Source organism: Silene latifolia, unplaced genomic scaffold (genome assembly GCF_048544455.1).
Source record: "Silene latifolia isolate original U9 population unplaced genomic scaffold, ASM4854445v1 scaffold_223, whole genome shotgun sequence".
NCBI classification, from domain to species: Eukaryota; Viridiplantae; Streptophyta; class Magnoliopsida; order Caryophyllales; family Caryophyllaceae; genus Silene; species Silene latifolia.
Window position 1 is genome coordinate 6614 of NW_027413177.1, and position 72089 is coordinate 78702.

Sequence of the window (72089 nt, forward strand, 5' to 3'; positions counted from 1 at the left end):
GTTAATTACACATTATGACTCGTTGTGCGAACCATTTGTCTTTATTCATTAGTCATTGTGACTCTTTGTGTGAATCATTTGTCCTAGTACATTAGTCATTGTGACTCCTTGTGTGAATCATTTGTCCTTGTTCTTTAGTCCTTGTGACTCGTTGTGTGAACCATTTGTCCTTGTTTATTGGTCGATGTGACTCTTCGTGTGAATCATTTGTCCTAGTTCATTAGTCATTGTGACTCGTCGTGTGAATCATTTGTCCTTGTTCATTAGCCATTGTGACTCGTTGTGTGAATCATTTGTCCTTGTTCATTAGTTATTGTGACTCTTTGTGTGAATCATTTGTCCTAGTTAATTACACATTATGACTCGTTGTGCGAACCATTTGTCTTTATTCATTAGTCATTGTGACTCTTTGTGTGAATCATTTGTCCTAGTACATTAGTCATTGTGACTCGTTGTGTGAATCATTTGTCCTTGTTCTTTAGTCCTTGTGACTCGTTGTGTGAACCATTTGTCCTTGTTTATTGGTCGATGTGACTCTTCGTGTGAATCATTTCTCCTAGTTCATTAGTCATTGTGACTCGTCGTGTGAATCATTTGTCCTTGTTCATTAGCCATTGTGACTCGTTGTGTGAATCATTTGTCCTTGTTCATTAGTCCTTGTGACTCGTTGTGTGAACCATTTGTCCTTGTTTATTAGTCGTTGTGACTCTTTGTGTGAATCATTTGTCCTATTTCATTAGTCATTGTGACTCGTCGTGTGAATCATTCGTCCTTGTTCGTTAGTCCTTTTGACTCGTTGTGTGAACCATTTGTCCTTGTTCATTAGCCATTGTGACTCGTTGTGTGAATCTTTTGTGCTTGTTCATTACTCATTGTGACTCTTTGTGTGAATCATTTGTCCAACTCATTGTGACTCGTTGTGTAAATCATTTGTCCTTGCTCATTATTTATTGTGACTCTTTGTGTGAATCCTTTATCCTAGTTAATTACTCATTGTGACTCATTGTGTGAATCATTTGTCCTTGTTCATTAGTCATTGTGACTCTTTGTGTGAATCATTTGTCCTAGTACATTAGTCATTGTGACTTGTTGTGTGAATCATTTGTCCTTGTTCATTAGTCCTTGTGACTCGTTATGTGAACCATTTGTCCTTGTTTATTAGTTATTGTGACTGTTTGTGTGAATCATTTGTCCAAGTTCATTAGCCATTGTAACTCGTCGTATGAATCATTTGTCCTTGTTCATTAGTACATGTGACTCGTTGTATGAATCATTAGTCCTTGTTTATAAGTCGTTGTGACTCTTTGTGTGAATCATTTGTCCTAGTTCATTAGTCATTGTGACTCGTCGTGTGAATCATTTGTCCCTGTTCATTAGCCATTGTGACTCGTTGTGTGAATCATTTGTCCTTGTTCATTAGTTATTGTGACTCTTTGTGTGAATCATTTGTCCTAGTTAATTACACATTATGACTCGTTGTGCGAACCATTTGTCTTTATTCATTAGTCATTGTGACTCTTTGTGTGAATCATTTGTCCTAGTACATTAGTCATTGTGACTCGTTGTGTGAATCATTTGTCCTTGTTCTTTAGTCCTTGTGACTCGTTGTGTGAACCATTTGTCCTTGTTTATTGGTAGATGTGACTCTTCGTGTGAATCATTTGTCCTAGTTCATTAGTCATTGTGACTCCTTGTGTGAATCATTTGTCCTTGTTCTTTAGTCCTTGTGACTCGTTGTGTGAACCATTTGTCCTTGTTTATTGGTAGATGTGACTCTTCGTGTGAATCATTTGTCCTAGTTCATTAGTCATTGTGACTCGTCGTGTGAATCATTTGTCCTTGTTCATTAGCCATTGTGACTCGTTGTGTGAATCATTTGTCCTTGTTCATTAGTTATTGTGACTCTTTGTGTGAATAATTTGTCCTAGTTAATTACACATTATGACTCGTTGTGCGAACCATTTGTCTTTATTCATTAGTCATTGTGATTCTTTGTGTGAATCATTTGTCCTAGTACATTAGTCATTGTGACTCGTTGTGTGAATCATTTGTCCTTGTTCTTTAGTCCTTGTGACTCGTTGTGTGAACCATTTGTCCTTGTTTATTGGTCAATGTGACTCTTCGTGTGAATCATTTGTCCTAGTTCATTAGTCATTGTGACTCGTCGTGTGAATCATTTGTCCTTGTTCATTAGCCATTGTGACTCGTTGTGTGAATCATTTGTCCTTGTTCATTAGTCCTTGTGACTCGTTGTGTGAACCATTTGTCCTTTTTTATTAGTCGTTGTGACTCTTTGTTTGAATCATTTGTCCTATTTCATTAGTCATTGTGACTCGTCGTGTGAATCATTCGTCCTTGTTCGTTAGTCCTTTTGACTCGTTGTGTGAACCATTTGTCCTTGTTCATTAGCCATTGTGACTCGTTGTGTGAATCTTTTGTGCTTGTTCATTACTCATTGTGACTCTTTGTGTGAATCATTTGTCCAACTCATTGTGACTCGTTGTGTAAATCATTTGTCCTTGCTCATTATTTATTGTGACTCTTTGTGTGAATCCTTTATCCTAGTTAATTACTCATTGTGACTCATTGTGTGAATCATTTGTCCTTGTTCATTAGTCATTGTGACTCTTTGTGTGAATCATTTGTCCTAGTACATTAGTCATTGTGACTTGTTGTGTGAATCATTTGTCCTTGTTCATTAGTCATTGTGACTCGTTATGTGAACCATTTGTCCTTGTTTATTAGTCATTGTGATTTGTTTGTGTGAATCATTTGTCCAAGTTCATTAGCCATTGTGACTCGTCGTGTGAATCATTTGTCCTTGTTCATTAGTACATGTGACTCGTTGTATGAATCATTAGTCCTTGTTTATAAGTCGTTGTGACTCTTTGTGTGAATCATTTGTCCTAGTTCATTAGTCATTGTGACTCGTCGTGTGAATCATTTGTCCCTGTTCATTAGCCATTGTGACTCGTTGTGTGAATCATTTGTCCTTGTTCATTAGTTATTGTGACTCTTTGTGTGAATCATTTGTCCTAGTTAATTACACATTATGACTCGTTGTGCGAACCATTTGTCTTTATTCATTAGTCATTGTGACTCTTTGTGTGAATCATTTGTCCTAGTACATTAGTCATTGTGACTCGTTGTGTGAATCATTTGTCCTTGTTCTTTAGTCCTTGTGACTCGTTGTGTGAACCATTTGTCCTTGTTTATTGGTAGATGTGACTCTTCGTGTGAATCATTTGTCCTAGTTCATTAGTCATTGTGACTCGTCGTGTGAATCATTTGTCCTTGTTCATTAGCCATTGTGACTCGTTGTGTGAATCATTTGTCCTTGTTCATTAGTTATTGTGACTCTTTGTGTGAATCATTTGTCCTAGTTAATTACACATTATGACTCGTTGTGCGAACCATTTGTCTTTATTCATTAGTCATTGTGACTCTTTGTGTGAATCATTTGTCCTAGTACATTAGTCATTGTGACTCGTTGTGTGAATCATTTGTCCTTGTTCTTTAGTCCTTGTGACTCGTTGTGTGAACCATTTGTCCTTGTTTATTGGTCGATGTGACTCTTCGTGTGAATCATTTGTCCTAATTCATTAGTCATTGTGACTCGTCGTGTGAATCATTTGTCCTTGTTCATTAGCCATTGTGACTCGTTGTGTGAATCATTTGTCCTTGTTCATTAATCCTTGTGACTCTTTGTGTGAATCATTTGTCATTGTTCATTAGTTATTATGACTCTTTGAGTGAATCATTTGTCCTAGTTAATTACTCATTGTGACTCGTTGTGTAAATCATTTGTCCTTGGTCATTATTTATTGTGACTCTTTGTGTGAATCCTTTATCCTAGTTAATTACTCATTGTGACTCATTGTGTGAATCATTTATCCTTGTTCATTAGTCATTGTGACTCTTTGTGTGAATCATTTGTCCTAGTCATTGTGACACGTTGTGTAAATCATTTGTCCTTGCTCATTATTTATTGTGACTCTTTGTGTGAATCCTTTATCCTAGTTAATTACTCATTGTGACTCATTGTGTGAATCATTTGTCCTTGTTCATTAGTCATTGTGACTCTTTGTGTGAATCATTTGTTCTAGTACATTAGTCATTGTGACTTGTTGTGTGAATCATTTGTCCTTGTTCATTAGTCCTTGTGACTCGTTGTGTAAACCATTTGTCCTTGTTTATTAGTCGTTGTGACTCTTTGTGTGAATCATTTGTCCTAGTTCATTAGTCATTGTGACTTGTCGTGTGAATCATTTGTCCTTGTTCATTAGCCATTGTGACTCGTTATGTGAATCATTTGTCCTTGTTCATTAGTTATTGCGACTCTTTGTGTGAATCATTTGTCATTGTTCATTAGTTATTATGACTCTTTGTGTGAATCATTTGTCCTAGTTAATTACTCATTGTGTCTCGTTGTGTAAATCATTTGTCCTTGGTCATTATTTATTGTGACTCTTTGTGTGAATCCTTTATCCTAGTTAATTACTCATTGTGACTCATTGTGTGAATCATTTGTCCTTGTTCATTAGTCATTGTGACTCTTTGTGTGAATCATTTGTCCTAGTCATTGTGACACGTTGTGTAAATCATTTGTCCTTGCTCATTATTTATTGTGACTCTTTGTGTGAATCCTTTATCCTAGTTAATTACTCATTGTGACTCATTGTGTGAATCATTTGTCCTTGTTCATTAGTCATTGTGACTCTTTGTGTGAATCATTTGTCCTAGTACATTAGTCATTGTGACTCGTTGTGTGAATCATTTGTCCTTGTTCATTAGTCCTTGTGACTCGTTGTGTGAACCATTTGTCCTTGTTTATTAGTCGTTGTGACTCTTTGTGTGAATCATTTGTCCTATTTCATTAGTCATTGTGACTCGTCGTGTGAATCATTCGTCCTTGTTCGTTAGTCCTTTTGACTCGTTGTGTGAACCATTTGTCCTTGTTCATTAGCCATTGTGACTCGTTGTGTGAATCTTTTGTGCTTGTTCATTACTCATTGTGACTCTTTGTGTGAATCATTTATCCAACTCATTGTGACTCGTTGTGTAAATCATTTGTCCTTGCTCATTATTTATTGTGACTCTTTGTGTAAATCCTTTATCCTAGTTAATTACTCATTGTGACTCATTGTGTGAATCATTTGTCCTTGTTCATTAGTCATTGTGACTCTTTGTGTGAATCATTTGTCCTAGTTAATTAGTCATTGTGACTTGTTGTGTGAATCATTTGTCCTTGTTCATTAGTCCTTGTGACTCGTTATGTGAACCATTTGTCCTTGTTTATTAGTCATTATGACTGTTTGTGTGAATCATTTGTCCAAGTTCATTAGCCATTGTGACTCGTCGTGTGAATCATTTGTCCTTGTTCATTAGTACATGTGACTCGTTGTATGAATCATTAGTCCTTGTTTATAAGTCGTTGTGACTCTTTGTGTGAATCATTTGTCCTAGTTCATTAGTCATTGTGACTCGTCGTGTGAATCATTTGTCCCTGTTCATTAGCCATTGTGACTCGTTGTGTGAATCATTTGTCCTTGTTCATTAGTTATTGTGACTCTTTGTGTGAATCATTTGTCCTAGTTAATTACACATTATGACTCGTTGTGCGAACCATTTGTCTTTATTCATTAGTCATTGTGACTCTTTGTGTGAATCATTTGTCCTAGTACATTAGTCATTGTGACTCGTTGTGTGAATCATTTGTCCTTGTTCTTTAGTCCTTGTGACTCGTTGTGTGAACCATTTGTCCTTGTTTATTGGTCGATGTGACTCTTCGTGTGAATCATTTGTCCTAGTTCATTAGTCATTGTGACTCGTCGTGTGAATCATTTGTCCTTGTTCATTAGCCATTGTGACTCGTTGTGTGAATCATTTGTCCTTGTTCATTAGTTATTGTGACTCTTTGTGTGAATCATTTGTCCTAGTTAATTACACATTATGACTCGTTGTGCGAACCATTTGTCTTTATTCATTAGTCATTGTGACTCTTTGTGTGAATCATTTGTCCTAGTACATTAGTCATTGTGACTCGTTGTGTGAATCATTTGTCCTTGTTCTTTAGTCCTTGTGACTCGTTGTGTGAACCATTTGTCCTTGTTTATTAGTCATTATGATTTGTTTGTGTGAATCATTTGTCCAAGTTCATTAGCCATTGTGACTCGTCGTGTGAATCATTTGTCCTTGTTCATTAGTACATGTGACTCGTTGTATGAATCATTAGTCCTTGTTTATAAGTCGTTATGACTCTTTGTGTGAATCATTTGTCCTAGTTCATTAGTCATTGTGACTCGTCGTGTGAATCATTTGTCCCTGTTCATTAGCCATTGTGACTCGTTGTGTGAATCATTTGTCCTTGTTCATTAGTTATTGTGACTCTTTGTGTGAATCATTTGTCCTAGTTAATTACACATTATGACTCGTTGTGCGAACTATTTGTCTTTATTCATTAGTCATTGTGACTCTTTGTGTGAATCATTTGTCCTAGTTCATTAGTCATTGTGACTCTTTGTGTGAATCATTTGTCCTAGTACATTAGTCATTGTGACTCGTTGTGTGAACCATTTGTCCTTGTTTATTAGTCGTTGTGACTCTTTGTGTGAATCATTTGTCCTTGTTCATTAGTCATTGTGACTCGTCGTGTGAATCATTTGTCCTAGTTCATTAGACATTGTGACTCGTTGTGTGAATCATTTGTCCTTGTTCATTAATCCTTGTGACTCTTTGTGTGAATCATTTGTCATTGTTCATTAGTTATTATGACTCTTTGTGTGAATCATTTGTCCTAGTTAATTACTCATTGTGACTCGTTGTGTAAATCATTTGTCCTTGGTCATTATTTATTGTGACTCTTTGTGTGAATCCTTTATCCTAGTTAATTACTCATTGTGACTCATTGTGTGAATCATTTGTCCTTGTTCATTAGTCATTGTGACTCTTTGTGTGAATCATTTGTCCTAGTACATTAGTCATTGTGACTTGTTGTGTGAATCATTTGTCCTTGTTCATTAGTCCTTGTGACTCGTTATGTGAACCATTTGTCCTTGTTTATTAGTCATTGTGACTGTTTGTGTGAATCATTTGTCCAAGTTCATTAGCCATTGTGACTCGTCGTGTGAATCATTTGTCCTTGTTCATTAGTACATGTGACTCGTTGTATGAATCATTAGTCCTTGTTTATAAGTCGTTGTGATTCTTTGTGTGAATCATTTGTCCTATTTCATTAGTCATTGTGACTCGTCGTGTGAATCATTTGTCCCTGTTCATTAGCCATTGTGACTCGTTGTGTGAATCATTTGTCCTTGTTCATTAGTTATTGTGACTCTTTGTGTGAATCATTTGTCCTAGTTAATTACACATTATGACTCGTTGTGCGAACCATTTGTCTTTATTCATTAGTCATTGTGACTCTTTGTGTGAATCATTTGTCATTGTTCATTAGTCATTGTGACTCTTTGTGTGAATCATTTGTCCTAGTACATTAGTCATTGTGACTCGTTGTGTGAACCATTTGTCCTTGTTTATTAGTCGTTATGACTCTTTGTGTGAATCATTTGTCCTTGTTCATTAGTCATTGTGACTCGTCGTGTGAATCATTTGTCCTAGTTCATTAGCCATTGTGACTCGTTGTGTGAATCATTTGTCCTTGTTCATTAATCCTTGTGACTCTTTGTGTGAATCATTTGTCATTGTTCATTAGTTATTATGACTCTTTGTGTGAATCATTTGTCCTAGTTAATTACTCATTGTGACTCGTTGTGTAAATCATTTGTCCTTGGTCATTATTTATTGTGACTCTTTGTGTGAATCCTTTATCCTAGTTAATTACTCATTGTAACTCGTTGTGTGAATCATTTGTGCTTGTTCATTACTCATTGTTACTCTTTGTGTGAATCATTTGTCCTACTCATTGTGACTCGTTGTGTAAATCATTTGTCCTTGCTCATTATTTATTGTGACTCTTTGTGTGAATCCTTTATCCTAGTTAATTACTCATTGTGACTCATTGTGTGAACCATTTGTCCTTGTTTATTAGTCATTGTGACTCTTTGTGTAAATCATTTGTCCAAGTTTATTAGTCATTGTGACTCGTCGTGTGAATTATTTATCCTTGTTCATTAGTCCTTGTGACTCGTTGTGTGAACCATTTGTCCTTGTTTATTAGTCGTTGTGACTCTTTGTGTGAATCATTTGTCCTATTTCATTAGTCATTGTGACTCGTCGTGTGAATCATTCGTCCTTGTTCGTTAGTCCTTTTGACTCGTTGTGTTAACCATTTGTCCTTGTTCATTAGCCATTGTGACTCGTTGTGTGAATCTTTTGTGCTTGTTCATTACTCATTGTGACTCTTTGTGTGAATCATTTGTCCAACTCATTGTGACTCTTTGTGTAAATCATTTGTCCTTGCTCATTATTTATTGTGACTCTTTGTGTGAATCCTTTATCCTTGTTAATTACTCATTGTGACTCATTGTGTGAATCATTTGTCCTTGTTCATTAGTCATTGTGACTCTTTGTGTGAATCATTTGTCCTAGTCATTGTGACACGTTGTGTAAATCATTTGTCCTTGCTCATTATTTATTGTGACTCTTTGTGTGAATCCTTTATCCTAGTTAATTACTCATTGTGACTCATTGTGTGAATCATTTGTCCTTGTTCATTAGTCATTGTGACTCTTTGTGTGAATCATTTGTCCTAGTACATTAGTCATTGTGACTTGTTGTGTGAATCATTTGTCCTTGTTCATTAGTACATGTGACTCGTTGTATGAATCATTAGTCCTTGTTTATAAGTCGTTGTGATTCTTTGTGTGAATCATTTGTCCTATTTCATTAGTCATTGTGACTCGTCGTGTGAATCATTTGTCCCTGTTCATTAGCCATTGTGACTCGTTGTGTGAATCATTTGTCCTTGTTCATTAGTTATTGTGACTCTTTGTGTGACTCATTTGTCCTAGTTAATTACACATTATGACTCGTTGTGCGAACCATTTGTCTTTATTCATTAGTCATTGTGACTCTTTGTGTGAATCATTTGTCATAGTTCATTAGTCATTGTGACTCTTTGTGTGAATCATTTGTCCTAGTACATTAGTCATTGTGACTCGTTGTGTGAACCATTTGTCCTTGTTTATTAGTCGTTGTGACTCTTTGTGTGAATCATTTGTCCTTGTTCATTAGTCATTGTGACTCGTCGTGTGAATCATTTGTCCTAGTTCATTAGCCATTGTGACTCGTTGTGTGAATCATTTGTCCTTGTTCATTAATCCTTGTGACTCTTTGTGTGAATCATTTGTCATTGTTCATTAGTTATTATGACTCTTTGTGTGAATCATTTGTCCTAGTTAATTACTCATTGTGACTCGTTGTGTAAATCATTTGTCCTTGGTCATTATTTATTGTGACTCTTTGTGTGAATCCTTTATCCTAGTTAATTACTCATTGTAACTCGTTGTGTGAATCATTTGTGCTTGTTCATTACTCATTGTTACTCTTTGTGTGAATCATTTGTCCTACTCATTGTGACTCGTTGTGTAAATCATTTGTCCTTGCTCATTATTTATTGTGACTCTTTGTGTGAATCCTTTATCCTAGTTAATTACTCATTGTGACTCATTGTGTGAACCATTTGTCCTTGTTTATTAGTCATTGTGACTCTTTGTGTGAATCATTTGTCCAAGTTTATTAGTCATTGTGACTCGTCGTGTGAATTATTTATCCTTGTTCATTAGTCCTTGTGACTCGTTGTGTGAACCATTTGTCCTTGTTTATTAGTCGTTGTGACTCTTTGTGTGAATCATTTGTCCTATTTCATTAGTCATTGTGACTCGTCGTGTGAATCATTCGTCCTTGTTCGTTAGTCCTTTTGACTCGTTGTGTTAACCATTTGTCCTTGTTCATTAGCCATTGTGACTCGTTGTGTGAATCTTTTGTGCTTGTTCATTACTCATTGTGACTCTTTGTGTGAATCATTTGTCCAACTCATTGTGACTCTTTGTGTAAATCATTTGTCCTTGCTCATTATTTATTGTGACTCTTTGTGTGAATCCTTTATCCTAGTTAATTACTCATTGTGACTCATTGTGTGAATCATTTGTCCTTGTTCATTAGTCATTGTGACTCTTTGTGTGAATCATTTGTCCTAGTACATTAGTCATTGTGACTTGTTGTGTGAATCATTTGTCCTTGTTCATTAGTCCTTGTGACTCGTTATGTGAACCATTTGTCCTTGTTTATTAGTCATTGGATTTGTTTGTGTGAATCATTTGTCCAAGTTCATTAGCCATTGTGACTCGTCGTGTGAATCATTTGTCCTTGTTCATTAGTACATGTGACTCGTTGTATGAATCATTAGTCCTTGTTTATAAGTCGTTGTGATTCTTTGTGTGAATCATTTGTCCTATTTCATTAGTCAATGTGACTCGTCGTGTGAATCATTTGTCCATGTTCATTAGCCATTGTGACTCGTTGTGTGAATCATTTGTCCTTGTTCATTAGTTATTGTGACTCTTTGTGTGAATCATTTGTCCTAGTTAATTACACATTATGACTCGTTGTGCGAACCATTTGTCTTTATTCATTAGTCATTGTGACTCTTTGTGTGAATCATTTGTCATAGTTCATTAGTCATTGTGACTCTTTGTGTGAATCATTTGTCCTAGTACATTAGTCATTGTGACTCGTTGTGTGAACCATTTGTCCTTGTTTATTAGTCGTTGTGACTCTTTGTGTGAATCATTTGTCCTTGTTCATTAGTCATTGTGACTCGTCGTGTGAATCATTTGTCCTAGTTCATTAGCCATTGTGACTCGTTGTGTGAATCATTTGTCCTTGTTCATTAATCCTTGTGACTCTTTGTGTGAATCATTTGTCATTGTTCATTAGTTATTATGACTCTTTGTATGAATCATTTGTCCTAGTTAATTACTCATTGTGACTCGTTGTGTAAATCATTTGTCCTTGGTCATTATTTATTGTGACTCTTTGTGTGAATCCTTTATCCTAGTTAATTACTCATTGTAACTCGTTGTGTGAATCATTTGTGCTTGTTCATTACTCATTGTTACTCTTTGTGTGAATCATTTGTCCTACTCATTGTGACTCGTTGTGTAAATCATTTGTCCTTGCTCATTATTTATTGTGACTCTTTGTGTGAATCCTTTATCCTAGTTAATTACTCATTGTGACTCATTGTGTGAACCATTTGTCCTTGTTTATTAGTCATTGTGACTCTTTGTGTGAATCATTTGTCCAAGTTTATTAGTCATTGTGACTCGTCGTGTGAATTATTTATCCTTGTTCATTAGTCCTTGTGACTCGTTGTGTGAACCATTTGTCCTTGTTTATTAGTCGTTGTGACTCTTTGTGTGAATCATTTGTCCTATTTCATTAGTCATTGTGACTCGTCGTGTGAATCATTCGTCCTTGTTCGTTAGTCCTTTTGACTCGTTGTGTTAACCATTTGTCCTTGTTCATTAGCCATTGTGACTCGTTGTGTGAATCTTTTGTGCTTGTTCATTACTCATTGTGACTCTTTGTGTGAATCATTTGTCCAACTCATTGTGACTCTTTGTGTAAATCATTTGTCCTTGCTCATTATTTATTGTGACTCTTTGTGTGAATCCTTTATCCTAGTTAATTACTCATTGTGACTCATTGTGTGAATCATTTGTCCTTGTTCATTAGTCATTGTGACTCTTTGTGTGAATCATTTGTCCTAGTACATTAGTCATTGTGACTTGTTGTGTGAATCATTTGTCCTTGTTCATTAGTCCTTGTGACTCGTTATGTGAACCATTTGTCCTTGTTTATTAGTCATTGTGACTGTTTGTGTGAATCATTTGTCCAAGTTCATTAGCCATTGTGACTCGTCGTGTGAATCATTTGTCCTTGTTCATTAGTACATGTGACTCGTTGTATGAATCATTAGTCCTTGTTTATAAGTCGTTGTGATTCTTTGTGTGAATCATTTGTCCTATTTCATTAGTCATTGTGACTCGTCGTGTGAATCATTTGTCCCTGTTCATTAGCCATTGTGACTCGTTGTGTGAATCATTTGTCCTTGTTCATTAGTTATTGTGACTCTTTGTGTGAATCATTTGTCCTAGTTAATTACACATTATGACTCGTTGTGCGAACCATTTGTCTTTATTCATTAGTCATTGTGACTCTTTGTGTGAATCATTTGTCATAGTTCATTAGTCATTGTGACTCTTTGTGTGAATCATTTGTCCTAGTACATTAGTCATTGTGACTCGTTGTGTGAACCATTTGTCCTTGTTTATTAGTCGTTGTGACTCTTTGTGTGAATCATTTGTCCTTGTTCATTAGTCATTGTGACTCGTCGTGTGAATCATTTGTCCTAGTTCATTAGCCATTGTGACTCGTTGTGTGAATCATTTGTCCTTGTTCATTAATCCTTGTGACTCTTTGTGTGAATCATTTGTCATTGTTCATTAGTTATTATGACTCTTTGTGTGAATCATTTGTCCTAGTTAATTACTCATTGTGACTCGTAGTGTAAATCATTTGTCCTTGGTCATTATTTATTGTGACTCTTTGTGTGAATCCTTTATCCTAGTTAATTACTCATTGTAACTCGTTGTGTGAATCATTTGTGCTTGTTCATTACTCATTGTTACTCTTTGTGTGAATCATTTGTCCTACTCATTGTGACTCGTTGTGTAAATCATTTGCCCTTGCTCATTATTTATTGTGACTCTTTGTGTGAATCCTTTATCCTAGTTAATTACTCATTGTGACTCATTGTGTGAACCATTTGTCCTTGTTTATTAGTCATTGTGACTCTTTGTGTGAATCATTTGTCCAAGTTTATTAGTCATTGTGACTCGTCGTGTGAATTATTTATCCTTGTTCATTAGTCCTTGTGACTCGTTGTGTGAACCATTTGTCCTTGTTTATTAGTCGTTGTGACTCTTTGTGTGAATCATTTGTCCTATTTCATTAGTCATTGTGACTCGTCGTGTGAATCATTCGTCCTTGTTCGTTAGTCCTTTTGACTCGTTGTGTTAACCATTTGTCCTTGTTCATTAGCCATTGTGACTCGTTGTGTGAATCTTTTGTGCTTGTTCATTACTCATTGTGACTCTTTGTGTGAATCATTTGTCCAACTCATTGTGACTCTTTGTGTAAATCATTTGTCCTTGCTCATTATTTATTGTGACTCTTTGTGTGAATCCTTTATCCTAGTTAATTACTCATTGTGACTCATTGTGTGAATCATTTGTCCTTGTTCATTAGTCATTGTGACTCTTTGTGTGAATCATTTGTCCTAGTCATTGTGACACGTTGTGTAAATCATTTGTCCTTGCTCATTATTTATTGTGACTCTTTGTGTGAATCCTTTATCCTAGTTAATTACTCATTGTGACTCATTGTGTGAATCATTTGTCCTTGTTCATTAGTCAGTGTGACTCTTTGTGTGAATCATTTGTCCTAGTACATTAGTCATTGTGACTTGTTGTGTGAATCATTTGTCCTTGTTCATTAGTACATGTGACTCGTTGTATGAATCATTAGTCCTTGTTTATAAGTCGTTGTGATTCTTTGTGTGAATCATTTGTCCTATTTCATTAGTCATTGTGACTCGTCGTGTGAATCATTTGTCCCTGTTCATTAGCCATTGTGACTCGTTGTGTGAATCATTTGTCCTTGTTCATTAGTTATTATGACTCTTTGTGTGAATCATTTGTCCTAGTTAATTACACATTATGACTCGTTGTGCGAACCATTTGTCTTTATTCATTAGTCATTGTGACTCTTTGTGTGAATCATTTGTCATAGTTCATTAGTCATTGTGACTCTTTGTGTGAATCATTTGTCCTAGTACATTAGTCATTGTGACTCGTTGTGTGAACCATTTGTCCTTGTTTATTAGTCGTTGTGACTCTTTGTGTGAATCATTTGTCCTTGTTCATTAGTCATTGTGACTCGTCGTGTGAATCATTTGTCCTAGTTCATTAGCCATTGTGACTCGTTGTGTGAATCATTTGTCCTTGTTCATTAATCCTTGTGACTCTTTGTGTGAATCATTTGTCATTGTTCATTAGTTATTATGACTCTTTGTGTGAATCATTTGTCCTAGTTAATTACTCATTGTGACTCGTTGTGTAAATCATTTGTCCTTGGTCATTATTTATTGTGACTCTTTGTGTGAATCCTTTATCCTAGTTAATTACTCATTGTAACTCGTTGTGTGAATCATTTGTGCTTGTTCATTACTCATTGTTACTCTTTGTGTGAATCATTTGTCCTACTCATTGTGACTCGTTGTGTAAATCATTTGTCCTTGCTCATTATTTATTGTGACTCTTTGTGTGAATCCTTTATCCTAGTTAATTACTCATTGTGACTCATTGTGTGAACCATTTGTCCTTGTTTATTAGTCATTGTGACTCTTTGTGTGAATCATTTGTCCAAGTTTATTAGTCATTGTGACTCGTCGTGTGAATTATTTATCCTTGTTCATTAGTCCTTGTGACTCGTTGTGTGAACCATTTGTCCTTGTTTATTAGTCGTTGTGACTCTTTGTGTGAATCATTTGTCCTATTTCATTAGTCATTGTGACTCGTCGTGTGAATCATTCGTCCTTGTTCGTTAGTCCTTTTGACTCGTTGTGTTAACCATTTGTCCTCATTCATTAGCCATTGTGACTCGTTGTGTGAATCTTTTGTGCTTGTTCATTACTCATTGTGACTCTTTGTGTGAATCATTTGTCCAACTCATTGTGACTCTTTGTGTAAATCATTTGTCCTTGCTCATTATTTATTGTGACTCTTTGTGTGAATCCTTTATCCTAGTTAATTACTCATTGTGACTCATTGTGTGAATCATTTGTCCTTGTTCATTAGTCATTGTGACTTTTGTGTGAATCATTTGTCCTAGTCATTGTGACACGTTGTGTAAATCATTTGTCCTTGCTCATTATTTATTGTGACTCTTTGTGTGAATCCTTTATCCTAGTTAATTACTCATTGTGACTCATTGTGTGAATCATTTGTCCTTGTTCATTAGTCATTGTGACTCTTTGTGTGAATCATTTGTCCTAGTACATTAGTCATTGTGACTTGTTGTGTGAATCATTTGTCCTTGTTCATTAGTCCTTGTGACTCGTTATGTGAACCATTTGTCCTTGTTTATTAGTCATTGTGACTGTTTGTGTGAATCATTTGTCCAAGTTCATTAGCCATTGTGACTCGTCGTGTGAATCATTTGTCCTTGTTCATTAGTACATGTGACTCGTTGTATGAATCATTAGTCCTTGTTTATAAGTCGTTGTGATTCTTTGTGTGAATCATTTGTCCTATTTCATTAGTCATTGTGACTCGTCGTGTGAATCATTTGTCCCTGTTCATTAGCCATTGTGACTCGTTGTGTGAATCATTTGTCCGTGTTCATTAGTTATTGTGACTCTTTGTGTGAATCATTCGTCCTAGTTAATTACACATTATGACTCGTTGTGCGAACCATTTGTCTTTATTCATTAGTCATTGTGACTCTTTGTGTGAATCATTTGTCATAGTTCATTAGTCATTGTGACTCTTTGTGTGAATCATTTGTCCTAGTACATTAGTCATTGTGACTCGTTGTGTGAACCATTTGTCCTTGTTTATTAGTCGTTGTGACTCTTTGTGTGAATCATTTGTCCTTGTTCATTAGTCATTGTGACTCGTCGTGTGAATCATTTGTCCTAGTTCATTAGCCATTGTGACTCGTTGTGTGAATCATTTGTCCTTGTTCATTAATCCTTGTGACTCTTTGTGTGAATCATTTCTCATTGTTCATTAGTTATTATGACTCTTTGTGTGAATCATTTGTCCTAGTTAATTACTCATTGTGACTCGTTGTGTAAATCATTTGTCCTTGGTCATTATTTATTGTGACTCTTTGTGTGAATCCTTTATCCTAGTTAATTACTCATTGTAACTCGTTGTGTGAATCATTTGTGCTTGTTCATTACTCATTTTTACTCTTTGTGTGAATCATTTGTCCTACTCATTGTGACTCGTTGTGTAAATCATTTGTCCTTGCTCATTATTTATTGTGACTCTTTGTGTGAATCCTTTATCCTAGTTAATTACTCATTGTGACTCATTGTGTGAACCATTTGTCCTTGTTTATTAGTCATTGTGACTCTTTGTGTGAATCATTTGTCCAAGTTTATTAGTCATTGTGACTCGTCGTGTGAATTATTTATCCTTGTTCATTAGTCCTTGTGACTCGTTGTGTGAACCATTTGTCCTTGTTTATTAGTCGTTGTGACTCTTTGTGTGAATCATTTGTCCTATTTCATTAGTCATTGTGACTCGTCGTGTGAATCATTCGTCCTTGTTCGTTAGTCCTTTTGACTCGTTGTGTTAACCATTTGTCCTTGTTCATTAGCCATTGTGACTCGTTGTGTGAATCTTTTGTGCTTGTTCATTACTCATTGTGACTCTTTGTGTGAATCATTTGTCCAACTCATTGTGACTCGTTGTGTAAATCATTTGTCCTTGCTCATTATTTATTGTGACTCTTTGTGTGAATCCTTTATCCTAGTTAATTACTCATTGTGACTCATTGTGTGAATCATTTGTCCTTGTTCATTAGTCATTGTGACTCTTTGTGTGAATCATTTGTCCTAGTACATTAGTCATTGTGACTTGTTGTGTGAATCATTTGTCCTTGTTCATTAGTCCTTGTGACTCGTTATGTGAACCATTTGTCCTTGTTTATTAGTCATTGTGACTGTTTGTGTGAATCATCTGTCCAAGTTCATTAGCCATTGTGACTCGTCGTGTGAATCATTTGTCCTTGTTCATTAGTACATGTGACTCGTTGTATGAATCATTAGTCCTTGTTTATAAGTCGTTGTGACTCTTTGTGTGAATCATTTGTCCTAGTTCATTAGTCATTGTGACTCGTCGTGTGAATCATTTGTCCCTGTTCATTAGCCATTGTGACTCGTTGTGTGAATCATTTGTCCTTGTTCATTAGTTATTGTGACTCTTTGTGTGAATCATTTGTCCTAGTTAATTACACATTATGACTCGTTGTGCGAACCATTTGTCTTTATTCATTAGTCATTGTGACTCTTTGTGTGAATCATTTGTCCTAGTACATTAGTCATTGTGACTCGTTGTGTGAATCATTTGTCCTTGTTCTTTAGTCCTTGTGACTCGTTGTGTGAACCATTTGTCCTTGTTTATTGGTCGATGTGACTCTTCGTGTGAATCATTTGTCCTAGTTCATTAGTCATTGTGACTCGTCGTGTGAATCATTTGTCCTTGTTCATTAGCCATTGTGACTCGTTGTGTGAATCATTTGTCCTTGTTCATTAGTTATTGTGACTCTTTGTGTGAATCATTTGTCCTTGTTAATTACACATTATGACTCGTTGTGCGAACCATTTGTCTTTATTCATTAGTCATTGTGACTCTTTGTGTGAATCATTTGTCCTAGTACATTAGTCATTGTGACTCGTTGTGTGAATCATTTGTCCTTGTTCTTTAGTCCTTGTGACTCGTTGTGTGAACCATTTGTCCTTGTTTATTGGTCGATGTGACTCTTCGTGTGAATCATTTGCCCTAGTTCATTAGTCATTGTGACTCGTCGTGTGAATCATTTGTCCTTGTTCATTAGCCATTGTGACTCGTTGTGTGAATCATTTGTCCTTGTTCATTAATCCTTGTGACTCTTTGTGTGAATCATTTGTCATTGTTCATTAGTTATTATGACTCTTTGTGTGAATCATTTGTCCTAGTTAATTACTCATTGTGACTCGTTGTGTAAATCATTTGTCCTTGGTCATTATTTATTGTGACTCTTTGTGTGAATCCTTTATCCTAGTTAATTACTCATTGTGACTCATTGTGTGAATCATTTGTCCTTGTTCATTAGTCATTGTGACTCTTTGTGTGAATCATTTGTCCTAGTCATTGTGACACGTTGTGTAAATCATTTGTCCTTGCTCATTATTTATTGTGACTCTTTGTGTGAATCCTTTATCCTAGTTAATTACTCATTGTGACTCATTGTGTGAATCATTTGTCCTTGTTCATTAGTCATTGTGACTCTTTGTGTGAATCATATGTCCTAGTACATTAGTCATTGTGACTCGTTGTGTGAATCATTTGTCCTTGTTCATTAGTCCTTGTGACTCGTTGTGTGAACCATTTATCCTTGTTTATTAGTCGTTGTGACTCTTTGTGTGAATCATTTGTCCTAGTTCATTAGTCATTGTGACTCGTCGTGTGAATCATTCGTCCTTGTTCGTTAGTCCTTTTGACTCGTTGTGTGAACCATTTGTCCTTGTTCATTAGCCATTGTGACTCGTTGTGTGAATCTTTTGTGCTTGTTCATTACTCATTATGACTCTTTGTGTGAATCATTTGTCCTACTCATTGTGACTCGTTGTGTAAATCATTTGTCCTTGCTCATTATTTATTGTGACTCTTTGTGTGAATCTTTTATCCTAGTTAATTACTCATTGTGACTCATTGTGTGAATCATTTGTCCTTGTTCATTAGTCATTGTGACTCTTTGTGTGAATCATTTGTCCTAGTACATTAGTCATTGTGACTTGTTGTGTGAATCATTTGTCCTTGTTCATTAGTCCTTGTGACTCGTTGTGTGAACCATTTGTCCTTGTTTATTAGTCGTTGTGACTCTTTGTGTGAATCATTTGTCCTAGTTCATTAGTCATTGTGACTTGTCGTGTGAATCATTTGTCCTTGTTCATTAGCCATTGTGACTCGTTATGTGAATCATTTGTCCTTGTTCATTAGTTATTGCGACTCTTTGTGTGAATCATTTGTCCTAGTTAATTACACATTATGACTCGTTGTGCGAACCATTTGTCTTTATTCATTAGTCATTATGACTCGTTGTGTGAATCATTTGTCCTTGTTCATTAGTCCTTGTGACTCGTTATGTGAACCATTTGTCCTTGTTTATTAGTCATTGTGCCTCTTTGTGTGAATCATTTGTCCAAGTTCATTAGTCATTGTGACTCGTCGTGTGAATCATTTGTCCTTGTTCATTAGTCCATGTGACTCGTTGTGTGAATCATTAGTCCTTGTTTATTAGTCGTTGTGACTCTTTGTGTGAATCATTTGTCCTAGTTCATTAGTCATTGTGACTCGTCGTGTGAATCATTTGTCCCAGTTCATTAGCCATTGTGACTCGTTGTGTGAATCATTTGTCCTTGTTCATTAGTTATTGTGACTCTTTGTGTGAATCATTTGTCCTAGTTAATTACACATTATGACTCGTTGTGCGAACCATTTGTCTTTATTCATTAGTCATTGTGACTCTTTGTGTGAATCATTTGTCCTAGTACAGTAGTCATTGTGACTCGTTGTGTGAATCATTTGTCCTTGTTCTTTAGTCCTTGTGACTCGTTGTGTGAACCATTTGTCCTTGTTTATTGGTCGATGTGACTCGTCGTGTGAATCATTTGTCCCAGTTCATTAGCCATTGTGACTCGTTGTGTGAATCATTTGTCCTTGTTCATTAGTTATTGTGACTCTTTGTGTGAATCATTTGTCCTAGTTAATTACACATTATGACTCGTTGTGCGAACCATTTGTCTTTATTCATTAGTCATTGTGACTCTTTGTGTGAATCATTTGTCCTAGTACATTAGTCATTGTGACTTGTTGTGTGAATCATTTGTCCTTGTTCATTAGTCCTTGTGACTCGTTATGTGAACCATTTGTCCTTGTTTATTAGTCATTGTGACTGTTTGTGTGAATCATCTGTCCAAGTTCATTAGCCATTGTGACTCGTCGTGTGAATCATTTGTCCTTGTTCATTAGTACATGTGACTCGTTGTATGAATCATTAGTCCTTGTTTATAAGTCGTTGTGACTCTTTGTGTGAATCATTTGTCCTAGTTCATTAGTCATTGTGACTCGTCGTGTGAATCATTTGTCCCTGTTCATTAGCCATTGTGACTCGTTGTGTGAATCATTTGTCCTTGTTCATTAGTTATTGTGACTCTTTGTGTGAATCATTTGTCCTAGTTAATTACACATTATGACTCGTTGTGCGAACCATTTGTCTTTATTCATTAGTCATTGTGACTCTTTGTGTGAATCATTTGTCCTAGTACATTAGTCATTGTGACTCGTTGTGTGAATCATTTGTCCTTGTTCTTTAGTCCTTGTGACTCGTTGTGTGAACCATTTGTCCTTGTTTATTGGTCGATGTGACTCTTCGTGTGAATCATTTGTCCTAGTTCATTAGTCATTGTGACTCGTCGTGTGAATCATTTGTCCTTGTTCATTAGCCATTGTGACTCGTTGTGTGAATCATTTGTCCTTGTTCATTAGTTATTGTGACTCTTTGTGTGAATCATTTGTCCTTGTTAATTACACATTATGACTCGTTGTGCGAACCATTTGTCTTTATTCATTAGTCATTGTGACTCTTTGTGTGAATCATTTGTCCTAGTACATTAGTCATTGTGACTCGTTGTGTGAATCATTTGTCCTTGTTCTTTAGTCCTTGTGACTCGTTGTGTGAACCATTTGTCCTTGTTTATTGGTCGATGTGACTCTTCGTGTGAATCATTTGCCCTAGTTCATTAGTCATTGTGACTCGTCGTGTGAATCATTTGTCCTTGTTCATTAGCCATTGTGACTCGTTGTGTGAATCATTTGTCCTTGTTCATTAATCCTTGTGACTCTTTGTGTGAATCATTTGTCATTGTTCATTAGTTATTATGACTCTTTGTGTGAATCATTTGTCCTAGTTAATTACTCATTGTGACTCGTTGTGTAAATCATTTGTCCTTGGTCATTATTTATTGTGACTCTTTGTGTGAATCCTTTATCCTAGTTAATTACTCATTGTGACTCATTGTGTGAATCATTTGTCCTTGTTCATTAGTCATTGTGACTCTTTGTGTGAATCATTTGTCCTAGTCATTGTGACACGTTGTGTAATTCATTTGTCCTTGCTCATTATTTATTGTGACTCTTTGTGTGAATCCTTTATCCTAGTTAATTACTCATTGTGACTCATTGTGTGAATCATTTGTCCTTGTTCATTAGTCATTGTGACTCTTTGTGTGAATCATATGTCCTAGTACATTAGTCATTGTGACTCGTTGTGTGAATCATTTGTCCTTGTTCATTAGTCCTTGTGACTCGTTGTGTGAACCATTTATCCTTGTTTATTAGTCGTTGTGACTCTTTGTGTGAATCATTTGTCCTAGTTCATTAGTCATTGTGACTCGTCGTGTGAATCATTCGTCCTTGTTCGTTAGTCCTTTTGACTCGTTGTGTGAACCATTTGTCCTTGTTCATTAGCCATTGTGACTCGTTGTGTGAATCTTTTGTGCTTGTTCATTACTCATTATGACTCTTTGTGTGAATCATTTGTCCTACTCATTGTGACTCGTTGTGTAAATCATTTGTCCTTGCTCATTATTTATTGTGACTCTTTGTGTGAATCTTTTATCCTAGTTAATTACTCATTGTGACTCATTGTGTGAATCATTTGTCCTTGTTCATTAGTCATTGTGACTCTTTGTGTGAATCATTTGTCCTAGTACATTAGTCATTGTGACTTGTTGTGTGAATCATTTGTCCTTGTTCATTAGTCCTTGTGACTCGTTGTGTGAACCATTTGTCCTTGTTTATTAGTCGTTGTGACTCTTTGTGTGAATCATTTGTCCTAGTTCATTAGTCATTGTGACTTGTCGTGTGAATCATTTGTCCTTGTTCATTAGCCATTGTGACTCGTTATGTGAATCATTTGTCCTTGTTCATTAGTTATTGCGACTCTTTGTGTGAATCATTTGTCCTAGTTAATTACACATTATGACTCGTTGTGCGAACCATTTGTCTTTATTCATTAGTCATTATGACTCGTTGTGTGAATCATTTGTCCTTGTTCATTAGTCCTTGTGACTCGTTATGTGAACCATTTGTCCTTGTTTATTAGTCATTGTGCCTCTTTGTGTGAATCATTTGTCCAAGTTCATTAGTCATTGTGACTCGTCGTGTGAATCATTTGTCCTTGTTCATTAGTCCATGTGACTCGTTGTGTGAATCATTAGTCCTTGTTTATTAGTCGTTGTGACTCTTTGTGTGAATCATTTGTCCTAGTTCATTAGTCATTGTGACTCGTCGTGTGAATCATTTGTCCCAGTTCATTAGCCATTGTGACTCGTTGTGTGAATCATTTGTCCTTGTTCATTAGTTATTGTGACTCTTTGTGTGAATCATTTGTCCTAGTTAATTACACATTATGACTCGTTGTGCGAACCATTTGTCTTTATTCATTAGTCATTGTGACTCTTTGTGTGAATCATTTGTCCTAGTACAGTAGTCATTGTGACTCGTTGTGTGAATCATTTGTCCTTGTTCTTTAGTGATGCAGGAGCAATGGAGCAATGTGTAAAACGAAGTATTGGAAAGGATTCTGTCGAAATGAAACTTATTGAACACTCGGCAGGACTGTTCAGAATGCTCAAGTATGATTCAGGCAAGTTCACGTGTTTACTTGGCATCCAAGGTAGTGATGTCGAGACTTCTTACCAAAAGGAGTCATATCCTAGTTTAATTATATTAGGTAATAAGTATTTTGTGTTCAAATAGGATTATCTTAGTTTCCTAAATCGTGTGGAATTAGTTTAGCTTATTTAATTTCGAATAAGATTAGGAAAGGTTAGCTTATATCCTAATTCTAGTCAAGTTAGGAAAACTTGTTATTTCCTAATCTTAGTTTAATTAGAATACCTTAAATCTAGTTGTATTTTAATTATTATTAGTTTAATAACTTTCCTAGTTAGTTTAGGAAAGGAGTATAAGCTAAGGAATTAGATCTCGAGTCAGATTTGTGACATCGAGTAGGATTAGGGAAGATAGCTTATTAGTCAAGCTAGGTAGGAGTATAAATAGGACTTCGTTGTAACCCTATTTTTCAGATTATGAGATTAATAAAAAAACGTTCCCTGTGTGAGAACAATTGAGTTCAAGGCTTGCGAGTTTTGGCTTTCAGATCTTCTTTGCGAGGTTGATCATTTGAGTGTTTCGAGTTCGTACCTTGCGAGGCGGAGAGAGAGATTCACCATACTATCCCCGTTACTTTGTTACTTTTCACGTTTTTACAACAGTTTCAGTTAAATTCCGCTGCGTTAATCCTAAAATACTTAGACGAACAGACAAACAAACTGTCAGATTTACACGTTTTTCATCCTGAACAGACGGTCGAACTGTTCAATCCAATTCGTCCAAGTTATTTTACATCAATTTGGTATCAGAGCTTCGGCTCTTGATTTCCTTAAACCAAGACGGTCCTTGGGGTGGTCTTTTATCTACATCAACATGTGTCGGAAAAAACTCAGGCAAGCATTGAAGATGTTGGAGGATTATGAGGAAAAATTGTTATGGGAGGACATAACAAGGAGAATTGATCAGATTTCATCCAAATACGAGAAGTGGGAGCGTGATCTTATTCAATCTTGTGGAGTAAAGAAAGACGAGACAAAGATTGACTCTCTTAAGTTGCTAGCTGATCCGATTAATGACGGAAAGGCTGAATCTTTTGATGAGATTCAAAAGGATGGGGAGACGTTACAGAACAGTACAAGTGACTGTCGGATTCGGAGATGCCTTATCTTGTCGAAGCAGAGGAGGTTCAAAAGACTGTTCGAATAAGGATGTTCAAGAAGAAGGAGAGGAGCATGTAGAGAACAAGGTGGAAGAGGGCTTTGTTCTTTGACTGCTTGTGCGTGATCAAGAAGTGCTACCGAATCTGGCCCAAGACGGAAACAAACAAAGCTAATTTGGTATTCGGTAAGGTAATCTTTGCGTGTTGGTAATTGTTCGGATTTTCTGTTTAACAAAAAGTATCAATCACCACTCGAAGTATCAATAGATAAGAAACTCTACGGTGGGGGTTGTCAATACCGTTTGTTGTTGAATTCGGTTCATGTGGGAGCTGCTCACGGTGGTTTTACTAGCACCTATTTTGAATTTTCTGGTTTTGTGCAAGGAGGGAGGTGGGGTGGAAGGCACAAACAAAGATTGTTTAAAAGCTACAAAAGAAGAAGACACAAAAACCGATGGTTCAAGGGGACTAGGTTTAAGAACAAAAGAAAGAGTCATATAAGCTGCATAAGAATCACTACTATCATGATTAAGATGGGATGGTTCATATTTGATCCGGGAGGGGATGGACCAAGAATCGGGTCGATTCTTTTTTTGAAGAAAGGGAGAATGATGCAGGAGCAATGTGTAAAACGAAGTATTGGAAAGGATTAATCGAAATGAAACTTATTGAACACTCGGCAGGACTGTTCAGAATGCTCAAGTATGATTCAGGCAAGTTCACGTGTTTACTTGGCATCCAAGGTAGTGATGTCGAGACTTCTTACCAAAAGGAGTCATATCCTAGTTTAATTATATTAGGTAATAAGTATTTTGTGTTCAAATAGGATTATCTTAGTTTCCTAAATCGTGTGGAATTAGTTTAGCTTATTTAATTTCGAATAAGATTAGGAAAGGTTAGCTTATATCCTAATTCTAGTCAAGTTAGGAAAACTTGTTATTTCCTAATCTTAGTTTAATTAGAATACCTTAAATCTAGTTGTATTTTAATTATTATTAGTTTAATAACTTTCCTAGTTAGTTTAGGAAAGGAGTATAAGCTAAGGAATTAGATCTCGAGTCAGATTTGTGACATCGAGTAGGATTAGGGAAGATAGCTTATTAGTCAAGCTAGGTAGGAGTATAAATAGGACTTCGTTGTAACCCTATTTTTCAGATTATGAGATTAATAAAAAAACGTTCCCTGTGTGAGAACAATTGAGTTCAAGGCTTGCGAGTTTTGGCTTTCAGATCTTCTTTGCGAGGTTGATCATTTGAGTGTTTCGAGTTCGTACCTTGCGAGGCGGAGAGCGAGATTCACCATACTATCCCCGTTACTTTGTTACTTTTCACGTTTTTACAACAGTTTCAGTTAAATTCCGCTGCGTTAATCCTAAAATACTTAGACGAACAGACAAACAAACTGTCAGATTTACACGTTTTTCATCCTGAACAGACGGTCGAACTGTTCAATCCAATTCGTCCAAGTTATTTTACATCATTTAGTCCTTGTGACTCGTTGTGTGAACCATTTGTCCTTGTTTATTGGTCGATGTGACTCTTCGTGTGAATCATTTGTCCTAGTTCATTAGTCATTGTGACTCGTCGTGTGAATCATTTGTCCTTGTTCATTAGCCATTGTGACTCGTTGTGTGAATCATTTGTCCTTGTTCATTAGTTATTGTGACTCTTTGTGTGAATCATTTGTCCTAGTTAATTACACATTATGACTCGATGTGCGAACCATTTGTCTTTATTCATTAGTCATTGTGACTCTTTGTGTGAATCATTTGTCCTAGTACATTAGTCATTGTGACTCGTTGTGTGAATCATTTGTCATTGTTCTTTAGTCCTTGTGACTCGTTGTGTGAACCATTTGTCCTTGTTTATTGGTCGATGTGACTCTTCGTGTGAATCATTTGTCCTAGTTCATTAGTCATTGTGACTCGTCGTGTGAATCATTTGTCCTTGTTCATTAGCCATTGTGACTCGTTGTGTGAATCATTTGTCCTTGTTCATTAATCCTTGTGACTCTTTGTGTGAATCATTTGTCATTGTTCATTAGTTATTATGACTCTTTGTGTGAATCATTTGTCCTAGTTAATTACTCATTGTAACTCGTTGTGTAAATCATTTGTCCTTGGTCATTATTTATTGTGACTCTTTGTGTGAATCCTTTATCCTAGTTAATTACTCATTGTGACTAATTGTGTGAATCATTTGTCCTTGTTCATTAGTCATTGTGACTCTTTGTGTGAATCATTTGTCCTAGTCATTGTGACACGTTGTGTAAATCATTTGTCCTTGCTCATTATTTATTGTGACTCTTTGTGTGAATCCTTTATCCTAGTTAATTACTCATTGTGACTCATTGTGTGAATCATTTGTCCTTGTTCATTAGTCATTGTGACTCTTTGTGTGAATCATTTGTCCTAGTACATTAGTCATTGTGACTCGTTGTGTGAATCATTTGTCCTTGTTCATTAGTCCTTGTGACTCGTTGTCTGAACCATTTATCCTTGTTTATTAGTCGTTGTGACTCTTTGTGTGAATCATTTGTCCTAGTTCATTAGTCATTGTGACTCGTCGTGTGAATCATTCGTCCTTGTTCGTTAGTCCTTTTGACTCGTTGTGTGAACCATTTGTCCTTGTTCATTAGCCATTGTGACTCGTTGTGTGAATCTTTTGTGCTTGTTCATTACTCATTGTGACTCTTTGTGTGAATCATTTGTCCTACTCATTGTGACTCGTTGTGTAAATCATTTGTCCTTGCTCATTATTTATTGTGACTCTTTGTGTGAATCCTTTATCCTAGTTAATTACTCATTGTGACTCATTGTGTGAATCATTTGTCCTTGTTCATTAGTCATTGTGACTCTTTGTGTGAATCATTTGTCCTAGTACATTAGTCATTGTGACTTGTTGTGTGAATCATTTGTCCTTGTTCATTAGTCCTTGTGACTCGTTGTGTGAACCATTTGTCCTTGTTTATTAGTCGTTGTGACTCTTTGTGTGAATCATTTGTCCTAGTTCATTAGTCATTGTGACTTGTCGTGTGAATCATTTGTCCTTGTTCATTAGCCATTGTGACTCGTTATGTGAATCATTTGTCCTTGTTCATTAGTTATTGCGACTCTTTGTGTGAATCATTTGTCCTAGTTAATTACACATTATGACTCGTTGTGCGAACCATTTGTCTTTATTCATTAGTCATTATGACTCGTTGTGTGAATCATTTGTCCTTGTTCATTAGTCCTTGTGACTCGTTATGTGAACCATTTGTCCTTGTTTATTAGTCATTGTGCCTCTTTGTGTGAATCATTTGTCCAAGTTCATTAGTCATTGTGACTCGTCGTGTGAATCATTTGTCCTTGTTCATTAGTCCATGTGACTCGTTGTGTGAATAATTAGTCCTTGTTTATTAGTCGTTGTGACTCTTTGTGTGAATCATTTGTCCTAGTTCATTAGTCATTGTGACTCGTCGTGTGAATCATTTGTCCTAGTTCATTAGCCATTGTGACTCGTTGTGTGAATCATTTGTCCTTGTTCATTAGTTATTGTGACTCTTTGTGTGAACCATTTGTCCTTGTTTATTGGTCGTTGTGACTCTTCGTGTGAATCATTTGTCCTAGTTCATTAGTCATTATGACTCGTTATGTGAATCATTTGTCCGTGTTCATTAGTCCTTGTAACTCCTTATGTGAACCATTTGTCCTTGTTTATTAGTCATTGTGACTCTTTGTGTGAATCATTTGTCCTAGTTCATTAGTCATTGTGACTCGTCGTGTGAATCATTTGTCCTTGTTCATTTGTCATTGTGACTCTTTGTGTGAATCATTTGTCCTAGTACATTAGTCATTGTGACTCGTTGTGTGAATCATTTGTCCTTGTTCTTTAGTCCTTGTGACTCGTTGTGTGAACCATTTGTCCTTGTTTATTGGTCGTTGTGACTCTTCGTGTGAATCATTTGTCCTAGTTCATTAGTCATTATGACTCGTTGTGTGATTCATTTGTCCTTGTGACTCGTTCATTAGTCCTTGTGACTCGTTATGTGAACCATTTGTCCTTGTTTATTAGTCATTGTGACTCTTTGTGTGAATCATTTGTCCTAGTTCATTAGTCATTGTGACTCGTCATGTGAATCATTTGTCTTTGTTCATTACTCCATGTGACTCTTTGCGTGAACCATTTGTCCTTGTTTATTAGTTGTTGTGACTCTTTGTGTGAATCATTTGTCCTAATTCATTAGTCATTGTGACTCGTCGTGTGAATCATTTGTCCTTGTTCATTAGCCATTGTGACTCGTTGTGTGAATCATTTGTCCTTGTTCATTAGTCATTGTGACTCGTTGTGTGAACCATTTGTCCTTGGTTATTAGTCGTTGTGACTCTTTGTGTGAATCATTTGTCCTAGTTCATTAGTCATTGTGACTCGTCGTGTGAATCATTTGTCCTTGTTCATTAGCCATTGTGACACGTTGTGTGAATCATTTGTCCTTGTTCATTAGTTATTGTGACTCTTTGTGTGAATCCTTTATCCTATTTAATTACTCATTGTGACTCGTTGTGTGAATCATTTGTCCTTGTTCATTTGTCATTGTTACTCTTTGTGTGAATCATTTGTCCTAGTACATTAGTCATTGTGACTCGTTGTGTGAATCATTTGTCCTTGTTCTTTGGTCCTTGTGACTCGTTGTGTGAACCATTTGTCCTTGTTTATTGGTCGTTGTGACTCTTCGTGTGAATCATTTGTCCTAGTTCATTAGTCATTATGACTCGTTGTGTGAATCATTAGTCCTTGTTCATTAGTCCTTGTGACTCGTTATGTGAACCATTTGTCCTTGTTTATTAGTCATTGTGACTCTTTGTGTGAAGCATTTGTCCTAGGTCATTAGTCATTGTGACTCATCGTGTGAATCATTTGTCCTTGTTCATTAGTCCATGTGACTCGTTGCGTGAACCATTTGTCCTTGTTTATTAGTCGTTGTGACTCTTTTTGTTAACCATTTGTCCTAATTCATTAGTCATTGTGACTCGTCGTGTGAATCATTTGTCCTTGTTCTATAGCCATTGTGACTCGTTGTGTGAATCATTTGTCCTTGTTCATTAGTTATTGTGACTCTTTGTGTTAATCATTTGTCCTAGTTAATTACACATTATGACTCGTTGTGCGAACCATTTGTCTTTATTCATTAGTCATTATGACTCGTCGTGTGAATCATTTGTCCTTGTTCATTAGCCATTGTGACTCGTTGTGTGAATCATTTGTCCTTGTTCATTAGTTATTGTGATTCTTTGTGTTAATCATTTGTCCTAGTTAATTACACATTATGACTCGTTGTGCGAACCATTTGTCTTTATTCATTAGTCATTATGACTCGTTGTGTGAATCATTTGTCCTTGTTCATTAGTCCATGTGACTCGTTGCGTGAACCATTTGTCCTTGTTTATTAGTCGTTGTGACTCTTTGTGTGAATCATTTGTCCTAATTCATTAGTCATTGTGACTCGTCGTGTGAATCATTTGTCCTTGTTCATTAGCCATTGTGACTCGTTGTGTGAATCATTTGTCCTTGTTCATTAGTTATTGTGACTCTTTGTGTGAATCATTTGTCCTAATTCATTAGTCATTGTGACTCGTCGTGTGAATCATTTGTCCTTGTTCATTAGCCATTGTGACTCGTTGTGTGAATCATTTGTCCTTCTTCATTAGTCCATGTGACTCGTTGCGTGAACCATTTGTCCTTGTTTATTAGTCGTTGTGACTCATTGTGTGAATCATTTGTCCTAAATCATTAGTCATTGTGACTCGTCGTGTGAATCATTTGTCCTTGTTCATTAGCCATTGTGACTCGTTATGTGAACCATTTGTCCTTGTTTATTAGTCATTGTGACTCTTTGTGTGAATCATTTGTCCAAGTTCATTAGTCATTGTGACTCGTCGTGTGAATCATTTGTCCTTGTTCATTAGTCCATGTGACTCGTTGTGTGAACCATTAGTCCTTGTTTATTAGTCGTTGTGACTCTTTGTGTGAATCATTTGTCCTAGTTCATTAGACATTGTGACTCGTCGTGTGAATCATTTGTCCCTGTTCATTAGCCATTGTGACTCGTTGTGTGAATCATGTGTCCTTGTTCATTAGTTATTGTGACTCTTTGTGTGAATAATTTGCCCTAGTTAATTACACATTATGACTCGTTGTGCGAACCATTTGTCTTTATTCATTAGTCATTGTGACTCTTTGTGTGAATCATTTGTCCTAGTACATTAGTCATTTTGACTCGTTGTGTGAATCATTTGTCCTTGTTCTTTAGTCCTTGTGACTCGTTGTGTGAGCCATTTGCCCTTGTTTATTAGTCGTTGTGACTCTTCGTGTGAATCATTTGTCCTAGTTAATTAGTCATTATGACTCGTTGTGTGAATTATTTGTCCTTGTTCATTAGTCATTATGACTCGTTATGTGAACCATTTGTCCTTGTTTAGTAGTCATTATGACTCTCTGTGTGAATCATTTGTCCTAGTTCATTAGTCATTGTGACTCGTCGTGTGAATCATTTGTCCTTGTTCATTAGTCATTGTGACTCTTTGTGTGGATCATTTGTCCTAGTACATTAGTCATTGTGACTCGTTGTGTGAATCATTTGTCCTTGTTCTTTAGTCCTTGTGAGTCGTTGTGTGAACCATTTGTCCTTTTTATTGGTCGTTGTGACTCTTCGTGTGAATCATTTGTCCTAGTTCATTAGTCATTATGCCTTGTTGTGTGAATCATTTGTCCTTGTTCATTAGTCCTTGTGACTCGTTATGTGAACCATTTGTCCTTGTTTATTAGTCATTGTGACTCTTTGTGTGAATCATTTGTCCTAGTTCATTAGTCATTGTGACTCGTCGTGTGAAACATTTGTCCTTGTTCATTAGTCCATGTGACTCGTTGCGTGAACCATTTGTCCTTGTTTATTAGTCGTTGTGACTCTTTGTGTGAATTATTTGTCCTAATTCATTAGTCATTATGACTCGTCGTGTGAATCATTTGTCCTTGTTCATTACCCATTGTGACTCGTTGTGTGAATCATTTGTCCTTCTTCATTAGTCATTGTGACTCGTTGTGTGAACCATTTGTCCTTGTTTATTAGTCGTTGTGACTCTTTGTGTGAATCATTTGTCCTAGTTCATTATTCATTGTGACTCGTCGTGTGAATCATTTGTACTTGTTCATTAGCCATTGTGACACGTTTTGTGAATCATTTGTCCTTGTTCATTAGTTATTGTGACTCTTTGTGTGAATCCTTTATCCTATTTAATTACTCATTGTGACTCGTTGTGTGAATCATTTGTCGTTGTTCATTTGTCATTGTTACTCTTTGTGTGAATCATTTGTCCTAGTACATTAGTCATTGTGACTCGTTGTGTGAATCATTTGTTCTTGTTCTTTAGTCCTTGTGACTCGTTGTGTGAACCATTTGTCCTTGTTTATTAGTCATTGTGACTCTTCGTGTGAATCATTTGTCCTAGTTCATTAGTCATTATGACTCGTTGTGTGAATTATTTGTCCTTGTTCATTAGTCATTATGACTCGTTATGTGAACCATTTGTCCTTGTTTAGTAGTCATTATGACTCTCTGTGTGAATCATTTGTCCTAGTTCATTAGTCATTGTGACTCGTCGTGTGAATCATTTGTCCTTGTTCATTAGTCATTGTGACTCTTTGTGTGGATCATTTGTCCTAGTACATTAGTCATTGTGACTCGTTGTGTGAATCATTTATCCTTGTTCTTTAGTCCTTGTGAGTCGTTGTGTGAACCATTTGTCCTTTTTTATTGGTCGTTGTGACTCTTCGTGTGAATCATTTGTCCTAGTTCATTAGTCATTATGTCTTGTTGTGTGAATCATTTGTCCTTGTTCATTAGTCCTTGTGACTCGTTATGTGAACCATTTGTCCTTGTTTATTAGTCATTGTGACTCTTTGTGTGAATCATTTGTCCTAGTTCATTAGTCATTGTGACTCGTCGTGTGAAACATTTGTCCTTGTTCATTAGTCCATGTGACTCGTTGCGTGAACCATTTGTCCTTGTTTATTAGTCGTTGTGACTCTTTGTGTGAATTATTTGTCCTAATTCATTAGTCATTGTGACTCGTCGTGTGAATCATTTGTCCTTGTTCATTACCCATTGTGACTCGTTGTGTGAATCATTTGTCCTTCTTCATTAGTCATTGTGACTCGTTGTGTGAACCATTTGTCCTTGTTTATTAGTCGTTGTGACTCTTTGTGTGAATCATTTGTCCTAGTTCATTATTCATTGTGACTCGTCGTGTGAATCATTTGTACTTGTTCATTAGCCATTGTGACACGTTTTGTGAATCATTTGTCCTTGTTCATTAGTTATTGTGACTCTTTGTGTGAATCCTTTATCCTATTTAATTACTCATTGTGACTCGTTGTGTGAATCATTTGTCGTTGTTCATTTGTCATTGTTACTCTTTGTGTGAATCATTTGTCCTAGTACATTAGTCATTGTGACTCGTTGTGTGAATCATTTGTTCTTGTTCTTTAGTCCTTGTGACTCGTTGTGTGAACCATTTGTCCTTGTTTATTAGTCATTGTGACTCTTTGTGTGAATTATTTGTCCAAGTTCATTTGTCCTTGTTCATTAGCCATTGTGACTCGTTGTGTGAACCATTTCTCCTTGTTTATTAGTCGTTGTGACTCTTTGTGTGAATCATTTGTCCTAGTTCATTAGACATTGTGACTCGTCGTGTGAATCATTTGTCCCTGTTCATTAGCCATTGTGACTCGTTGTGTGAATCATTTGTCCTTGTTCATTAGTTATTGTGACTCTTTGTGTGAATCATTTGTCCTAGTTAATTACACATTATAACTCGTTGTGCGAACAAATTGTCTTTATTCATTAGTCATTGTGACTCTTTGTGTGAATCATTTGTCCTAGTACATTAGTCATTGTGACTCGTTGTGTGAATCATTTGTCCTTGTTCTTTAGTCCTTGGGACTCGTTGTGTGAGCCATTTGTCCTTGTTTATTGGTCGTTGTGACTCTTCGTGTGAATCATTTTTCCTAGTTCATTAGTCATTATGACTCGTTGTGTGAATCATTTGTCCTTGTTCATTAGTCCTTGTGACTCGTTATGTGAACCATTTGTCCTTGTTTATTAGTCATTATGACTCTCTGTGTGAATCATTTGTCCTAGTTCATTAGTCATTGTGACTCGTCGTGTGAATCATTTGTCCTTGTTCATTAGTCATTGTGACTCTTTGTGTGAATCATTTGTCCTAGTACATTAGTCATTGTGACTCGTTGTGTGAATCATTTGTCCTTGTTCTTTAGTCCTTGTGACTCGTTGTGTGAACCTTTTGTCCTTTTTTATTGGTCGTTGTGACTCTTCGTGTGAATCATTTGTCCTAGTTCATTAGTCATTATGACTCGTTGTGTGAATCATTTGTCCTTGTTCATTAGTCCTTGTGACTCGTTATGTGAACCATTTGTCCTTGTATATTAGTCATTGTGACACTTTGTGTGAATCATTTGTCCTAGTTCATTAGTCATTGTGACTCATCGTGTGAATCATTTGTCCTTGTTCATTAGCCATTGTGACTCGTTGTGTGAATCATTTGTCCTTGTTCATTAGTTATTGTGACTCTTTGTGTGAATCTTTTATCCTATTTAATTACTCATTGTGACTCGTTGTGTGAATCATTTGTCCTTGTTCATTAGTCATTGTGACTTTTTGTGTGAATCATTTGTCCTAGTACATTAGTCATTGTGACTCGTTGTGTGAATCATTTGTCCTTGTTCTTTAGTCCTTGTGACTCGTTGTGTGAACCATTTGTCCTTGTTTATTGGTCGTTGTGACTCTTCGTGTGAATCATTTGTCCTAGTTCATTAGTCATTGTGACTCGTCGTGTGAATCATTTGTCCTTGTTCATTAGCCATTGTGACTCGTTGTGTGAATCATTTGCCCTTGTTCATTAGTTATTGTGACTCTTTGTGTGAATCATTTGTCCTAGTTAATTACAAATTATGACTCGTTGTGCGAACCATTTGTCTTTATTCATTAGTCATTATGACTCGTTGTGTGAATCATTTGTCCTTGTTCATTAGTCCTTGTGACTCGTTATGTGAACCATTTGTCCTTGGTTATTAGTCATTGTGACTCGTTGTGCGAATTATTTGTCTTTATTCATTAGTCATTATGACTCGTTGTGTGAATCATTTGTCCTTGTTCATTAGTCCTTGTGACTCGTTATGTGAACCATTTGTCCTTGTTCATTAGTTATTATGACTCTTTGTGTGAATCATTTGTCCTAGTTAATTACTCATTGTGACTCATTGTGTAAATCATTTGTCCTTGGTCATTATTTATTGTGACTCTTTGTGTGAATCCTTTATCCTAGTTAATTACTCATTGTGACTCGTTGTGTGAATCATTTGTCCTTGTTCATTAGTCATTGTGACTCTTTGTGTGAATCATTTGTCCTAATACATTAGTCATTGTGACTCGTCGTGTGAATCATTTGTCCTTGTTGATTAGCCATTGTGACTCGTTGTGTGAATCATTTGTCCTTCTTCATTAGTCATTGTGACTCGTTGTGTGAACCATTTGTCCTTGTTTATTAGTCGTTGTGACTCTTTGTGTGAATCATTTGTCCTAGTTCATTAGTCATTGAGACTCGTCGTGTGAATCATTTGTCCTTGTTCATTAGCTATTGTGACACGTTGTGTGAATCATTTGTCCTTGTTCATTAGTTATTGTGACTCTTTGTGTGAATCTTTTATCCTTTTTAATTACTCATTATGACTCGTTGTGTGAATCATTTGTCCTTGTTCATTTGTCATTGTTACTCTTTGTGTGAATCATTTGTCCTAGTATATTAGTCATTGTGACTCGTTGTGTGAATCATTTGTCCTTGTTCTTTAGTCCTTGTGACTCGTTGTGTGAACCATTTGTCCTTGTTTATTGGTCGTTGTGACTCTTCGTGTGAATCATTAGTCCTAATTCATTAGTCATTATGACTCGTTGTGTGAATCATTAATCCTTGTTCATTAGTCCTTGTGACTCGTTATGTGAACCATTTGTCCTTGTTTATTAGTCATTGTGACTCTTTGTGTGAATCATTTGTCCTAGTTCATTAGTCATTATGACTCGTCGTGTGAATCATTTGTCCTTGTTCATTAGTCCATGTGACTCGTTGCGTGAACCATTTGTCCTTGTTTATTAGTCGTTGTGACTCTTTGTGTGAATCATTTGTCCTAATTCATTAGTCATTGCGACTCGTCGTGTGAATCATTTGTCCTTGTTCATTAGCCATTGTGACTTGTTGTGTGAATCATTTGTCCTTGTTCATTAGTCCTTCTGACTTGTTATGTGAACCATTTGTCCTTGTTTATTAGTCGTTGTGACTCTTTGTGTGAATCATTTATCCTAGTTCATTAGTCATTGTGACTCATCGTGTGAATCATTTGTCCTTGTTCATTAGCCATTGTGACTCGTTGTGTGAATCATTTGTCCTTGTTCATTAGTTATTGTGACTCTTTGTGTGAATCTTTTATCCTATTTAATTACTCATTGTGACTCGTTGTGTGAATCATTTGTCCTTGTTCATTAGTCATTGTGACTTTTTGTGTGAATCATTTGTCCTAGTACATTAGTCATTGTGACTCGTTGTGTGAATCATTTGTCCTTGTTCTTTAGTCCTTGTGACTCGTTGTGTGAACCATTTGTCCTTGTTTATTGGTCGTTGTGACTCTTCGTGTGAATCATTTGTCCTAGTTCATTAGTCATTGTGACTCGTCGTGTGAATCATTTGTCCTTTTTCATTAGCCATTGTGACTCGTTGTGTGAATCATTTGCCCTTGTTCATTAGTTATTGTGACTCTTTGTGTGAATCATTTGTCCTAGTTAATTACAAATTATGACTCGTTGTGCGAACCATTTGTCTTTATTCATTAGTCATTATGACTCGTTGTGTGAATCATTTGTCCTTGTTCATTAGTCCTTGTGACTCGTTATGTGAACCATTTGTCCTTAGTTATTAGTCATTGTGACTCGTTGTGCGAACCATTTGTCTTTATTCATTAGTCATTATGACTCGTTGTGTGAATCATTTGTCCTTGTTCATTAGTCCTTGTGACTCGTTATGTGAACCATTTGTCCTTGTTCATTAGTTATTATGACTCTTTGTGTGAATCATTTGTCCTAGTTAATTACTCATTGTGACTCATTGTGTAAATCATTTGTACTTGGTCATTATTTATTATGACTCTTTGTGTGAATCCTTTATCCTAGTTAATTACTCATTGTGACTCGTTGTGTGAATCATTTGTCCTTGTTCATTAGTCATTGTGACTCTTTGTGTGAATCATTTGTCCTAATACATCAGTCATTGTGACTCGTTGTGTGAATCATTTGTCCTTGTTCATTAGTCATTGTGACTCTTTGTGTGAATCATTTGTCCTACTCATTGTGACTCGTTGTGTAAATCATTTGGCCTTGGTCATTATTTATTGTGACTCTTTCTGTGAATCCTTTATCCTAGTTAATTACTCATTGTGACTCGTTGTGTGAATCATTAGTCCTTGTGACTCATTATGTGAACCATTTGTCCTTGGTCATTATTTATTGTGACTCTTTGTGTGAATCCTTTATCCTAGTTAATTACTCATTGTGACTCGTTGTGTGAGTCATTTGTCCTTGTTCATTAGTCATTGTGACTCTTTGTGTGAATCATTTGTCCTAGTACATTAGTCATTGTGACTCGTTGTGTGAATCATTTGTCCTTGTTTATTAGTCCTTGTGACTCGTTGTGTGAACCATTTGTCCTTGTTTATTAGTCGTTGTGACTCTTTGTGTGAATCATTTGTCCTAGTTCATTAGTCATTGTGACTCGTTGTGTGAATCATTTGTCCTTGTTCATTAGTCCTTGTGACTCGTTATGTGAACCATTTGTCCTTGTTTATTAGACATTATGACTCTCTGTGTGAATCATTTGTCCTAGTTCATTAGTCATTGTGACTCGTCGTGTGAATCATTTGTCCTTGTTCATTAGTCATTGTGACTCTTTGTGTGAATCATTTGTCCTAGTACATTAGTCATTGTGACTCGTTGTGTGAATCATTTGTCCTTGTTCTTTAGTCCTTGTGACTCGTTGTGTGAACCATTTGTCCTTGTTTATTGGTCGTTGTGACTCTTCGTGTGAATCATTTGTCCTAGTTCATTAGTCATTGTGACTCGTCGTGTGAATCATTTGTCCTTGTTCATTAGCCATTGTGACTCGTTGTGTGAATCATTTGCCCTTGTTCATTAGTTATTGTGACTCTTTGTGTGAATCATTTGTCCTAGTTAATTACAAATTATGACTCGTTGTGCGAACCATTTGTCTTTATTCATTAGTCATTATGACTCGTTGTGTGAATCATTTGTCCTTGTTCATTAGTCCTTGTGACTCGTTATGTGAACCATTTGTCCTTAGTTATTAGTCATTGTGACTCGTTGTGCGAACCATTTGTCTTTATTCATTAGTCATTATGACTCGTTGTGTGAATCATTTGTCCTTGTTCATTAGTCCTTGTGACTCGTTATGTGAACCATTTGTCCTTGTTCATTAGTTATTATGACTCTTTGTGTGAATCATTTGTCCTAGTTAATTACTCATTGTGACTCATTGTGTAAATCATTTGTACTTGGTCATTATTTATTATGACTCTTTGTGTGAATCCTTTATCCTAGTTAATTACTCATTGTGACTCGTTGTGTGAATCATTTGTCCTTGTTCATTAGTCATTGTGACTCTTTGTGTGAATCATTTGTCCTAATACATCAGTCATTGTGACTCGTTGTGTGAATCATTTGTCCTTGTTCATTAGTCATTGTGACTCTTTGTGTGAATCATTTGTCCTACTCATTGTGACTCGTTGTGTAAATCATTTGGCCTTGGTCATTATTTATTGTGACTCTTTCTGTGAATCCTTTATCCTAGTTAATTACTCATTGTGACTCGTTGTGTGAATCATTAGTCCTTGTGACTCATTATGTGAACCATTTGTCCTTGGTCATTATTTATTGTGACTCTTTGTGTGAATCCTTTATCCTAGTTAATTACTCATTGTGACTCGTTGTGTGAGTCATTTGTCCTTGTTCATTAGTCATTGTGACTCTTTGTGTGAATCATTTGTCCTAGTACATTAGTCATTGTGACTCGTTGTGTGAATCATTTGTCCTTGTTTATTAGTCCTTGTGACTCGTTGTGTGAACCATTTGTCCTTGTTTATTAGTCGTTGTGACTCTTTGTGTGAATCATTTGTCCTAGTTCATTAGTCATTGTGACTCGTTGTGTGAATCATTTGTCCTTGTTCATTAGTCCTTGTGACTCGTTATGTGAACCATTTGTCCTTGTTTATTAGTCATTATGACTCTCTGTGTGAATCATTTGTCCTAGTTCATTAGTCATTGTGACTCGTCGTGTGAATCATTTGTCCTTGTTCATTAGTCATTGTGACTCTTTGTGTGAATCATTTGTCCTAGTACATTAGTCATTGTGACTCGTTGTGTGAATCATTTGTCCTTGTTCTTTAGTCCTTGTGACTCGTTGTGTGAACCTTTTGCCTTGTTTATTGGTCGTTGTGACTCTTCGTGTGAATCATTTGTCCTAGTTCATTAGTCATTATGACTCGTTGTGTGAATCATTTGTCCTTGTTCTTTAGTCCTTGTGACTCGTTGTGTGAACCATTTGTCCTTGTTTATTGGTCGTTGTGACTCTTCGTGTGAATCATTTGTCCTAGTTCATTAGTCATTGTGACTCGTCGTGTGAATCATTTGTCCTTGTTCATTAGCCATTGTGACTCGTTGTGTGAATCATTTGCCCTTGTTCATTAGTTATTGTGACTCTTTGTGTGAATCATTTGTCCTAGTTAATTACAAATTATGACTCGTTGTGCGAACCATTTGTCTTTATTCATTAGTCATTATGACTCGTTGTGTGAATCATTTGTCCTTGTTCATTAGTCCTTGTGACTCGTTATGTGAACCATTTGTCCTTAGTTATTAGTCATTGTGACTCGTTGTGCGAACCATTTGTCTTTATTCATTAGTCATTATGACTCGTTGTGTGAATCATTTGTCCTTGTTCATTAGTCCTTGTGACTCGTTATGTGAACCATTTGTCCTTGTTCATTAGTTATTATGACTCTTTGTGTGAATCATTTGTCCTAGTTAATTACTCATTGTGACTCATTGTGTAAATCATTTGTACTTGGTCATTATTTATTATGACTCTTTGTGTGAATCCTTTATCCTAGTTAATTACTCATTGTGACTCGTTGTGTGAATCATTTGTCCTTGTTCATTAGTCATTGTGACTCTTTGTGTGAATCATTTGTCCTAATACATTAGTCATTGTGACTCGTTGTGTGAATCATTTGTCCTTGTTCATTAGTCATTGTGACTCTTTGTGTGAATCATTTGTCCTACTCATTGTGACTCGTTGTATAAATCATTTGGCCTTGGTCATTATTTATTGTGACTCTTTCTGTGAATCCTTTATCCTAGTTAATTACTCATTGTGACTCGTTGTGTGAATCATTAGTCCTTGTGACTCATTATGTGAACCATTTGTCCTTGGTCATTATTTATTGTGACTCTTTGTGTGAATCCTTTATCCTAGTTAATTACTCATTGTGACTCGTTGTGTGAGTCATTTGTCCTTGTTCATTAGTCATTGTGACTCTTTGTGTGAATCATTTGTCCTAGTACATTAGTCATTGTGACTCGTTGTGTGAATCATTTGTCCTTGTTCTTTAGTCCTTGTGACTCGTTGTGTGAACCTTTTGCCTTGTTTATTGGTCGTTGTGACTCTTCGTGTGAATCATTTGTCCTAGTTCATTAGTCATTATGACTCGTTGTGTGAATCATTTGTCCTTGTTCATTAGTCCTTGTGACTCGTTATGTGAACCATTTGTCCTTGTTTATTAGTCATTGTGACTCTTTGTGTGAATCATTTGTCCTAGTTCATTAGTCATTGTGACTCGTCATGTGAATCATTTGTCCTTGTTCATTAGTCCATGTGACTCGTTGCGTGAACCATTTGTCCTTGTTTATTAGTCGTTGTGACTCTTTGTGTTAATCATTTGTCCTAATTCATTAGTCATTGTGACTCGTCGTGTGAATCATTTTTCCTTGTTCATTAGCCATTGTGACTCGTTGTGTGAATCATTTGTCCTTCTTCATTAGTCATTGTGACTCGTTGTGTGAACCATTTGTCCTTGTTTATTAGTCTTTGTGACTCTTTGTGTGAATCATTTGTCCTAGTTCATTAGTTATTGAGACTCGTCGTGTGAATCATTTGTCCTTGTTCATTAGCCATTGTGACACGTTGTGTGAATCATTTGTCCTAGTTCATTAGTCATTGAGACTCGTCGTGTGAATCATTTGTCCTTGTTCATTAGCCATTGTGACACGTTGTGTGAATCATTTGTCCTTGTTCATTAGTTATTGTGACTCTTTGTGTGAATCCTTTATCCTATTTAATTACTCATTATGACTCGTTGTGTGAATCATTTGTCCTTGTTCATTTGTCATTGTTACTCTTTGTGTGAATCATTTGTCCTAGTATATTAGTCATTGTGACTCGTTGTGTGAATCATTTGTCCTTGTTCTTTAGTCCTTGTGACTCGTTGTGTGAACCATTTGTCCTTGTTTATTGGTCGTTGTGACTCTTCGTGTGAATCATTAGTCTTAATTCATTAGTCATTATGACTCGTTGTGTGAATCATTAGTCCTTGTTCATTAGTCCTTGTGACTCGTTATGTGAACCATTTGTCCTTGTTTATTAGTCATTGTGACTCTTTGTGTGAATCATTTGTCCTAGTTCATTAGTCATTATGACTCGTCGTGTGAATCATTTGTCCTTGTTCATTAGTCCATGTGACTCGTTGCGTGAACCATTTGTCCTTGTTTATTAGTCGTTGTGACTCTTTGTGTGAATCATTTGTCCTAATTCATTAGTCATTGTGACTCGTCGTGTGAATCATTTGTCCTTGTTCATTAGCCATTGTGACTTGTTGTGTGAATCATTTGTCCTTGTTCATTAGTCCTTCTGACTTGTTATGTGAACCATTTGTCCTTGTTTATTAGTCGTTGTGACTCTTTGTGTGAATCATTTATCCTAGTTCATTAGTCATTGTGACTCATCGTGTGAATCATTTGTCCTTGTTCATTAGCCATTGTGACTCGTTGTGTGAATCATTTGTCCTTGTTCATTAGTTATTGTGACTCTTTGTGTGAATCTTTTATCCTATTTAATTACTCATTGTGACTCGTTGTGTGAATCATTTGTCCTTGTTCATTAGTCATTGTGACTTTTTGTGTGAATCATTTGTCCTAGTACATTAGTCATTGTGACTCGTTGTGTGAATCATTTGGCCTTGTTCTTTAGTCCTTGTGACTCGTTGTGTGAACCATTTGTCCTTGTTTATTGGTCGTTGTGACTCTTCGTGTGAATCATTTGTCCTAGTTCATTAGTCATTGTGACTCGTCGTGTGAATCATTTGTCCTCGTTCATTAGCTGTGACTCGTTGTGTGAATCATTTGCCCTTGTTCATTAGTTATTGTGACTCTTTGTGTGAATCATTTGTCCTAGTTAATTACAAATTATGACTCGTTGTGCGAACCATTTGTCTTTATTCATTAGTCATTATGACTCGTTGTGTGAATCATTTGTCCTAGTACATTAGTCATTGTGACTCGTTGTGTGAATCATTTGTCCTTGTTTATTAGTCCTTGTGACTCGTTGTGTGAACCATTTGTCCTTGTTTATTAGTCGTTGTGACTCTTTGTGTGAATAATTTGTCCTAGTTCATTAGTCATTGTGACTCGTTGTGTGAATCATTTGTCCTTGTTCATTAGTCCTTGTGACTCTTTATGTGAACCATTTGTCCTTGTTTATTAGTCATTATGACTCTCTGTGTGAATCATTTGTCCTAGTTCATTAGTCATTGTGACTCGTCGTGTGAATCATTTGTCATTGTTCATTAGTCATTGTGACTCTTTGAGTGAATCATTTGTCCTAGTACATTAGTCATTGTGACTCGTTGTGTGAATCATTTGTCCTTGTTCTTTAGTCCTTGTGACTCGTTGTGTGAACCTTTTGCCTTGTTTATTGGTCGTTGTGACTCTTCGTGTGAATCATTTGTCCTAGTTCATTAGTCATTATGACTCGTTGTGTGAATCATTTGTCCTTGTTCATTAGTCCTTGTGACTCGTTATGTGAACCATTTGTCCTTGTTTATTAGTCATTGTGACTCTTTGTGTGAATCATTTGTCCTAGTTCATTAGTCATTGTGACTCGTCGTGTGAATCATTTGTCCTTGTTCATTAGTCCATGTGACTCGTTGCGTGAACCATTTGTCCTTGTTTATTAGTCGTTGTGACTCTTTGTGTGAATCATTTGTCCTAATTCATTAGTCATTGTGACTCGTCGTGTGAATCATTTGTCCTTGTTCATTAGCCATTGTGACTCGTTGTGTGAATCATTTGTCCTTCTTCATTAGTCATTGTGACTCGTTGTGTGAACCATTTGTCCTTGTTTATTAATCGTTGTGACTCTTTGTGTGAATCATTTGTCCTAGTTCATTAGTTATTGAGACTCGTCGTGTGAATCATTTGTCCTTGTTCATTAGCCATTGTGACACGTTGTGTGAATCATTTGTCCTTGTTCATTAGTTATTGTGACTCTTTGTGTGAATCCTTTATCCTATTTAATTACTCATTGTGACTCGTTGTGTGAATCATTTGTCCTTGTTCATTTGTCATTGTTACTCTTTGTGTGAATCATTTGTCCTAGTATATTAGTCATTGTGACTCGTTGTGTGAATCATTTGTCCTTGTTCATTAGCCATTGTGACTCGTTGTGTTAATCATTTGTCCTTGTTCATTAGTTATTGTGACTCTTTGTGTGAATCATTTGTCCTAGTTAATTACACATTATGATTCGTTGTGCGAACCATTTGTCTTTATTCATTAGTCATTATGACTCGTTGTGTGAATCATTTGTCCTTGTTCTTTAGTCCTTGTGACTCGTTGTGTGAACCATTTGTCCTTGTTTATTGGTCGTTGTGACTCTTCGTGTGAATCATTTGTCCTAGTTCATTAGTCATTGTGACTCGTCGTGTGAATCATTTGTCCTTGTTCATTAGCCATTGTGACTCGTTGTGTGAATCATTTGCCCTTGTTCATTAGTTATTGTGACTCTTTGTGTGAATCATTTGTCCTAGTTAATTACAAATTATGACTCGTTGTGCGAACCATTTGTCTTTATTCATTAGTCATTATGACTCGTTGTGTGAATCATTTGTCCTTGTTCATTAGTCCTTGTGACTCGTTATGTGAACCATTTGTCCTTAGTTATTAGTCATTGTGACTCGTTGTGCGAACTATTTGTCTTTATTCATTAGTCATTATGACTCGTTGTGTGAATCATTTCTCCTATTTCATTAGTCCTTGTGACTCGTTATGTGAACCATTTGTCCTTGTTCATTAGTTATTATGACTCTTTCTGTGAATCATTTGTCCTAGTTAATTACTCATTGTGACTCATTGTGTAAATCATTTGTACTTGGTCATTATTTATTATGACTCTTTGTGTGAATCCTTTATCCTAGTTAATTACTCATTGTGACTCGTTGTGTGAATCATTTGTCCTTGTTCATTAGTCATTGTGACTCTTTGTGTGAATCATTTGTCCTAATACATTAGTCATTGTGACTCGTTGTGTGAATCATTTGTCCTTGTTCATTAGTCATTGTGACTCTTTGTGTGAATCATTTGTCCTACTCATTGTGACTCGTTGTATAAATCATTTGGCCTTGGTCATTATTTATTGTGACTCTTTCTGTGAATCCTTTATCCTAGTTAATTACTCATTGTGACTCGTTGTGTGAATCATTAGTCCTTGTGACTCATTATGTGAACCATTTGTCCTTGGTCATTATTTATTGTGACTCTTTGTGTGAATCCTTTATCCTAGTTAATTACTCATTGTGACTCGTTGTGTGAGTCATTTGTCCTTGTTCATTAGTCATTGTGACTCTTTGTGTGAATCATTTGTCCTAGTACATTAGTCATTGTGACTCGTTGTGTGAATCATTTGTCCTTGTTCTTTAGTCCTTGTGACTCGTTGTGTGAACCTTTTGCCTTGTTTATTGGTCGTTGTGACTCTTCGTGTGAATCATTTGTCCTAGTTCATTAGTCATTATGACTCGTTGTGTGAATCATTTGTCCTTGTTCATTAGTCCTTGTGACTCGTTATGTGAACCATTTGTCCTTGTTTATTAGTCATTGTGACTCTTTGTGTGAATCATTTGTCCTAGTTCATTAGTCATTGTGACTCGTCATGTGAATCATTTGTCCTTGTTCATTAGTCCATGTGACTCGTTGCGTGAACCATTTGTCCTTGTTTATTAGTCGTTGTGACTCTTTGTGTGAATCATTTGTCCTAATTCATTAGTCATTGTGACTCGTCGTGTGAATCATTTTTCCTTGTTCATTAGCCATTGTGACTCGTTGTGTGAATCATTTGTCCTTCTTCATTAGTCATTGTGACTCGTTGTGTGAACCATTTGTCCTTGTTTATTAGTCTTTGTGACTCTTTGTGTGAATCATTTGTCCTAGTTCATTAGTTATTGAGACTCGTCGTGTGAATCATTTGTCCTTGTTCATTAGCCATTGTGACACGTTGTGTGAATCATTTGTCCTAGTTCATTAGTCATTGAGACTCGTCGTGTGAATCATTTGTCCTTGTTCATTAGCCATTGTGACACGTTGTGTGAATCATTTGTCCTTGTTCATTAGTTATTGTGACTCTTTGTGTGAATCCTTTATCCTATTTAATTACTCATTATGACTCGTTGTGTGAATCATTTGTCCTTGTTCATTTGTCATTGTTACTCTTTGTGTGAATCATTTGTCCTAGTATATTAGTCATTGTGACTCGTTGTGTGAATCATTTGTCCTTGTTCTTTAGTCCTTGTGACTCGTTGTGTGAACCATTTATCCTTGTTTATTGGTCGTTGTGACTCTTCGTGTGAATCATTAGTCTTAATTCATTAGTCATTATGACTCGTTGTGTGAATCATTAGTCCTTGTTCATTAGTCCTTGTGACTCGTTATGTGAACCATTTGTCCTTGTTTATTAGTCATTGTGACTCTTTGTGTGAATCATTTGTCCTAGTTCATTAGTCATTATGACTCGTCGTGTGAATCATTTGTCCTTGTTCATTAGTCCATGTGACTCGTTGCGTGAACCATTTGTCCTTGTTTATTAGTCGTTGTGACTCTTTGTGTGAATCATTTGTCCTAATTCATTAGTCATTGTGACTCGTCGTGTGAATCATTTGTCCTTGTTCATTAGCCATTGTGACTTGTTGTGTGAATCATTTGTCCTTGTTCATTAGTCCTTCTGACTTGTTATGTGAACCATTTGTCCTTGTTTATTAGTCGTTGTGACTCTTTGTGTGAATCATTTATCCTAGTTCATTAGTCATTGTGACTCATCGTGTGAATCATTTGTCCTTGTTCATTAGCCATTGTGACTCGTTGTGTGAATCATTTGTCCTTGTTCATTAGTTATTGTGACTCTTTGTGTGAATCTTTTATCCTATTTAATTACTCATTGTGACTCGTTGTGTGAATCATTTGTCCTTGTTCATTAGTCATTGTGACTTTTTGTGTGAATCATTTGTCCTAGTACATTAGTCATTGTGACTCGTTGTGTGAATCATTTGGCCTTGTTCTTTAGTCCTTGTGACTCGTTGTGTGAACCATTTGTCCTTGTTTATTGGTCGTTGTGACTCTTCGTGTGAATCATTTGTCCTAGTTCATTAGTCATTGTGACTCGTCGTGTGAATCATTTGTCCTCGTTCATTCATTAGTGTGACTCGTTGTGTGAATCATTTGCCCTTGTTCATTAGTTATTGTGACTCTTTGTGTGAATCATTTGTCCTAGTTAATTACAAATTATGACTCGTTGTGCGAACCATTTGTCTTTATTCATTAGTCATTATGACTCGTTGTGTGAATCATTTGTCCTAGTACATTAGTCATTGTGACTCGTTGTGTGAATCATTTGTCCTTGTTTATTAGTCCTTGTGACTCGTTGTGTGAACCATTTGTCCTTGTTTATTAGTCGTTGTGACTCATTGTGTGAATAATTTGTCCTAGTTCATTAGTCATTGTGACTCGTTGTGTGAATCATTTGTCCTTGTTCATTAGTCCTTGTGACTCTTTATGTGAACCATTTGTCCTTGTTTATTAGTCATTATGACTCTCTGTGTGAATCATTTGTCCTAGTTCATTAGCCATTGTGACTCGTCGTGTGAATCATTTGTCATTGTTCATTAGTCATTGTGACTCTTTGTGTGAATCATTTGTCCTAGTACATTAGTCATTGTGACTCGTTGTGTGAATCATTTGTCCTTGTTCTTTAGTCCTTGTGACTCGTTGTGTGAACCTTTTGCCTTGTTTATTGGTCGTTGTGACTCTTCGTGTGAATCATTTGTCCTAGTTCATTAGTCATTATGACTCGTTGTGTGAATCATTTGTCCTTGTTCATTAGTCCTTGTGACTCGTTATGTGAACCATTTGTCCTTGTTTATTAGTCATTGTGACTCTTTGTGTGAATCATTTGTCCTAGTTCATTAGTCATTGTGACTCGTCGTGTGAATCATTTGTCCTTGTTCATTAGTCCATGTGACTCGTTGCGTGAACCATTTGTCCTTGTTTATTAGTCGTTGTGACTCTTTGTGTGAATCATTTGTCCTAATTCATTAGTCATTGTGACTCGTCGTGTGAATCATTTGTCCTTGTTCATTAGCCATTGTGACTCGTTGTGTGAACCATTTGTCCTTGTTTATTAATCGTTGTGACTCTTTGTGTGAATCATTTGTCCTAGTTCATTAGTTATTGAGACTCGTCGTGTGAATCATTTGTCCTTGTTCATTAGCCATTGTGACACGTTGTGTGAATCATTTGTCCTTGTTCATTAGTTATTGTGACTCTTTGTGTGAATCCTTTATCCTATTTAATTACTCATTGTGACTCGTTGTGTGAATCATTTGTCCTTTTTCATTTGTCATTGTTACTCTTTGTGTGAATCATTTGTCCTAGTATATTAGTCATTGTGACTCGTTGTGTGAATCATTTGTCCTTGTTCATTAGCCATTGTGACTCGTTGTGTTAATCATTTGTCCTTGTTCATTAGTTATTGTGACTCTTTGTGTGAATCATTTGTCCTAGTTAATTACACATTATGACTCGTTGTGCGAACCATTTGTCTTTATTCATTAGTCATTATGACTCGTTGTGTGAATCATTTGTCCTTGTTCATTAGTCCTTGTGACTTGTTATGTGAACCATTTGTCCTTGTTTATTAGTCGTTGTGACTCTTTGTGTGAATCATTTGTCCTAGTTCATTAGTCATTGTGACTCGTCGTGTGAATCATTTGTCCTTGTTCATTAGCCATTGTGACTCGTTGTGTGAATGATTTGTCCTTGTTCATTAGTTATTGTGGCTCTTTGTCTGAATCTTTTATCCTATTTAATTACTCATTGTAACTCGTTGTGTGAATCATTTGTCCTTGTTCATTAGTCATTGTGACTCTTTGTGTGAATCATTTGTCCGAGTACATTAGTCATTGTGACTCGTTGTGTGAATCATTTGTCCTTGTTCTTTAGTCCTTGTGACTCGTTGTGTGAACCATTTGTCCTTGTTTATTGGTCGTTGTGACTCTTCGTGTGAATCATTTGTCCTAGTTCATTAGTCATTGTGATTCGTCGTGTGAATCATTTGTCCTTGTTCATTAGCCATTGTGACTCGTTGTGTGAATCATTTGCCCTTGTTCATTAGTTATTGTGACTCTTTGTGTGAATCATTTGTCCTAGTAAATTACACATTATGACTCGTTGTGCGAACCATTTGTCTTTATTCATTAGTCATTATGACTCGTTGTGTGAATCATTTGTCCTTGTTCATTAGTCCTTGTGACTCGTTATGTGAACCATTTGTCCTTGGTTATTAGTCATTGTGACTCGTTGTGCGAACCATTTGTCTTTATTCATTAGTCATTATGACTCGTTGTGTGAATCATTTGTCCTTGTTCATTAGTCCTTGTGACTCGTTATGTGAACCATTTGTCCTTATTCATTAGTTATTATGACTCTTTGTGTGAATCATTTGTCCTAGTTAATTACTCATTGTGACTCATTGTGTAAATCATTTGTCCTTGGTCATTATTTATTGTGACTCTTTGTGTGAATCCTTTATCCTAGTTAATTACTCATTGTGACTCGTTGTGTGAATCATTTGTCCTTGTTCATTAGTCATTGTGACTCTTTGTGTGAATCATTTGTCCTAATACATTAGTCATTGTGACTCGTTGTGTGAATCATTTGTCCTTGTTCATTAGTCATTGTGACTCTTTGTGTGAATCATTTGTCCGACTCATTGTGACTCATTTTGTAAATCATTTGGCCTTAGTCATTATTTATTGTGACTCTTTCTGTGAATCCTTTATCCTAGTTAATTACTCATTGTGACTCGTTGTGTGAATCATTAGTCCTTGTGACTCATTATGTGAACCATTTGTCCTTGGTCATTATTTATTGTGACTCTTTGTGTGAATCCTTTATCCTAGTTAATTACTCATTGTGACTCGTTGTGTGAATCATTTGTCCTTGTTCATTAGTCATTGTGACTCGTTGTGTGAATCATTTGTCCTTGTTCATTAGTCCTGTGACACGTTGTGTGAACCATTTGTCCTTGTTTATTAGTCCTTGTGACTCTTTGTGTGAATCATTTGTCCTAGTTCATTAGTCATTGTGACTCGTCGTGTGAATCATTCGTCCTTGTTCATTAGTCCTTGTGACTCGTTGTGTGAACCATTTGTCCTTTTTTATTAGTCATTGTGACTCTTTGTGTGAATCATTTGTCCTAGTTCATTAGTCATTGTGACTCGTCGTGTGAATCATTTGTCCTTGTTCATTAGTCCATGTGACTCGTTGTGTGAACCATTTGTCCTTGTTTATTAGTAATTGTGACTCTTTGTATGAATCATTTGTCCTAGTTCATTAGCCATTGTGACTCGTCGTGTGAATCATTTGTCCTTGTTCATTAGCCATTGTGACTCGTTGTTTGAATCATTTGTCCTTGTTCATTAGTTATTGTGACTCTTTGTGTGAATCATTTGTCCTAGTTAATTTCACATTGTGACTCGTTGTGAATCATTTGTCCTTTTTCATTAGTCCTAGTGACTCGTTGTGTGAATCATTTGTCCTAGTTCATTAGTTATTGTGACTCGTTTTGTAAATCATTTGTCCTTGGTCATTAGTTATTGTGACTCTTTGGGTGAATCCTTTATCCTAGTTAATTACTCATTGTGATGCGTATACGTAGCGGAAGACTTAATTGTTTTGTTTTTGAGTTTTTGTTGTGCAAAAGATAAAGGATATTTGTTTCGATTCCTTGAGAAGAGATCGAAAACAATGGGATATTTGGTATCACTAGACCTATAGTGATAACAATGGGGAATTACTCGAAACGCGTCAAGCAACTCAATCTCAAATCATGGAGCACGTCCTTAGTTTAAGGCAAGATTCGAAAGCCTCGACTCTTTGGAGGAAGATTGAAACCACCAAGTTTCTCTCTCTAAAATGTTTTTACTTCAACTTTGATGATTACAAATGAGGGAGGCTAGGTCCTTTTATAGGAAGAAGTCCTTGGCCTCCAAGCAAAACATTAAATGCTAGTTGTAAGTTCTAGGATGATTAGATGCATAGAACTTACTACCTAGACTTTTTGTCAAATTTTATTCAAATGATGTTGAAAAATGCAAAAATAAAAACTAGGATTCTTCTCCCTTGGTGCCGCCACATTCGTCCCTCTCTCCCTTTGTTCCCATTTGATTTTCTTTTGTTCCCACACGGCATCAAGGGGTATGCGGATCTCGAGCTTCAACCGCGCATAATACCTCTCTTTTACGTAAACCCATCCAATTTTCATGCATAAAAAATGTGTTATTTGGGCCTGGTTTTGATTGGTGCTCTATGTCGAGCACAACTTCCTCCATGGGGTCCATATCCGCGTCATCTCCTCCTTCTTGAAAAGGAATTGCCCTCAATTCCTTGATTCCATCGTCGTCAATGTAAGGAGATAGATCCCCGACGTTGAAAGTGGCGTGTACCCCATACTCTCCGGGCAACTCGATCTTGTATGCGTTGTCGCCTACCTTTGATATTACCTTGTAGGGACCTTCTGCTCGCGGCATGAGTTTGTTCTTGCGTTTGTTCGGAAAACGCTCCTTCCTTAAGTGTAACCACACGAGGTCTCCTTATTTGAAGGATCTTGGGTGGCGGGTTTTGTTTGCCTTGCGCTTGTACATTTCATTAATTTTCTCAATTCTTGCCCTGACTTGATCATGTAGTTTGATCATTGATTTTAATTTGGTTTCCGCATCCTTGTGTATGATTTCATCCTTGGGTAGGGGAATGAGGTCTAGTGGTAAATACGGGTTTATACCATATACGACCTCAAATGGGGAGTGCCTTGTCGCGTAAGTTGGGGAGCGGTTATAAGCGAACTCAGCGTGCGCGAGTTTCAAATCCCAATCTTTCTGAGTTTTGCTCACCAGACTTCGCAGCATTGTTCCCAGAGTGCGATTCGTGACCTCTGTTTGTCCGTCCGTCTGGGGGTGATGAGAAGTACTGAACAAAAGCTTGGTTCCCACCCTTTTCCATAACGTTTTCCAGAAGTAGCTTAGGAATTTGGAATCTCGATCGGAAACGATTGTTCTTGGGATCCCGTGGAGTCGTAAGACTTCCCGAAAATACAAGTCCGCCACATTGCTGGCGTCATCAGTTTTGTGACAGGCGATAAAATGGGCCATCTTTGAGAATCGATCGACCACTACCATGATCGCATCTTTGCCTCTCTGTGTTCGCGGTAATGCCACGATGAAATCCATGGATATATCTTCCCAAGGTCGGCACGGGATAGGCAATGATACATACTCCCCGGGTTGGAATTTGCTTTTGGCCATGTGACATGTGATGCATTTTCGCACTATCGCTTGCACGTCTCCTTGCAACTGTGGCCAATAAAAATGTTCCTTGAGGATATCCACAGTTTTGTTTACTCCAAAATGTCCCCCAAGTCCACCTCCGTGGGCTTCTCGAATAAGGAGTTCTCGGATCGGGAGTTTCGGGACACAAAGTCTGTTTCCTTTGAAAAGAAAACCGTCTTGCGTAAGGAATTCTTCATGAGCCCCGTTTTCGCAAATCTTGAAGATTTCCCCAAAGTCGGGATCGTTCTCGTAGGATTCCTTTAGTGCTTCGAATCCCAGTAATCGGATATCGAGCACCGTCAATAATGAGTATCGGCGCGAGAGAGCATCGGCCACCACGTTACTTTTGCCAGTCTTGTATTTGGAGGAGAAATGGAAAGATTGCAAAAATTCCACCCACTTGGCATGCCTTGAGTTCAACTTTTGTTGCCCATTGATATGTTTCAAGGATTCGTGGTCCGAGTGCAGGATGAAATGGCTTGGTCGGAGATAGTGACTCCAATGTTGTAGGGCCCTTACGATCGCATAGAATTCCTTGTCGTAAGTCGAGTAATTGAGCCTGGCCCCGTTCGGTTTTCTCGAGAGAAGTAAGCGATGGGTCGCTTTCCTTGCACTAACACGGCTCCAATTCCAACACCGCTTGCGTCACATTCGACTTCGAACGGGCGGGTGAAATCTGGGAGTGCCAACAATGGTGCCTCACAAAGTTTTTGGATAATCGTCTCGAATGACTTTTGAGCAACTGGAGTCCATACGAAAGTTCCTTTCTTTGTACATTCAGTGATGGGGCTAGCGATGGTGCTAAAATCCCGAATGAATCTTCGATAGAATGAAGCAAGTCCGTGAAAGGATCGGACTTCCGTGACAGTCTTGGGAATAGGCCATGACTTGATTGCCTCAATCTTGGATTGGTCGACGGAAACCCCTTCTTTAGAAACCTTGTATCCAAGAAATATAACGCTCTCGACTAAGAACGAGCACTTCTCCTTCTTTCCATAGAGTTGTTGCTCCCGAAGTGTGTTGAACACCTTACGAAGATGTTGGAAGTGATCATCCTTGCTCCGACTGTAGATCAAGATATCGTCCAAATAAACGACTACGAATATGCCTATGAAAGGCTTGAGTACCTCGTTCATGAGCCGCATAAAGGTACTTGGAGCATTTGTCAAGCCGAAGGGCATAACCGTCCATTCGTATAATCCATGCTTAGTTTTAAACGCAGTTTTCCACTCGTCCCCTTCTCTCATCCGAATTTGGTGATAACCACTCCTCAAATCCACTTTAGAGAAGATCTCGGCTCCATGTAACTCATCGAGCATATCATCAAGCCTCGGAATTGGAAACCGATACTTGATAGTGATGTTGTTCACGGCTCGGCTATCGATGCACATTCGCCACGTTCCATCCTTCTTTGGAACAAGTAGTGTAGGAACGGCACATGGGCTCATGCTCTCGCGCACATAGCCTCGTTCCATTAACTCTTCGATTTGACGTTGTAACTCCTTGGTCTCCATCGGGTTGCACCGATAGGCTGCTTTGTTTGGTAAAGGAGCTCCAGGCAGGAGGTCGATTTGGTGTTCGATCCCACGAATAGGTGGTAACCCAGCGGGTAACTCTTCGGGGAAAACATCCTTGAATTCTTCCAGGAGCGAGATTAATCGTCCATCCTTGCTTTCATTGCTAGGCGTTTCATTGACCACCATTAGGTAAACCTGTTTACCATTGACAATGGCCTCGTCCACTTCTTTCTCACTAGCGAGCATGGTCATGCTAGTAGTCGTTCTACGTTTGGCACTCATAGAACGTACTTCACCTGGCGCCATTGGTTTAAGGACAATTCTTTTTCCCTTACTTACCAACTCGTACTCGTTGCTTCGACCGCGATGCACCACATCCCGGTCATATTGCCAAGGTCGTCCTAATAGGACATGACATGCATCCATTGGTACAACATCGCATAGGATGTCGTCGTTGTAAGATCCCATGGTCAGCGTTACCTTTACTTGCTTAGTGATTTTCACTTTATTCTCGTCATCGAGCCAATGCAGGGCGTAAGGTTTTGGGTGAGGTGTCGTGGGTAGTTTCAATTTCTCCACCATCTCCTTTGAGGCGACGTTGGTGCAACTGCCTCCGTCAATGATTAGGCTACACCATTTGTCCTTCACTTGGCATTTGGTGTGGAATATTTGACTTCGCTGCTCCGGTTCAAGGGGCGATGTTTGAGCTTGCAGGGCTCGGAGAACCAAATTGCAATCATAGCTAGGAGCGACGTAATCTTCGGCGTTCCCGGCGGGTGCCTCTTCCTCATCTCCTTCTAAATTAAAAATACCCTTAGTTCTTTCCTCTTCTTCGAACAGTTCATCACGACATTTCACGGCCTCTCTTAGTGTGATGGTTCGCTGACTCGGGCACGCATTTTTGAAATGTCCAAACCCTTGACATTTAAAACACCGAATCTGCGTGGAGTTATTCTCCTTTGAGGCGGGTGGTTTGCTAGCAGCACTGGGGGTAGGAGTCATCTTGGGATCGGTGGTGTTCCCCGTTGTGCTTGTCCTTGAGTTGTTCTCATTTTTCCAAGTCCGGCTATTCTCATCATAGGTGGTTGCCACCTTCGTCTTTCCTTGCGCCTCCACTTTGAGACACATACTACACAAGGTATCGAAATCTGAGTAATTCTGTAACTCGACAACATGGGCGATGTTGCGGTTTAGACCTCGTAGGAATCGTGCCATCCTTATGTCCTCATCTTCCACCAAGTCTCCCATTAAGGCCAGATTCTCAAATTCGTTGATGTACTCTAGGACACTCAGCCTTCCTTGGGCAAGATCGGTGATCTTACGATAGGTCGTGAGCCTATGCGTTGCGGGGACATATCTCTTCCGTAATTTTAGTTTAAGCACGTGCCATGATGTTATCTTTGCTTTTCCGGCTCGAGCCCTCCTGGTCTTAAGGCTTTCATACCAAAATGAAGCCCCATTTCTTAACTTCAAAATAGCGTACTTGCAGCACTGTTCATCATCGAGACCCTTAAAATCAAACATCCGGTCTATTTGTCTTTCCCATTCAAGATAAGTCTCGGGATCCGTGCCTCCTGTGAACTCGGGTAGTTCACTCATTTTGAACTCGTCAATGACTCGTTCACGTCTAGGATGCCATTTGGGATCGTGTTCTTGTAAATTCTTTAAGGCCTTTTGAAGATCCTTGAGAAAGTTTGGATCGTCGAAGTTCATGTTTGGTGATTGGGGTTTTGTGTTTTCGAAAAGAAGGAAGTTTTTTTTTTTTTTTTTTTGTCAGTGAACAGTACCGTGAACAGTGATTTTCGTTTTTTTTTTTTTTTTTTTTTTTTTTTTTTTTTTTTTTTTGTGTTCAATTCGTGCCTTCAAGATCCAATCGATTAAACCTCAACTTCCTTGCCGAGTTTAATCTTTGAACACCAAGCGCGTTGGATATTCAACTATCAACGGATTGGGACCTCCTTAGGACCGTCTTGATTTTTTTGGGGTGATCAAGAGCCGAAGCTCTGATACCATTTGATGCGTATACGTAGCGGAAGACTTAATTGTTTTGTTTTTGAGTTTTTGTTGTGCAAAAGATAAAGGATATTTGTTTCGATTCCTTGAGAAGAGATCGAAAACAATGGGATATTTGGTATCACTAGACCTATAGTGATAACAATGGGGAATTACTCGAAACGCGTCAAGCAACTCAATCTCAAACTGCGGAGCACGTCCTTAGTTTAAGGCAAGATTCGAAAGCCTCGACTCTTTGGAGGAAGATTGAAACCACCAAGTTTCTCTCTCTAAAATGTTTTTACTTCAACTTTGATGATTACAAATGAGGGAGGCTAGGTCCTTTTATAGGAAGAAGTCCTTGGCCTCCAAGCAAAACATTAAATGCTAGTTGTAAGTTCTAGGATGATTAGATGCATAGAACTTACTACCTAGACTTTTTGTCAAATTTTATTCAAATGATGTTGAAAAATGCAAAAATAAAAACTAGGATTCTTCTCCCTTGGTGCCGCCACATTCGTCCCTCTCTCCCTTTGTTCCCATTTGATTTTCTTTTGTTCCCACACGGCATCAAGGGGTATGCGGATCTCGAGCTTCAACCGCGCATAATACCTCTCTTTTACGTAAACCCATCCAATTTTCATGCATAAAAAATGTGTTATTTGGGCCTGGTTTTGATTGGTGCTCTATGTCGAGCACAACTTCCTCCATGGGGTCCATATCCGCGTCACATTGTGACTCGTTGTGTGAATCATTTGTCCTTGTTCATTAGTCATTGTGACTCTTTGTGTGAATCATTTGTCCTAGTACATTAGTCATTGTGACTCGTTGTGTGAATCATTTGTCCTTGTTCTTTATTCCTTGTGACTCGTTGTGTGAACCATTTGTCCTTGTTTATTGGTCGTTGTGACTCTTCGTGTGAATCATTTGTCCTAGTTCATTAGTCATTGTGACTCGTCGTGTGAATCATTTGTCCTTGTTCATTAGCCATTGTGACACGTTGTGTGAATCATTTGTCCTTGTTCATTAGTTATTGTGACTCTTTGTGTGAATCCTTTATCCTATTTAATTACTCATTGTGACTCGTTGTGTGAATCATTTGTCCTTGTTCATTAGTCCTTGTGACTCGTTATGTGAACCATTTGTCCTTGTTTATTAGTCATTGTGACTCTTTGTGTGAATCATTTGTCCTAGTTCATTAGTCATTGTGACTCGTCGTGTGAATCATTTGTCCTTGTTCATTAGTCCATGTGACTCGTTGCGTGAACCATTTGTCCTTGTTCATTAGCCATTGTGACTCGTTGTGTGAATCATATGTCCTTCTTCATTAGTCATTGTGACTCGTTGTGTGAACCATTTGTCCTTCTTCATTAGCCATTGTGACACGTTGTGTGAATCATTTGTCCTTGTTCATTAGTTATTGTGACTCTTTGTGTGAATCGTTTATCCTATTTAATTACTCATTGTGACTCGTTGTATGAATCATTTGTCCTTGTTCATTTGTCATTGTTACTCTTTGTGTGAATCATTTGTCCTAGTATATTAGTCATTGTGACTCGTTGTGTGAATCATTTGTCCTTGTTCTTTAGTCCTTGTGACTCGTTGTGTGAACCATTAATCCTTGTTCATTAGTCGTTGTGACTCGTTATGTGAATCATTTGTCCTAATTCATTAGTCATTGTGACTCGTTGTGTGAATCATTAATCCTTGTTCATTAGTCATTGTGACTCGTCGTGTGAACCATTTGTCCTTGTTTATTAGTCATTGTGACTCGTTGTGTGAATCATTTGTCCTAGTTCATTAGTCAGTGTGACTCGTCGTGTGAATCATTTGTCCTAATTCATTAGTCCATGTGACTCGTTGCGTGAACCATTTGTCCTTGTTTATTAGTCGTTGTGACTCTTTGTGTGAATCATTTGTCCTAATTCATTAGTCATTGTGACTCGTCGTGTGAATCATTTGTCATTGTTCAGTAGCCATTGTGACTCGTTGTGTGAATCATTTGTCCGTGTTCATTAGTTATTGTGACTCTTTGTGTGAATCATTTGTCCTAGTTAATTACACATTATGACTCGTTGTGCGAACCATTTGTCTTTATTCATTAGTCATTATGACTCGTTGAGTGAATCATTTGTCCTTGTTCATTAGTCCTTGTGACTTTTTATGTGAACCATTTGTCCTTGTTTATTAGTCGTTGTGACTCTTTGTGTGAATCATTTGTCCTAGTTCATTAGTCATTGCGACTCGTCGTGTGAATCATTTGTCCTTGTTCATTAGCCATTGTGACTCGTTGTGTGAATCATTTGTACTTGTTCATTAGTTATTGTGACTCTTTGTGTGAATCTTTTATCCTATTTAATTACTCATTGTAACTCGTTGTGTGAATCATTTGTCCTTGTTCATTAGTCATTGTGACTCTTTGTGTGAATCATTTGTCCTAGTACATTAGTCATTGTGACTCGTTGTGTGAATCATTTGTCCTTTTTCTTTAGTCCTTGTGACTCGTTGTGTGAACCATTTGTCCTTGTTTATTGGTCGTTGTGACTCTTCGTGTGAATCATTTGTCCTAGTTCATTAGTCATTGTGACTCGTCGTGTGAATCATTTGTCCTTGTTCATTAGCCATTGTGACTCGTTTTGTGAATCATTTGCCCTTGTTCATTAGTTATTGTGACTCTTTGTGTGAATCATTTGTCCTAGTTAATTACACATTATGACTCGTTGTGCGAACCATTTGTCTTTATTCATTAGTCATTATGACTCGTTGTGTGAATCATTTGTCCTTGTTCATTAGTCCTTGTGACTCGTTATGTGAACCATTTGTCCTTGGTTATTAGTCATTGTGACTCGTTGTGCGAACCATTTGTCTTTATTCATTAGTCATTATGACTCGTTGTGTGAATCATTTGTCCTTGTTCATTAGTCCTTGTGACTCGTTATGTGAACCATTTGTCCTTGTCCATTAGTTATTATGACTCTTTGTGTGAATCACTTGTCCTAGTTAATTACTCATTGTGACTCATTGTGTAAATCATTTGGCCTTAGTCATTATTTATTGTGACTCTTTCTGTGAATCCTTTATCCTAGTTAATTACTCATTGTGACTCGTTGTGTGAATCATTAGTCCTTGTGACTCAGTATGTGAACCATTTGTCCTTGGTCATTATTTATTGTGACTCTTTGTGTGTATCCTTTATCCTAGTTAATTACTCATTGTGACTCGTTGTGTGAATCATTTGTCCTTGTTCATTAGTCATTGTGACTCGTTGTGTGAATCATTTGTCCTTGTTCATTAGTACTTGTGACTCGTTGTGTGAACCATTTGTCCTTGTTCATTAGTCCTTGTGACTTGTTATGTGAACCATTTGTCCTTGTTTATTAGTCGTTGTGACTCTTTGTGTGAATAATTTGTCCTAGTTCATTAGTCCATGTGACTCGTTGCGTGAATCATTTGTCCTTGTTCATTAGCCATTGTGACTCGTTTTGTGAATCATATGTCCTTCTTCATTAGTCATTGTGACTCGTTGTGTGAACCATTTGTCCTTCTTCATTAGCCATTGTGACACGTTGTGTGAATCATTTGTCCTTGTTCATTAGTTATTGTGACTCTTTGTGTGAATCGTTTATCCTATTTAATTACTCATTGTGACTCGTTGTATGAATCATTTGTCCTTGTTCATTTGTCATTGTTACTCTTTGTGTGAATCATTTGTCCTAGTATATTAGTCATTGTGACTCGTTGTGTGAATCATTTGTCCTTGTTCTTTAGTCCTTGTGACTCGTTGTGTAAACCATTAATCCTTGTTCATTAGTCGTTGTGACTCGTTATGTGAATCATTTGTCCTAATTCATTAGTCATTGTGACTCGTTGTGTGAATCATTAATCCTTGTTCATTAGTCATTGTGACTCGTCGTGTGAACCATTTGTCCTTGTTTATTAGTCATTGTGACTCGTTGTGTGAATCATTTGTCCTAGTTCATTAGTCAGTGTGACTCGTCGTGTGAATCATTTGTCCTAATTCATTAGTCCATGTGACTCGTTGCGTGAACCATTTGTCCTTGTTTATTAGTCGTTGTGACTCTTTGTGTGAATCATTTGTCCTAATTCATTAGTCATTGTGACTCGTCGTGTGAATCATTTGTCATTGTTCAGTAGCCATTGTGACTCGTTGTGTGAATCATTTGTCCTTGTTCATTAGTTATTGTGACTCTTTGTGTGAATCATTTGTCCTAGTTAATTACACATTATGACTCGTTGTGCGAACCATTTGTCTTTATTCATTAGTCATTATGACTCGTTGTGTGAATCATTTGTCCTTGTTCATTAGTCCTTGTGACTTGTTATGTGAACCATTTGTCCTTGTTTATTAGTCGTTGTGACTCTTTGTGTGAATCATTTGTCCTAGTTCATTAGTCATTGCGACTCGTCGTGTGAATCATTTGTCCTTGTTCATTAGCCATTGTGACTCGTTGTGTGCATCATTTGTACTTGTTCATTAGTTATTGTGACTCTTTGTGTGAATCTTTTATCCTATTTAATTACTCATTGTAACTCGTTGTGTGAATCATTTGTCCTTGTTCATTAGTCATTGTGACTCTTTGTGTGAATCATTTGTCCTAGTTAATTACACATTATGACTCGTTGTGCGAACCATTTGTCTTTATTCATTAGTCATTATGACTCGTTGTGTGAATCATTTGTCCTTGTTCATTAGTCCTTGTGACTCGTTATGTGAACCATTTGTCCTTGGTTATTAGTCATTGTGACTCGTTGTGCGAACCATTTGTCTTTATTCATTAGTCATTATGACTCGTTGTGTGAATCATTTGTCCTTGTTCATTAGTCCTTGTGACTCGTTATGTGAACCATTTGTCCTTGTTCATTAGTTATTATGACTCTTTGTGTGAATCACTTGTCCTAGTTAATTACTCATTGTGACTCATTGTGTAAATCATTTGGCCTTAGTCATTATTTATTGTGACTCTTTCTGTGAATCCTTTATCCTGGTTAATTACTCATTGTGACTCGTTGTGTGAATCATTAGTCCTTGTGACTCAGTATGTGAACCATTTGTCCTTGGTCATTATTTATTGTGACTCTTTGTGTGAATCCTTTATCCTAGTTAATTACTCATTGTGACTCGTTGTGTGAATCATTTGTCCTTGTTCATTAGTCATTGTGACTCGTTGTGTGAATCATTTGTCCTTGTTCATTAGTACTTGTGACTCGTTGTGTGAACCATTTGTCCTTGTTCATTAGTCCTTGTGACTTGTTATGTGAACCATTTGTCCTTGTTTATTAGTCGTTGTGACTCTTTGTGTGAATAATTTGTCCTAGTTCATTAGTCATTGTGACTCGTCGTGTGAATCATTTGTCCTTGTTCATTAGCCATTGTGACTCGTTGTGTGAATCATTTGTCCTTGTTCATTAGTTATTGTGACTCTTTGTGTGAATCTTTTATCCTATTTAATTACTCATTGTAACTCGTTGTGTGAATCATTTGTCCTTGTTCATTAGTCATTGTGACTCTTTGTGTGAATCATTTGTCCTAGTACATTAGTCATTGTGACTCGTTGTGTTAATCATTTGTCCTTGTTCTTTAGTCCTTGTGACTCGTTGTGTGAACCATTTGTCCTTGTTTATTGGTCGTTGTGACTCTTCGTGTGAATCATTTGTCCTAGTTCATTAGTCATTGTGACTCGTCGTGTGAATCAATTGTCCTTGTTCATTAGCCATTGTGACTCGTTGTGTGAAACATTTGCCCTTGTTCATTAGTTATTGTGACTCTTTGTGTGAATCATTTGTCCTAGTTAGTTACACATTATGACTCGTTGTGCGAACCATTTGTCTTTATTCATTAGTCATTATGACTCATTGTGTGAATCATTTGTCCTTGTTCATTAGTCCTTGTGACTCGTTATGTGAACCATTTGTCCTTGGTTATTAGTCATTGTGACTCGTTGTGCGAACCATTTGTCTTTATTCATTAGTCATTATGACTCGTTGTGTGAATCATTTGTCCTTGTTCATTAGTCCTTGTGACTCGTTATGTGAACCATTTGTCCTTGTTCATTAGTTATTATGACTCTTTGTATGAATCATTTGTCCTAGTTAATTACTCATTGTGACTCATTGTGTAAATCATTTGTCCTTGGTCATTATTTATTGTGACTCTTTGTGTGAATCCTTTATCCTAGTTAATTACTCATTGTGACTCGTTGTGTGAATCATTTGTCCTTGTTCATTAGTCACTGTGACTCTTTGTGTGAATCATTTGTCCTAATACATTAGTCATTATGACTCGTTGTGTGAATCATTTGTCCTTGTTCATTAGTCATTGTGACTCTTTGTGTGAATCATTTGTCCTACTCATTGTGACTCGTTGTGTAAATCATTTGGCCTTAGTCATTATTTATTGTGACTCTTTTTGTGAATCCTTTATCCTAGTTAATTACTCATTGTGACTCGTTGTGTGAATCATTAGTCCTTGTGACTCATTATGTGAACCATTTGTCGTTGGTCATTATTTATTGTGACTCTTTGTGTGAATCCTTTATCCTAGTTAATTACTCATTGTGACTCGTTGTGTGAATCATTTGTCCTTGTTCATTAGTCATTGTGACTCGTTGTGTGAATCATTTGTCCTTGTTCATTAGTCATTGTGACTCGTTGTGTGAATCATTTGTCCTTGTTCATTAGTCCTTGTGACACGTTGTGTGAACCATTTGTCCTTGTTTATTAGTCCTTGTGACTCTTTGTGTGAATCATTTGTCCTAGTTCATTAGTCATTGTGACTCGTCGTGTGAATCATTCGTCCTTGTTCATTAGTCCTTGTGACTCGTTGTGTGAACCATTTGTCCTTTTTTATTAGTCATTGTGACTCTTTGTGTGAATCATTTGTCCTAGTTCATTAGTCATTGTGACTCGTCGTGTGAATCATTTGTCCTTGTTCATTAGTCCATGTGACTCATTGTGTGAACCATTTGTCCTTGTTTATTAGTAATTGTGACTCTTTGTATGAATCATTTGTCCTAGTTCATTAGCCATTGTGACTCGTCGTGTGAATCATTTGTCCTTGTTCATTAGCCATTGTGACTCGTTGTTTGAATCATTTGTCCTTGTTCATTAGTTATTGTGACTCTTTGTGTGAATCATTTGTCCTAGTTAATTTCACATTGTGACTCGTTGTGAATCATTTGTCCTTTTTCATTAGTCCTAGTGACTCGTTGTGTGAATCATTTGTCCTAGTTCATTAGTTATTGTGACTCGTTTTGTAAATCATTTGTCCTTGGTCATTAGTTATTGTGACTCTTTGTGTGAATCCTTTATCCTAGTTAATTACTCATTGTGACTCGTTGTGTGAATCATTTGTCCTTGTTCATTAGTCATTGTGACTCTTTGTGTGAATCATTTGTCCTAGTACATTAGTCATTGTGACTCGTTGTGTGAATCATTTGTCCTTGTTCTTTAGTCCTTGTGACTCGTTGTGTGAACCATTTGTCCTTTTTATTGGTCGTTGTGACTCTTCGTGTGAATCATTTGTCCTAGTTCATTAGTCATTATGACTCGTTGTGTGAATCATTTGTCCTTGTTCATTAGTCCTTGTGACTCGTTATGTGAACCATTTGTCCTTGTTTATTAGTCATTGTGACTCTTTGTGTGAATCATTTGTCCTAGTTCATTAGTCATTGTGACTCGTCGTGTGAATCATTTGTCCTTGTTCATTAGTCCATGTGACTCGTTGCGTGAACCATTTGTCCTTGTTCATTAGCCATTGTGACTCGTTGTGTGAATCATATGTCCTTCTTCATTAGTCATTGTGACTCGTTGTGTGAACCATTTGTCCTTCTTCATTAGCCATTGTGACACGTTGTGTGAATCATTTGTCCTTGTTCATTAGTTATTGTGACTCTTTGTGTGAATCCTTTATCCTATTTAATTACTCATTGTGACTCGTTGTGTGAATCATTTGTCCTTGTTCATTTGTCATTGTTACTCTTTGTGTGAATCATTTGTCCTAGTATATTAGTCATTGTGACTCGTTGTGTGAATCATTTGTCCTTGTTCTTTAGTCCTTGTGACTCGTAGTGTGAACCATTTGTCCTTGTTTATTGGTCGTTGTGACTCTTCGTGTGAATCATTTGTCCTAATTCATTAGTCATTATGACTCGTTGTGTGAATCATTAATCCTTGTTCATTAGTCCTTGTGACTCGTTATGTGAACCATTTGTCCTTGTTTATTAGTCATTGTGACTCTTTGTGTGAATCATTTGTCCTAGTTCATTAGTCATTGTGACTCGTCGTGTGAATCATTCGTCCTTCTTCATTAGTCCATGTGACTCGTTGCGTGAACCATTTGTCCTTGTTTATTAGTCGTTGTGACTCTTTGTGTGAATCATTTGTCCTAATTCATTAGTCATTGTGACTCGTCGTGTGAATCATTTGTCATTGTTCATTAGCCATTCTGACTCGTTGTGTGAATCATTTCTCCTTGTTCATTAGTTATTGTGACTCTTTGTGTGAATCATTTGTCCTAGTTAATTACACATTATGACTCGTTGTGCGAACCATTTGTCTTTATTCATTAGTCATTATGACTCGTTGTGTGAATCATTTGTCCTTGTTCATTAGTCCTTGCGACTTGTTATGTGAACCATTTGTCCTTGTTTATTAGTCGTTGTGACTCTTTGTGTGAATCATTTGTCCTAGTTCATTAGTCATTGCGACTCGTCGAGTGAATCATTTGTCCTTGTTCATTAGCCATTGTGACTCGTTGTGTGAATCATTTGTACTTGTTCGTTAGTTATTGTAACTCTTTGTGTGAATCTTTTATCCTATTTAATTACTCATTGTAACTCGTTGTGTGAATCATTTGTCCTTGTTCATTAGTCATTGTGACTCTTTGTGTGAATCATTTGTCCTAGTACATTAGTCATTGTGACTCGTTGTGTGAATCATTTGTCCTTTTTCTTTAGTCCTTGTGACTCGTTGTGTGAACCATTTGTCCTTGTTTATTGGTCGTTGTGACTCTTCGTGTGAATCATTTGTCCTAGTTCATTAGTCATTGTGACTCGTCGTGTGAATCATTTGTCCTTGTTCATTAGCCATTGTGACTCGTTTTGTGAATCATTTGCCCTTGTTCATTAGTTATTGTGACTCTTTGTGTGAATCATTTGTCCTACTTAATTACACATTATGACTCGTTGTGCGAACTATTTGTCTTTATTCATTAGTCATTATGACTCGTTGTGTGAATCATTTGTCCTTGTTCATTAGTCCTTGTGACTCGTTATGTGAACCATTTGTCCTTGTTCATTAGTTATTATGACTCTTTGTGTGAATCATTTGTCCTAGTTAATTACTCATTGTGACTCATTGTGTAAATCATTTGTCCTTGGTCATTATTTATTGTGACTCTTTGTGTGAATCCTTTATCCTAGTTAATTACTCATTGTGTCTCGTTGTGTGAATCATTTGTCCTTGTTCATTAGTCATTGTGACTCTTTGTGTGAATCATTTGTCCTAATACATTAGTCATTATGACTCGTTGTGTGAATCATTTGTCCTTGTTCATTAGTCATTGTGACTCTTTGTGTGAATCATTTGTCCTACTCATTGTGACTCGTTGTGTAAATCATTTGGCCTTAGTCATTATTTATTGTGACTCTTTCTGTGAATCCTTTATCCTAGTTAATTACTCATTGTGACTCGTTGTGTGAATCATTAGTCCTTGTGACTCATTATGTGAACCATTTGTCGTTGGTCATTATTTATTGTGACTCTTTGTGTGAATCCTTTATCCTAGTTAATTACTCATTGTGACTCGTTGTGTGAATCATTTGTCCTTGTTCATTAGTCATTGTGACTCGTTGTGTGAATCATTTGTCCTTGTTCATTAGTCATTGTGACTCGTTGTGTGAATCATTTGTCCTTGTTCATTAGTCCTTGTGACACGTTGTGTGAACCATTTGTCCTTGTTTATTAGTCCTTGTGACTCTTTGTGTGAATCATTTGTCCTAGTTCATTAGTCATTGTGACTCGTCGTGTGAATCATTCGTCCTTGTTCATTAGTCCTTGTGACTCGTTGTGTGAACCATTTGTCCTTTTTTATTAGTCATTGTGACTCTTTGTGTGAATCATTTGTCCTAGTTCATTAGTCATTGTGACTCGTCGTGTGAATCATTTGTCCTTGTTCATTAGTCCATGTGACTCGTTGTGTGAACCATTTGTCCTTGTTTATTAGTAATTGTGACTCTTTGTATGAATCATTTGTCCTAGTTCATTAGCCATTGTGACTCGTCGTGTGAATCATTTGTCCTTGTTCATTAGCCATTGTGACTCGTTGTTTGAATCATTTGTCCTTGTTCATTAGTTATTGTGACTCTTTGTGTGAATCATTTGTCCTAGTTAATTTCACATTGTGACTCGTTGTGAATCATTTGTCCTTTTTCATTAGTCCTAGTGACTCGTTGTGTGAATCATTTGTCCTAGTTCATTAGTTATTGTGACTCGTTTTGTAAATCATTTGTCCTTGGTCATTAGTTATTGTGACTCTTTGTGTGAATCCTTTATCCTAGTTAATTACTCATTGTGACTCGTTGAGTGAATCATTTGTCCTTGTTCATTAGTCATTGTGACTTTTTGTGTGAATCATTTGTCCTAGTACATTAGTCATTGTGACTGGTTGTGTGAATCATTTGTCCTTGTTCTTTAGTCCTTGTGACTAGTTGTGTGAACCATTTGTCCTTGTTTATTGGTCGTTGTGACTCTTCGTGTGAATCATTTGTCCTAGTTCATTAGTCATTATGACTCGTTGTGTGAATCATTTGTCCTTTTTCATTAGTCCTTGTGACTCGTTATGTGAACCATTTGTCCTTGTTTATTAGTCATTGTGACTCTTTGTGTGAATCATTTGTCCTAGTTCATTAGTCATTGTGACTCGTCGTGTGAATCATTTGTCCTTGTTCATTAGTCCATGTGACTCGTTGCGTGAACCATTTGTCCTTGTTCATTAGCCATTGTGACTCGTTGTGTGAATCATATGTCCTTCTTCATTAGTCATTGTGACTCGTTGTGTGAACCATTTGTCCTTCTTCATTAGCCATTGTGACACGTTGTGTGAATCATTTGTCCTTGTTCATTAGTTATTGTGACTCTTTGTGTGAATCCTTTATCCTATTTAATTACTCATTGTGACTCGTTGTGTGAATCATTTGTCCTTGGTCATTTGTCATTGTTACTCTTTGTGTGAATCATTTGTCCTAGTATATTAGTCATTGTGACTCGTTGTGTGAATCATTTGTCCTTGTTCTTTAGTCCTTGTGACTCGTTGTGTGAACCATTTGTCCTTGTTTATTGGTCGTTGTGACTCTTCGTGTGAATCATTTGTCCTAATTCATTAGTCATTATGACTCGTTGTGTGAATCATTAATCCTTGTTCATTAGTCCTTGTGACTCGTTATGTGAACCATTTGTCCTTGTTTATTAGTCATTGTGACTCTTTGTGTGAATCATTTGTCCTAGTTCATTAGTCATTGTGACTCGTCGTGTGAATCATTCGTCCTTCTTCATTAGTCCATGTGACTCGTTGCGTGAACCATTTGTCCTTGTTTATTAGTCGTTGTGACTCTTTGTGTGAATCATTTGTCCTAATTCATTAGTCATTGTGACTCGTCGTGTGAATCATTTGTCATTGTTTATTAGCCATTGTGACTCGTTGTGTGAATCATTTGTCCTTGTTCATTAGTTATTGTGACTCTTTGTGTGAATCATTTGTCCTAGTTAATTACACATTATGACTCGTTGTGCGAACCATTTGTCTTTATTCATTAGTCATTATGACTCGTTGTGTGAATCATTTGTCCTTGTTCATTAGTCCTTGTGACTTGTTATGTGAACCATTTGTCCTTGTTTATTAGTCGTTGTGACTCTTTGTGTGAATCATTTGTCCTAGTTCATTAGTCATTGCGACTCGTCGTGTGAATCATTTGTCCTTGTTCATTAGCCATTGTGACTCGTTGTGTGAATCATTTGTACTTGTTCATTAGTTATTGTGACTCTTTGTGTGAATCTTTTATCCTATTTAATTACTCATTGTAACTCGTTGTGTGAATCATTTGTCCTTGTTCATTAGTCATTGTGACTCTTTGTGTGAATCATTTGTCCTAGTTAATTACTCATTGTGACTCGTTGTGTGAATCATTTGTCCTTGTTCATTAGTCATTGTGACTCTTTGTGTGAATCATTTGTCCTACTCATTGTGACTCGTTGTGTAAATCATTTGGCCTTAGTCATTATTTATTGTGACTCTTTCTGTGAATCCTTTATCCTAGTTAATTACTCATTGTGACTCGTTGTGTGAATCATTAGTCCTTGTGACTCATTATGTGAACCATTTGTCCTTGGTCATTATTTATTGTGACTCTTTGTGTGAATCCTTTATCCTAGTTAATTACTCATTGTGACTCGTTGTGTGAATCATTTGTCCTTGTTCATTAGTCATTGTGACTCGTTGTGTGAATCATTTGTCCTTGTTCATTAGTACTTGTGACTCGTTGTGTGAACCATTTGTCCTTGTTCATTAGTCCTTGTGACTTGTTATGTGAACCATTTGTCCTTGTTTATTAGTCGTTGTGACTCTTTGTGTGAATAATTTGTCCTAGTTCATTAGTCATTGTGACTCGTCGTGTGAATCATTTGTCCTTGTTCATTAGCCATTGTGACTCGTTGTGTGAATCATTTGTCCTTGTTCATTAGTTATTGTGACACTTTGTGTGAATCTTTTATCCTATTTAATTACTCATTGTAACTCGTTGTGTGAATCATTTGTCCTTGTTCTTTAGTCCTTGTGACTCGTTGTGTGAACCATTTGTCCTTGTTTATTGGTCGTTGTGACTCTTCGTGTGAATCATTTGTCCTAGTTCATTAGTCATTGTGACTCGTCGTGTGAATCAATTGTCCTTGTTCATTAGCCATTGTGACTCGTTGTGTGAAACATTTGCCCTTGTTCATTAGTTATTGTGACTCTTTGTGTGAATCATTTGTCCTAGTTAATTACACATTATGACTCGTTGTGCGAACCATTTGTCTTTATTCATTAGTCATTATGACTCATTGTGTGAATCATTTGTCCTTGTTCATTAGTCCTTGTGACTCGTTATGTGAACCATTTGTCCTTGGTTATTAGTCATTGTGACTCGTTGTGCGAACCATTTGTCTTTATTCATTAGTCATTATGACTCGTTGTGTGAATCATTTGTCCTTGTTCATTAGTCCTTGTGACTCGTTATGTGAACCATTTGTCCTTGTTCATTAGTTATTATGACTCTTTGTGTGAATCATTTGTCCTAGTTAATTACTCATTGTGACTCATTGTGTAAATCATTTGTCCTTGGTCATTATTTATTGTGACTCTTTGTGTGAATCCTTTATCCTAGTTAATTACTCATTGTGACTCGTTGTGTGAATCATTTGTCCTTGTTCATTAGTCATTGTGACTCTTTGTGTGAATCATTTGTCCTAATACATTAGTCATTATGACTCGTTGTGTGAATCATTTGTCCTTGTTCATTAGTCATTGTGACTCTTTGTGTGAATCATTTGTCCTACTCATTGTGACTCGTTGTGTAAATCATTTGGCCTTAGTCATTATTTATTGTGACTCTTTCTGTGAATCCTTTATCCTAGTTAATTACTCATTGTGACTCGTTGTGTGAATCATTAGTCCTTGTGACTCATTATGTGAACCATTTGTCGTTGGTCATTATTTATTGTGACTCTTTGTGTGAATCCTTTATCCTAGTTAATTACTCATTGTGACTCGTTGTGTGAATCATTTGTCCTTGTTCATTAGTCATTGTGACTCGTTGTGTGAATCATTTGTCCTTGTTCTTTAGTCCTTGTGACTCGTTGTGTGAACCATTTGTCCTTGTTTATTAGTCCTTGTGACTCTTTGTGTGAATCATTTGTCCTAGTTCATTAGTCATTGTGACTCGTCGTGTGAATCATTCGTCCTTGTTCATTAGTCCTTGTGACTCGTTGTGTGAACCATTTGTCCTTGTTTATTAGTCATTGTGACTCTTTGTGTGAATCATTTGTCCTAGTTCATTAGTCATTGTGACTCATCGTGTGAATCATTTGTCCTTGTTCATTAGTCCATGTGACTCGTTGTGTGAACCATTTGTCCTTGTTTATTAGTAATTGTGACTCTTTGTATGAATCATTTGTCCTAGTTCATTAGCCATTGTGACTCGTCGTGTGAATCATTTGTCCTTGTTCATTAGCCATTGTGACTCGTTGTTTGAATCATTTGTCCTTGTTCATTAGTTATTGTGACTCTTTGTGTGAATCATTTGTCCTAGTTAATTTTACATTGTGACTCGTTGTGAATCATTTGTCCTTTTTCATTAGTCCTAGTGACTCGTTGTGTGAATCATTTGTCCTAGTTCATTAGTTATTGTGACTCGTTGTGTAAATCATTTGTCCTTGGTCATTAGTTATTGTGACTCTTTGTGTGAATCCTTTATCCTAGTTAATTACTCATTGGTACTCGTTGTGTGAATCATTTGTCCTTGTTCATTAGTCATTGTGACTCTTTATGTGAATCATTTGTCCTAGTACATTAGTCATTGTGACTCGTTGTGTCCATTTGTCCTTGTTCATTAGTCCTTGTGACTCGTTCTGTGAACCATTTGTCCTTGTTTATTAGTCCTTGTGACTCTTTGTGTGAATCATTTGTCCAAGTTCATTAGTCATTGTGACTCGTCGTGTGAATCATTTGTCCTTATTCATTTGTCCTTTTGACTCGTTGTGTGAACCATTTGTCCTTGTTTATTAGTCATTGTGACTCTTTGTGTGAATTATTTGTCCTAGTTCATTAGTCATTGTGACTCGTCGTGTGAATCATTTGTCATTGTTCATTAGTCCTTGTGACTCATTGTGTGAACCATTTGTCCATGTTGATTAGTCGTTGTGACTCTTTGTGTGAATCATTTGTCCTTGTTCATTAGTCATTGTGACTCGTCATGTGAATCATTTGTCCTTGTTCATTAGCCATTGTGACTCGTTGTGTGAATCATTTGTCCTTGTTCATTAGTTATTGTGACTCTTTGTGTGAATCATTTGTCCTATTTAATTACACATTATGACTCGTTGTGCGAACCATTTGTCTTTATTCATTAGTCATTATGAATCGTTATGTGAACCATTTGTCCTTGTTCATTAGTTATTATGACTCTTTGTGTGAATCATTTGTCCTAGTTAATTATTCATTGTGACTCGTTGTGTAAATCATTTGTCCTTGGTCATTATTTATTGTGACTCTTTGTGTGAATCCTTTATCCTAGTTAATTACTCATTGTGACTCGTTGTGTGAATCATTTGTCCTTGTTCATTAGTCATTGTGACTCTTTGTGTGAATCATTTGTCCTAATACATTAGTCATTATAACTCGTTGTGTGAATCATTTGTCCTTGTTCATTAGTCATTGTGACTATTTGTGTGAATCATTTGTCCTACTCATTGTGTAAATCATTTGGCCTTAGTCATTATTTATTGTGACTCTTTCTGTGAATCCTTTATCCTAGTTAATTACTCATTGTGACTCGTTGTGTGAATCATTAGTCCTTGTGACTCATTATGTGAACCATTTGTCGTTGGTCATTATTTATTGTGACTCTTTGTGTGAATCCTTTATCCTAGTTAATTACTCATTGTGACTCGTTGTGTGAATCATTTGTCCTTGTTCATTAGTCATTGTGACTCGTTGTGTGAATCATTTGTCCTTGTTCTTTAGTCCTTGTGACTCGTTGTGTGAACCATTTGTCCTTGTTTATTAGTCCTTGTGACTCTTTGTGTGAATCATTTGTCCTAGTTCATTAGTCATTGTGACTCGTCGTGTGAATCATTCGTCCTTGTTCATTAGTCCTTGTGACTCGTTGTGTGAACCATTTGTCCTTGTTTATTAGTCATTGTGACTCTTTGTGTGAATCATTTGTCCTAGTTCATTAGTCATTGTGACTCATCGTGTGAATCATTTGTCCTTGTTCATTAGTCCATGTGACTCGTTGTGTGAACCATTTGTCCTTGTTTATTAGTAATTGTGACTCTTTGTATGAATCATTTGTCCTAGTTCATTAGCCATTGTGACTCGTCGTGTGAATCATTTGTCCTTGTTCATTAGCCATTGTGACTCGTTGTTTGAATCATTTGTCCTTGTTCATTAGTTATTGTGACTCTTTGTGTGAATCATTTGTCCTAGTTAATTTTACATTGTGACTCGTTGTGAATCATTTGTCCTTTTTCATTAGTCCTAGTGACTCGTTGTGTGAATCATTTGTCCTAGTTCATTAGTTATTGTGACTCGTTGTGTAAATCATTTGTCCTTGGTCATTAGTTATTGTGACTCTTTGTGTGAATCCTTTATCCTAGTTAATTACTCATTGGTACTCGTTGTGTGAATCATTTGTCCTTGTTCATTAGTCATTGTGACTCTTTATGTGAATCATTTGTCCTAGTTCATTAGTCATTGTGACTCGTCGTGTGAATCATTCGTCCTTGTTCATTAGTCCTTGTGACTCGTTCTGTGAACCATTTGTCCTTGTTTATTAGTCATTGTGACTCTTTGTGTGAATCATTTGTCCTAGTTCATTAGTCATTGTGACTCATCGTGTGAATCATTTGTCCTTGTTCATTAGTCCATGTGACTCGTTGTGTGAACCATTTGTCCTTGTTTATTAGTAATTGTGACTCTTTGTATGAATCATTTGTCCTAGTTCATTAGCCATTGTGACTCGTCGTGTGAATCATTTGTCCTTGTTCATTAGCCATTGTGACTCGTTGTTTGAATCATTTGTCCTTGTTCATTAGTTATTGTGACTCTTTGTGTGAATCATTTGTCCTAGTTAATTTTACATTGTGACTCGTTGTGAATCATTTGTCCTTTTTCATTAGTCCTAGTGACTCGTTGTGTGAATCATTTGTCCTAGTTCATTAGTTATTGTGACTCGTTGTGTAAATCATTTGTCCTTGGTCATTAGTTATTGTGACTCTTTGTGTGAATCCTTTATCCTAGTTAATTACTCATTGGTACTCGTTGTGTGAATCATTTGTCCTTGTTCATTAGTCATTGTGACTCTTTATGTGAATCATTTGTCCTAGTACATTAGTCATTGTGACTCGTTGTGTCCATTTGTCCTTGTTCATTAGTCCTTGTGACTCGTTCTGTGAACCATTTGTCCTTGTTTATTAGTCCTTGTGACTCTTTGTGTGAATCATTTGTCCAAGTTCATTAGTCATTGTGACTCGTCGTGTGAATCATTTGTCCTTATTCATTTGTCCTTTTGACTCGTTGTGTGAACCATTTGTCCTTGTTTATTAGTCATTGTGACTCTTTGTGTGAATTATTTGTCCTAGTTCATTAGTCATTGTGACTCGTCGTGTGAATCATTTGTCCTTGTTCATTAGTCCTTGTGACTCATTGTGTGAACCATTTGTCCATGTTGATTAGTCGTTGTGACTCTTTGTGTGAATCATTTGTCCTTGTTCATTAGTCATTGTGACTCGTCATGTGAATCATTTGTCCTTGTTCATTAGCCATTGTGACTCGTTGTGTGAATCATTTGTCCTTGTTCATTAGTTATTGTGACTCTTTGTGTGAATCATTTGTCCTATTTAATTACACATTATGACTCGTTGTGCGAACCATTTGTCTTTATTCATTAGTCATTATGAATCGTTATGTGAACCATTTGTCCTTGTTCATTAGTTATTATGACTCTTTGTGTGAATCATTTGTCCTAGTTAATTATTCATTGTGACTCGTTGTGTAAATCATTTGTCCTTGGTCATTATTTAT

General features: G+C 36.8%; 1 pseudogene; it reads right to left on the minus strand.

The window, feature by feature from the left end:
* Window positions 1-49553: 49553 nt before the first annotated feature.
* On the minus strand, window positions 49554-54008 carry LOC141638897 (uncharacterized; annotated as a pseudogene).
* Between the last annotated feature and the right edge of the window lie 18081 nt (window positions 54009-72089).